Source organism: Vigna umbellata, chromosome 11 (genome assembly GCF_029865625.1).
Source record: "Vigna umbellata cultivar VRB3 chromosome 11, Vumbellata_1.0, whole genome shotgun sequence".
NCBI lineage: Eukaryota > Viridiplantae > Streptophyta > Magnoliopsida > Fabales > Fabaceae > Vigna > Vigna umbellata.
In genome coordinates this window covers 21,891,811-21,963,899 of record NC_142175.1, presented here as the reverse complement: position 1 = coordinate 21,963,899, position 72,089 = coordinate 21,891,811, and the positions used below count along the sequence as shown (strand labels likewise).

Here is a 72,089-nt window from a genome sequence, read left to right as displayed (position 1 = left end):
AGGCTAAACTTTGTCATTAAAATTCTATGTGATGAAAGAATTTTAGTTTAAACAAAGTTTTAATGATTTTCATATCCCTTATGGGTGGTGTATGGTTTGCAACATACACTTGATGAAATCACCTATATGAATGTCGAGTGGGGCCGCTTGCATGAGATTTTGGCATGATCTCTAGAGCACTCATGAATACCGGGCACGTGCATGGCCTAGTAAGCACAACACAGCGATAACAGCAAGGATAGTGGGGTGTATTGTGATTGATAAACCTCTAACACACGTCAAGTGTCTTTGGTTCATATAACTTGCTATATCAACTACATTGTGTATTAAGTATCTCAATCTAAGACTGGTTCATATAACTTCCTATACTAGCTCTAAAGCATTACATCCTATGAGACCTAAGATAAAAGTTTCTTATCCTTATCTTTCTTTTAATGTTTGAACTATTTGAGCCAAAAAACTTTTATTTCAACTTTCTTTTGCAATAAGTGAGGGATTGTTGTAAAATATTGATTGCAAAAGAATGTTGGATTACAACCTTAATATTTTAATTGGCAACATTAATATTTTATTAATTGTCAATATTAAAATTTTATGAAACAACGTTCAATTTCTTTTATTAAGAGATGCAACGATCGATTTCTTTTATTCGATTTTTTCAAGATTATTTCTCCATCTTCTCATTCTCTAAAATATTCTCGAAAGTATCCTGAGGAACTTACTTAATGCACCGCAAATAAATTTTTAAGAATAATAAATCTACACGTCTCAGGAAAATTTGTTTGTGTTTTGTCAACTTTTCTACAACATTTTTTAACAAATATTATATAAATACTACCTATTATTTTATTTTATTTTTAAAATTCCACTACAAATGATCTATTATCTCCATATATTTTTTTGTCAGTTTTATTTAATTTGTACCACTTTTTCGTATTTAATCTTATTTTCATTTTTATGCATGTAATGAATTCTTAATTTAATCTCGATGCATACAAATTTATTAAATAGCTCTCATACATTTTATCTTATATTTAAAGTTTTTCTTGTTTGATTTTATTTATGGAGCACATTTTTAATATGATCTCTGCACATAAAAATTTCCTTAAGAGATTAAAATTAAATGATAGCCTTAATTACTTTTTATTTTATCATACATTTTTTGTTAATTTGATCTTCAATTAGTAAAAAAAAAAATTATCTTTAATTTACAAAAGGTAACAATATAACTTTCAAAAGCTTTAATCAAATGCTTCAATTTTGACAAATACAATAACAATCCATCAAAACATCGCTGTTAATATATATTTTCATTATATCATATCATGTGTTGTATACAAATTAGATTGTGTAAATTAAAATCGTAAGTTTTTAATAGATTTAATTAGATTTTCTATTAATAATAAATTCAAATTGCATAAAGTAAAAGCAAAATTAAAAGGTAATTAGACTTATGTTATACTTTTAGTTTGTATAAAATTGGGATTCATATAGTAAAAACTGTAAAAGAATAAGAATATATATATATATATATATATATATATATATATATATATATATATATATATATATATATATATATATATATATATATATATATATAACAATGCAAACCTTGGACCCTAATGGGAATAAATGCCAGGGCGCATTGTGGCCATTCTGCGTCCTTAACCACCGATCTGCCGCAGAGATTTTCCTCATTCCGTCAATGAGCAGACCTACGGCCATATCTGCCACATCCTCCGAGAAAATAGCTCCGGCGCCGGCGACCTCGATTCCGCGGCGGCGACACTCACGGAGGTCGATGTGATTTGTTCCGGCGCTGATGGTGACGAGGAGGCGGAGCGATGGGAGGAGGTGGAGGACTTCAGCGGTTACGGAGTAGCCGGCGGCGTCGCAGAGAATAGCGGTAATAGAGGGAGGGTGGTGGAGTTGAAGGAAATGTTGAAGCGAGAGATCTGTTAGGTGAGAATTGAGAAAATGGAATTTGTGAGAGTAGAGAGGTTGAAGTGATGAGAAGCAAAGAGGAGGACCCAGAACCAGCACTTTGGGAAGACCTTTCATGTCACTGCTGCTATGGTTTGCTTCTTTTGTCATTGAAGAAGCTTTGGATTGAAGATGCTTCACTCTCTCTAAACCCCCATAACCCCAATCCTCTAACAAACTATATCGTTGAAATCCACCACAAAAACAAAGACAAAACTCACACATTATGCAGAAAAAATATATTTATTTATATACATCAAAATATAAATTATTCTTCTTATAAAAATATTTTTAATTTTACATAATTATTTTTAATGTAATACTATAATTTAATTAAAGAAACGAAAGTATATATCAGGAAAAACAAATGATACTGTAATATATTTTCTAAGAAAGATAAATAATAATTAAATTGATATTATTTATGCAATTAAATTTCTATATAAAAAGAATTATCTAAAATTATATATATATATATATATATATATTAAATGAGTTGTAATTCGAATTATGTCTTAGCATAGTTCTCACATTTTCAAAAATTAACAAAAATTAACAATTGTAATTCAATTTTCAATTTTCAATTTTTGAACTAATAAAATAAAGTTACCTTTCGTAATAACTTAATAATTATTTTAGATGTAGACTCAATTGTATGAAAATATAAAGAAAACGTATATAAAATTAAAAATCACAGGAAAGTTACATTTTCTTTGACCTTGATTTTAATTTTACTTTTCTTTCTTATTAAATTATTCATGACGCGAAAGATATTTCCATTTATGTTGTCTTGGTCTATCAAATAAGAGGACTAATACTTTTGGAAGTAAAACATCACATGTGTTTCGGGTGGAATCGAAGTTAACGGTACGAGTTTTGTGGTTTCATCTAAAATTCAAATATTATTTAGAAAGTAAACTTTTGTACGTCCAAATAGTTGGTAGAAGATATTTTTATATCAAAATTCAGCGGATAACATAATAATAAATGCACAAATCTAACTTTTTATTTTAAATTTTTATTTATAAATTTTATGGTAAACTTTTCATTAATTTAACTTATGTACATTGAGAATAATTATATTTTACTTTTAAATTTGTCAGTTTTAATATTAATATATTCATCTAGTTTATGACAGATAAATATTTTTGGTGACTGACAAATTCATTATCATATTCACTAGCGCGTGACTATCTAGGTTAATACATGACTAGTTGATATAGATATAAATTTTGAATTATCTAAATTAATACATGATTAATCAACTTATGTACGGAATCTCTAAAGTGTAGTATGTTGATTCGAACTAGTATAAATGACTAATTGACCTATTTGATACTCTGGTTAAACTCATTAATTAATCACTTAAATTATAGTTAATTATTTAAATGGTTAACCAAATAATCATACAATACAAAAAGTTTCACTAATTACATGAAAAACAAATAATGTTATATAAATATATATATATATATATATATATATATATATATATATATATATATATATTATATTTCTCCTAAAACCAAATACAATGAATATTAAAAATATAATTAATGTTTATTTTAAAACAAAGTTCTCTCTTTTATATCATTTTTTAAAATTGAATAAAAATATATTATTACCTATATTTTATTTCATTTTTATTATATGACAAATAATAAACTTGATGTCTGGATATAAATTTATAAGAAGACGAGAATAAATAAGTAATTATAAATGTAAAGGTAACTAAAACAGTTTTATATTTTATTTTAATTAAAGGATGAAAATCGAGGAGTACAAAAATAAAAAAAAAAAAGAACAGCAAAATTATTTGAATTTACTGACATGAATTAAATATATTCATTTTTTACTTATTTTAGAAATATTATTTAACTTTGTATTTTATTATAATAAAAGAATATAAATAGTAATAAAAATTAATGATACAATCAATAATAGTAATATTATAGCCCATTATATTTTTATGATATTGTCTATATTAATAAAATATTATCATAGAATTATTACCTATGACTTCTTTTTAATATTATTATTTTTATGAGAATTAATTTTAATTTTGTATCATTTTGAATCAAATAAAGCGTTAATGTCCATAAGATAATATCAACAAATAGAGAGAATAAGCAGGTTTCATATATTTAAAAATAAAATATAAGGAAAGATGGAGTTGGTGTGATACGCTGCTTAAAAGAAGTGTGATACGTTTTTTTTATAATATAAAGTTACATCCAAAAGCTTTGCACTATCTATGGATATTCTTTAAGCATAAATTATCAATAAATATAATAAATATAATAAATATGAGAAAGAGAAACACTTTGTCATAGGTAAAAAATCCAATGTGTCCTTTTTATGGTTTTTAGGAAGAGATTTATCTGATTTCATACCTCTCAAATTCACTAGAAAGATCAACTAACTCACATGGTTAGAAGATTTGATGATCAAGAACTATCTCTAAGGCACATTTTAAGTTAGAATAATTGACAAATATCCTATTTACGCTATTTGTATTGTGTTGTAAAGGACCAACATAATGAATGGAAAGGAAAAAATAAACTCATGAAGTTCCTTTTATTTTATATTCTATTTCATGTAAAATTATAATTGATTGTTTAAACTTTGATTTTTGTTTTTAATTTTATATTTTATAAAATAATAAATTTAATCTCTCATTTTTAATGACGTCAAATTTTTTTATCATGACAATCGATATTTTACATAAATATTTGCATTGCTTACATGTCAATATTAGCATCAATACTAATGACAACAAAGTGTTTAATTTTATTTTATTTAATAAAAACTATTTTTTCTTTAACTTATGAAGCTCACCATTTCGACACAATATTCTTTCTTTTCATATCCATCTTCACCGTCACCATCATCCTTATGACGCATGCATCTTAAGCTTTGATTACTTCAGTGTTCTTCATCTTTCTGAAAAGGCACACCAAAGAAATTGTGGAGTGTTAAAATCAATAAAAGGGGAGAGTTGTTGGGTCTATCGAGGAGGAGGTTCCCTGTGGGTTACACAAACACCAATAACATCTGAGCCAACCATATAAAGGATCGACACCACTCTTTACCCAAAACCTTAAGGCAATGGGTTAATGAGTCTTTCAGCTTTATATACTGCTCTACTTTCTCATTTCTATCCAATGTAGGACTTAGACTCACACTTGGAGTCCCAACAATCTCTCCCTCAAGGGTGAGTCCCTTCCACATAGGTACACTCCCCCACCAGTGAAAGCATTCCAACCAACCACAACCACGAGTAACCATTTTCAACCGTCGTTCATCTTAACGGAACTCGCTTACCTGAATACCCTTTGCCAGGAAGATTTTCGGTATAGGGATCATTATACTCGTCTGAGCCGGTCACCAAGACAAACCAACGACTCTGATACCAATGTTGGGTTTATCAAGGAGGAGGTTCCCTGTGGGTTACACAAACATCAATAACATCTTAGCCAACTATATAAGGAATCGACACCACTCTTTACCAAAAACCTTAAGGCAATGGGTTAATGGGTCTTTCACCTTTATATACTGCTCTACTTTCTCATTTCTATTCAATGTGGGACTTAGACTCACACTTGGATTCCCAACAAGAGCGAGATAAGAGTTGTACAGGGAAATGGTTCTGGCCTATCAGTTTATTTTGAAGCTCCGACCCAAAATTCCCCACTTCTTTTGGGTTAAGGGATGATTACAAATGTAAAAGCAGAGGAAAAGGAGAAAAGTTTTGGGTTAGTGGAAGAACTTTTGTTGTTGTGCATGAACTGAATTGGTTCGATAAAATACGTGCCCAATTAGTCTCTGAGTGTTGTTTAGTAAACGACGTAAGGCTTGTAGTCCATCACCACTCCTTCGTTTAAGGCTTTATTTCCAGTAGAAGCTCCTTTAAACATGTTCAAGAGAAATGGTGAACCGACAACATCGTCATCGATGTAGGGAGCGTTGCTATATGCATTTTGCGTCGATTGTGTTGGAAGTCTCGTATCAACTCAGGATAAGGCCAATTTATATTATATAAGTTGGTGCAAACCTTATCTTACAAGCTTTGTGAGGTTGAGTTAAGCTTAAAGTCCACTTCTTAACATTGTATCAAAGTCATTGTTAAATCTATACTAGCGAGATTTGTGTTTGTCGTTATTGAACTACCTATTGTTAAAATATGTCAAATATTCTATTAGTAAATATTAGGTAATCAAATATTGTGTTGGCTATAATTTAGGCATTATTATATTTTGTGAAGATTTGTGCAGTTGACATTCCTTTAATAGATGAGGGATTATAGGACCCTTGTATGTATATATATGTTACCCTACGCTTTGAAATAATACATCAGAATTATTCTTTAAACCTTTTTATATGGTATCAGAGCCAAACATGGACACCCTCTACAATATAGAAATTGATGCTTCTTTATTTCATTGAATATTTCTAATGGCTTCTTCTGATAAAAATCAGAGAAACATGGTTCTAGGACTTCCGCTGCTTCTAAGAGTCATATTTCTACTGCTGTCGGATTTTTGACCAAGTCAGGTATATCTAACTCTGCTTTTAATCTTTTTGTTGTTACTAGGCGTAGTGATTGGATAATTGATTCCTGCAAAACCTTTCAAAGTCTTTCTAGATCAAGCATTTTAGAATCAATGTTATACATGAATTAATGTGTGAGTATGCAAATGTATGAAAGTAACAGTAATCAATAATTCATTCGCATACAAGCACAGTGTAATCGATTTTAGGTTATCATATTTATGCAATCACAAATTTATTTAACCATAAATTCTAATTTCATTGATATTAAATTTGAAATACAATCAGATAAAAAAAAACAAAGGACAATGACATATAATGCCAACTACATAAATCAAAACAGAAAAACATAAAGCTTTAGACTGTAACTACAGATTCATTAATTTTAGATCTTTTTCTTATTTTTCTTCAGATATGTCTTGAGAAGCATGCCACTGTTACTTTCTTTAGCGACATCTTCTTCCACAATTTCCTCTTCCTGTAACTCTTCTGTATCGTTTTCTTCAGGTGTACTGCCTTCCTCACCTGATTCTCCTTTAGTTGCACCCTTTTCATCTTGATTTTTCAACTTCAGATGTTCTTTTATTTCAGCAATGTTATTTATGGTCTGCTGACACATGATCTTAAGAGATTTCATTTCTCTTAGTAGAGTCCTTTCAAACTCTAACTTAGCCCTGTATGGAATTGAAGGGGATTCTTCTGCTTCTTTAGCAGCCTCATTCTTGAACACCCAGCCCTCTGGAGTATGCTGCATGTCTATTTTATGTAGAGTAGACTTGTTAAACAAGTTGTTTCTGTTGTATGTTTCACTTAATTCATCAACACAGTCAACTCCAAAATGAATGAGAATCTTGGAAATGAAAACACAATAAGGCAGCATTGTTGATTCTTTTAACATGTCCGAAATAGCTGCAGGCCAAATTACCTGGATATTTTCTTTGAAAGCCTTCAGCAAGTACAAGTCTTTGGTTGTGGCCTATGCATGGTTACTTCCTCTAGGCATTAATATCCCAAAGATAACAAAAACAACTAGTCGATCATCCTTCTTCATTCCTCCAGTCTTGTAATGAGAGTAATCACGGACATCTTTAGGGTCTCTCAAACTATCCTGATATATAGAGAATTTATGAAAGCCATCCATACCCAGATGACACCTTTCTTCTATTTTGAAACCTGCTATATCACTCCATAATTCATTTGTAAGTTTGATGTCTACTCCTTTAACTCTTGAGCATATCGTCCCTTCACTTATCTTTAGATTGCAATAGAACACCTTTACTAATTCTGGATACAAAGGATCAGCCATCTCAACAAATTTCTTCAGCCCTTAGCGTTTTAGCCAGCCTTGAAATTGGAGACCTTCATTCCTGAGGAAGCTAAGTTTCAGGAATTTATGTGTAGTTAATTTCCTCATTTTCCAACAATCAACAAACTTGGATTGAGCTTCATCATCGCTAATCCATCCTTCCAGCTATGATGGTCGCCTCAAGTTTTTAGTGCCCAAGGTCTTTACTCTTTTCCTTGGAGATGAACTAGACGTCATTTATGTTTAGAGAAAGATATTGATTGTAGAATATCAGAAAGGAAGGATTCAAATGTTTGCTGAGAAGATTAATGACACACTTCTGTGTTTTAGGGTTTAAATCTAAACAAAATTAAATTTGGAGGGAACATTAAGAATTCATTTTCGCTCCAAAATTCAACTTTATCGATTTAACCAGATGTTAAATTTTTCAAAATACAAAACACACAAAACAAAGATTATAAATCGGTTTCATTAAAAAGAAAGTCGACTTAATGCGATAACATAGTGTTACCACAAACAGACAAACACATACCCGCAAAATATTTGACTCAACACTTAATACAATCAATTAAAAGTCGCATAACCATAATTTCACACAATTCATCCACACAGATAAGTTCATAGTAAACATGCATTTTACAATCAATCATACAAATGCTTATGATGCATGAAAGAGTTTTGTTACAGTTACCACAATCAGTGAGTCAAGAATTTTTTATATTATCATGGTAGTTCATCCTTAAGTTGAATACTGCTACAACAACTACTGCTTCTTTCCTACACAACATTTAAAAGGTTTTGATGCTGGTACCCATTTGTAGTTGGGTCCTGTCTTGTTAGTGGCAGGAGGCTGTTCCTTGGGAACCCATTTGTACTTTCCCTTTGGAACACCAACATTTCTAAAATAGCAGTTTCTAACATTATGACCAATTGTGTTGCAGTAAAAGCATGCATTAGTAGTAGGTTTACTCAGATCAATAAATTTCTTTGAGTTTATCCTATTACTTTTAGCCTTATAACCAATACCTTGTCTGTAGATAGTTATTCCAGATGATCTTAACACAACATCAAGATTTTCTTTGCCTTGAGTAAATTTGGCTAATGTGTTGGTGAAGTAATCAATTTTCTCAATGTGTACAGGATAGTTACCACATTCTTTCTCAATAACTTATATTTCGGTCTTGACTGTCTTTGCAGATTTCAAAGCTTCTTCAAGATCTTTGCCAAGCTTTTCATTATCCTATACTAGATTATCAATTCTGTATTCATAGTCTCTTCTCTCAAAGGATAATCAATTCACCTTATAGTAAAGTCGCATGGCTTCTGCATGTATCTCCTGGAATGCATCCAATAATATGTGGTACTTGACCTTTATTGGTTCATTTTCAAATTCACGATCACTGTCATCATCAGATTGTGCAGAGCCTGCCATGAAGCACAAATTTGACTCCTCTTCAGCACTGTAATCATCACTTGAAGAGTCTTCATCACTGTTTTCCCAAGAAATGTAAGCTTATCTTTGCTTCCTGCTCTTGTCCTGAGGATACTTGGTGAATTCTTTCTGCTTGTTCTTCAAGTCTGAACAGTCAGGCTTGATATGACCATCCTTTCCACATTCATAGCACTATACAACGTTGCTTCTTGAGCTCTTCTTTCCTCCTCTTGAAAAACCTGCATTGTTAGTTGCAAAATTTTTATTCTTCATGAATCTGTTAAATTTTCTCACCATCATATTCATCATTTCCTTTTTTAGTACATCTGCATCTGATTCAGTTTCAGGTTCAAGGTTCTTTTTAGCTTTCGTGCTTGTGGCCTTTAGAGCAATTGATTTCTTCTCTTCAATTTCATCTTCCTCCTTTAGCCTTCCAAGCTCCAATTCATGTTCTCTGAGTTTTCCAAATAACGTAGCCATGTTCATGTTGGTCAAGTCTCTTGATTCAGATATTGTAGTGACTTTCGGTTGCCAACTTCTATTAAGGCTTTTTCAGGATCTTTATGTTGATTTCTTCTTTAACAAACACTTTCCCGAGAGCCATGAGGTGATTGACTATGTGTGTGAATCTCTTCTGTACTTCATAGATAGTCTCATCAGCTTTCATTCTGAACAACTCATACTCTTGTATAAGAGAGTTCTTTCTGGCCCTTTTCACTTCATTCGTTCCTTCATGCGTGACCTCAAGAACCTCCCACATTTCCTTGGCAGTCTTGCATTGTGATATCTGGAAAAATTCATCCATGGTTAGCGCAGAAGCAATAACATTTCTAGCCTTAACATCATATTGAGCTCTTCGGTTCTCATCTTGAGTCCACTCTGAAAAATATTTCAAAACAACTTTTCCATTTAAAACATGACTAAGCTCATATGGACCGTTTAGAGTTGCATCCCAAACTCCTTTATCCACGGATTCAAGAAAGATTTGCATCTTTATTTTCCAAAAAGCATAATTTTCTCCAAGAAATAGTGGTGGTCTATTTGTGGATGCACTTTCACCAAAGGTTTGAGAATTGAAAGCCATTTTCCAAGATTAGTCGATTGAATGAAAATCGTAATCGACTAGTTTTTCAAATATTTTATGAAAACCAGCTCTGGTGCCAATTGTTAAAATAGAATGACTCAATTTCTCACACCAAGAGGGGGGTGAATTGGTGAAGTATAAAATTTAAAACTTTCAAAATCTTTTTCACCAAAAGAGATGCCTTTATACTTTTCTTGAAACGCAAGTTAAAAGATTTTCAATGCGACAAAAATTTAATCGAATGCGTAAAAAGTATAATCGATTGAATGTAACAGAGTAGGGATAAGAAAGATCAAACGCTGAGTTTTTATACTGGTTCGACCAAGCCTACATCCAGTGTCCTTCCAACCACAAGAAGCCAATATACTATAATGATCAAGGTTTTTACAACAAGGTTTTTATAGAGACCTCACGTCAAAAATATAAAACACCTCTCTAACCCTCTAATCAAAATATAAGCAGTATACAAACAGACTAGCCGCAAGAATCTCCTCTCATACAGTCCAACCCCTTTGAGGCACCCTCAATGTCAAGAATGCAACACATCCTTCTTCCTGTAATCACAACAAGGAACTCAATCCAATCTTCAGCAGATTGTAGAACCTGATCTTGTAGTAGACATCCAAATATGCAGATAGATCAGACTTTGAAAACTCAACAATCTTGCTCTTCAAGAAATCACACCTAGTTGATCACCACAATCAAACTAGTTTCTTGAAGCTTTTTCTCTTTCTGTAAGCTTTGCACTTTTTTGTAAAAGAATATGAAAATGTTAGAATCACAAAAGTCTCTTACAGAAATCAAATTCGTGTCAATATATAGATGAATTCGTATCAGACGCAACATAATCGACTTTGCTACTAATGCAATCAAATACACCAATTCAGTTATAACAGATAGTAGTAGTCAAAGAACTTAATTGAATTCAATATTAATGCAATCGAATAGCATTTAATGCTTGGTCAACATATTTAAAAATATAGTCGTTGTAACAGTTATATCAAACATCATGTTCTCATATACTCTTATAACATGTAAGCATAGAACATGTAACACAAAATATACATGTGTTATTAATTATGTGTTGTCATCATAAAAAAATCAGATATTACTGAGATTGTGGGTTCAGCTAAACCAGTGCTCCCGCTATTAACAATCTCAACACAACCCATTGTTTTTTTTCAGAACATTCATTTCAAGGAGAAGATTGTCAGTGGTAGAGACAGTGAAGGACTGTATTATCTTGAAAATGTCTCACAACAAACCCATGAAGGAGTGTTGGCTTGTCTTGCAAATGATCACATACAAGTTAAAAACAAAAATGAAACTTGGTTATGGCATAGACGGTTAGGACATCCCTCTTTTGGTTATTTAAAAATTTATTTCCATCATTATTTCATAAATTCACTATTTCTTATTTTCTTTGTGAAACTTGTGTTAAGGCAAAAAGTCATCATGTTGTGTTTCCTTCAACCAATAAAAAACGGATTTTCCTTTTACATTAATGCACACAAATGTTTGGGGCCCTACCCCATGTTAAGATGTCGGCAAGTGTACCAAATCGTATCAAGTAATATAAAATGGTAAGACCAAATATCGTATCCCAGAAGACTCACGACACTAGACAATCATGTAATTACTTAACTAATTAAGGCTTTGAAGAACAATTGTAGGGTTTTGAATGCAAAACAAGAAAGTAAATATGAATGCAAATTGATCAATTGAGGCTAAACACTAGAATGAATGGATGAAGTTGAAAATATGAGATGAGTATGTTGTTGGGGTTTAGATTTCACCTTGTATACCCTCATGCATATAAGAATTCATCTTCTTCATTCAATTGTTAATATCACTTTCTAAATTACTTAAAATCCGATGTCTCGGCGAAGAAAGCCTATCCTTAATTACTAGATCACAATGTCTTGTATCACTAGTAATTAATTCTGCATTACGATTAGAAGCTTAAGATAACAAAAACTCATATCCCTATGTCTAAGCAATACTGCTTTTGGGAGAAAATTCTCTAGATCTAGGTTTCCCTGTATGTGCCCATATCACGAAACCAATGATCATGTCATGAATGAGTTAAACATAGCAAGCATAGAGTAAAGAAGAATAACCCTAACAATTAATGAAAGAAGCATAAATAAATTGGAATCAATTCAAATACATGAGAGTTTAGAGGTTACATCTTCCCCAACAACAAATAAGGTTTAGTTCTCCATTATCATGGAGAAACTAGATGAACAATGAAATGGAAGAGATATAATGATGCTTTAGCTAATCAAGCTTCAACAATGATGCTCACATAATCAAGACATACACAACAGATTCAACAACCTTATGAGTGATCACCAAGCATAAAGAATGTTACCCTATATGCATGGAACTATTCCTTACCAAAGACAGTGGTTCACTCAAGCACTCAAAAATGTTTCACTCAAGCACTCAAAAGTGTTTCACTCAAACTCAAAGGTGTATAGTGAGGTGACACTCTTACACTTTACTATCACAATGTCACATGAATCAACTTTGTCTTTCATTTAACCACATATCAAACACACTCACAAGCAAGTAATCATCACAAGGACTTTTTGTGGCTTGTATTGAGGCCGGGCTAAGAATAAAATTGGTTTTTCTAGATAACAAAATCCTTGAGTTAAGAGAGTGCACAATTCATTTATTCTCATTAACAATCAACTCTCTTTCTTCTTTTATGAGAGAAACCAATCTTGAACTTATTCCCAACTTTACTTACGTTGAGCTTAACCTTTTCTTTTCTTTCTTTTCTTCTCTTTTGCTTTTTGCTTTTGCTCAATGCTCTTTAATGAATTTCACAAAGTTCTTTCCAGTTTCTCACAACCCCAAACTTGAATCATTCTCCATTACCATATAAACATACTCTACTTGACTCAAGGTAAGGATTTCAAAAAGGTTTTTTCAACTTTCAACTTTAGGCTCAAGGTTCAAAGGATAAAGAGAAACATTGTTCTTTGTTTGGTTCACCTATTGGCATTGGCTCTAAGGGAGAAGAAAACATGGCCTTGATCATGTGTAACAAGCAAGCAAGTGGTTCAATCATAGAAAATTAGGCAAAATCAATCATGTTTCCAAAGCAATAACATTCAATCAATCAATCAAAAACTCTAGAGTCCAAACTCTCACAGGTTCAATCAAAATCCACAATTTAATAACATTCTGCCTAGCAAATTAATCACAATTGAAATCATGCATCAGTTTTTAACACAACTATGAGCAACCACTATCTATGCTTAAAAAAGCCTCACCAATCATTAACTCAACATGCCTCATAGAACAATAGAGCAAACACAAGAATATTACTCATCACAAACAACAATTTATCACATCATACCAAACCATTGCAACATAATTCATTAAACCAAGTACATAAGCAATAAAACAACAACAAAATAAACAAAATTCAAATAAGCATAAAAATAAAGCAAAATAAATCCTAATTTAGTAGTCTCCATCAGTAGATGCTTTCCTCTTAATCTTCCAGCATCCATCAGTAGATGCGAATCCTTCTCATCAATATCCATCAGTAGATGTTGATCTTTCTTATCTTCATCGGCATCCATCAGTAGATGCCTTCAGTAGCATCTATCAGTAGATGCTTAATCACATAGCATCCATCAGTAGATGCTTAATATAGTAGCATCCATCAGTAAATGCTCCTCTTCATAGCAGCATCCATCAGTAGATGCTCTCATCTAAATCATCCTAGCATCCATCAGTAGATGTTATCATCTGAGTCCTCCTAGTATCCCTTAGTAGATGTTGTCCAGCATCCATCAGTAGATGTTGTCATTACTGCAAAGCAAAATCAAATCCAAACCACACAAATAATCAATTAAAAAGAAAAAGTCAAGAATTGGGTTGCCTCCCAATAAGCGCTTGTTTAACATCCCGACCCTGACACCATTAAGCACAATCTATATTTTTTATATTGGTGCTTTTCTCTTTTTCATCACACCAACATAACTTCAACAGCTTCCTAGTCACCATCTTTATCCTTGAATAAGGAGCCTCAATCTCAATAACTCCATTATCTTTAATATTTTTAATCACCCATAACTTGTTCTTGAATTTTAATGGTTTGCCAAGGTAGGGTTCATTATTTTCATGCATGATAACGGTTGAAAATAAAGTTATTTGTGATATACTTTTGATACCAAATGCACCCTTTTCTGCTTAGAAACTTGCTTGGAATCATGTTTTTTTGTTAAGTTGTGTGAATAAGAGAATTGAGGTTGAATTTGATGATTTTAAGACTAATTTCCCTTGTTTTGGCAGGAATTGTGATAATATGGAAAGTAAGGATGAAGTGCCATGAAGGTGGAGCTTAGAAAGGCCGGGAAAAACACCAGAAGAGAGGAATGCTCGAGGCTTAGGCGCCCTTTTTGGAGGCTTGAGCGCAAAAGAGAGTCGCTCACCGCCCGGGCGCCCCTTTTTGGGCACTTGAGCACCTGAAGCTTGAAGCTTGGGCGTCTTCTCTGAGGCTTGAGCGCAGAAGAGAGTCGCTCACTACCCAGGCGCCCTTTTTGGGGGCGCTTGAGCACCAAGGGCACGAAGCTTGGGCGCCATCTCTGAGGCTTGAGCGTGGAAGACCACCGCTCACTGCCCGGGCGCCCTAAGTGGGGCGCTTGAGCGCCGGCGACACGGGCTTGGGCTTGTTTTTGTTCTGTCTTCGCTCTATTTAAAGGACTCAGACGTCCTAGATTTTGTATCTCTAGCTGGAGCATCACAACACCACACTTTTCCACTCTCTGAAGGCGGATTTGGAGGAGGAAGCTTCCATCCTCTACTTTTAGGGTTTTGCTATCTAATGTTTTTCCATTATTCATCTAGTCTCACCATGTCTATGGTGAACTAAACTCTAATTGTTGTTGGGGGATGATGTAACCTTGTGAACTCTCATGTATTTGAATTGATTCTTAATAACACATGTTTTTTCATTAATTGTTAGAGTAATTCATCTGTGCTTATTACATGCTTTGCTTAACTCATTCATAGCATGATTGTATGAATTGCATAAGTGTCGGAAGGTTCCTTAATTTTTAGGTTCCTTAACTCATCCCATATTACAAACAACATCCATTCATCACTGTGTTATTCTACCATTGATCAAACTGTATTTGTATTTAATTTTTTGTCTTTGTATCTGAAACCAATGATCTTTATTTCTCTAAGTCTTAATTAATCGAGTTATCACACGACTGTCTAGTGCCGAGAGTCTTTTGGGATACGATACTTGGTCTTACCATTTTATATTACTTGTGCGATTTGGTACACTTGCCAATCCATCAACAATGGACAAAGTCTTGATGAACTAGTTTCTCTTCATTATCTTCCTTCTTCATCTACTATTGGCAGTCTTCTCTACTTCCAGACCTAAAAAGAAAGATTCTGATGATCTTGTGCTCCTAATACAGATTTTCGAATTTCATCCTACAGACACTAAAGAACACTACACTAGAGCACCCAATTAGCCCAAAAAAAAAAGATAAAACAAAATTTAAAGATAAAAAGATAAAAATTAAAGATAAAAAGATAAAAATATAAAATTAAAGATAAAGTCTAATTGGTTAAGAATCACACAAAAGTAGAGTTTAAACCATGAGTCCCCCGCAACGGCGCCAAAAACTTGTTAAGATGTCGGCAAGTGTACCGAATCGTAACAAGTAATATAAAATGGTAAGACTAAGTATCATATCCTAGAAGACTCACGACACTAGACAATCATGTAATTACTTAACTAATTAAGACTTTGAAGAACAATTGTAGGATTTTGAATGCAAAACAAGAAAGTAAATATGAATGCAAATTGATCAATTGAGGCTAAACACTAGAATGAATAGATTAAGTTGAAAATATGAGATGAGTATGTTGTTGGGGTTTAGATTTCACCTAGTCTACTCTCATGCATATAAGAAATCATCTTCTTCATTCAATTATTAATATCACTTTCTAAATTACTTAAAACCCGATGTCTCAGCAAAGAAAGCCTATCCTTAATTACTAGATCACTATGTCTTGTATCACTAGTAATTAATTCTACACTACGATTAGAAGCCTAAGATAACCAAAACTCATATCCCTATGTCTAGGCAATACTACTTTTGAGAGAAAACTCTCCAGATCTAGGTTTCCCCGTATGTGTCCATGTCACGAAAACCAATGATCATGTCATGAATGAGTTAAACTTAACAAGCATAGAGCAAAGAAGAATAACCCTAAAAATTAATGAAAGCAACATAAATAAATTGGAAATAAGGTTTAGTTATCCATTATCATGGTGAAACTAGATGAATAATGGAATGGATGAGATAGAAAAAACCCTAGAAACTGAAGAGGAGAGCTTCCACATCCCCAAATCTGCCTCCAAGGGTGAAAAGTGTGTTTCTGTGCTCAAGCCATCAAGAGATACCAACCTTAGGTCGTGCAAGTCCTTAAATAGATCAAAATTAGATCATGGGCCAACGTTGCTGGCGCTTAGTGCCCTAAGTGGGGCGCCCAGGCGCCCAACGACACAAAAAAAATCTGGCGCTCAGCCCTGCTGACTAGCGCTCATGGCCCCTTTTTGGCGCTCAGCTTCAGCTTGACTTTTCTGCACTACGTCTTTTTCTCTTTTTCTGCATTCCAACTCCTTGGTACTTTAACTTCTCTTTTAAATCATTCCAATAACCTACAAAATCAAGGGAATTTAGTGATAAAATCATCAGGTATACCCTCTACTCACTTATTCACAAAACTATACTAAAATCACGAGTTCAAGCAAGCTTATAAGTCAAAAAGGGTTGATTTAATATCAAAATTGAATCACAGATAACGGTATTTTCAACCGTTATCACCCCACAATCTACATATAATGGAAAAAAATGGTTCATCAGTTTTGTTGATGATTGTACTAGGATAACCTGGGTGTTTCTTCTTAAACATAAAAGTGATGTGTGTGATGTGGTTTGTTCCTTCTATTATATGATCGTTACCCAATTTAAAACATCTATTAAGGTCATTAGATCGGACAATGAAGGAGAATATTTTAAGACTAAATTAATAGAATTCATGAACTCTAAAGGCCTCTTGCATCAAACTACATGTTCTTATTCACCACAACAAAATAGAGTGGCTGAGAGAAAATTTAGACATATATTAGAAGTGAGAAGATCACTTTTGATAGATGGTAATGTCCCATCTCATTTATGGGTTGATGTTGTGAGCTCTATCGTTTATTTAATTAATTGAACCCCTTCTAGTGTGCTTAACTTTCGAAAGTCTTTTGATGTGTTGTTTGATCATTATATCCTTCCTCCCATAGTTTATTTACCACCTCATGTTTTTGGATGTGTTATATATGCTTACTTACACCCACATCAACATACAAAACTTGAAGAACGAGCGATCAAATGTGTTTTTGTTGGGTATGGATCAATTTTAAAAGGTTATCGTGCTTACCATCCACCATCAAGGAAATTTTATATCTCTATGGATGTGACATTCAATGATCGTGAATCTTTTTATGTTGATTCTCCACTTCAGGGAGGCAATGAGAGTGAAGTGCATAATCATGATGTTAATATGTTTGATATCTCAGATATAAAATTATATTGTGAAGATAAATTATCTTGTAAGGATCATTCTGCAGGAAGTGAGCCAATATTAAATATGACACTTCTTTTCTACATAACACAATGTTTTCTCATCATAACCAATTGGCTCAATCTTCTCCACAAGTTCGGCTTGAGTCTTCAGAGGTACCTTTTAATCCTATCTCTGATAATACTAACGTAGATGAAACTAATCATGAAATTGTTTCTCTTGGTTCTACCCTTGATTTAGATGAAACCTTTTAATCCTATTAATTTAGATGAAACCGATCATGAAATTGATTCTTGTCTGCGTGAGACCACCAACACACCAAACATTGACTCTACTACTGTTTAGTATAATCTTTCACCTCGTTAGAACCATGGTCAACCTCCAACTAAATATGAACCAGACCTTCAAGCCAAAGTTAAATATCCCATTAGTAAATATGTGTCATCTCATAGGTTATCCCAGTCATATGCATCATTTGTATCTCAATTATCTTCAATTTATATTCCTAGTAATATACATGAAGCTTTGGCAGATCCTAGATGGACCAGAGTAATGGTTCAAATAGATCCCTTAAATACCCTCATGGGGTGGTTGAAGAAGTGCTTGTTAAAGTGGATAAATTTGTTCATCATGAAGATGGAGGAGGATGTGGATGTCCCTCTCCTTATTGGGAGACCATTTATGAAGACTGCTAGAGTCTTAATTGATGTGGAGAATGGAAAACTAAAGGTAAGAGTACGAGATGAAAAGGTGAATTTCGATGTGTTTGAAGTTATGTCTCACCCAAATGATGATAAGCCCTGTTTTCACTTTGATACACTTGATGAAGTATGTATGATTCAAGCGAAGTTGGTACGTGTTTCTTCTCCTTTGAAGAAAACTCTCACTGATGCTTGTGAAGCCCTGAATGACAAGGAAGAGAAATTAATTGATGAATGATTGACCGACTTGGATATGCTAAAAGAAATTCCCTTTCATGAGGCGAAAATTGAAGCTTTCAATGTCCAAGAAAAGTCAAGGAAACTAAACTTGAGTTGAAGATGTTACCACCACACTTGAAGTATGTTTTCTTAGAGGAAGGTGGAAACAAACCGGTCATTATCAACAATTCTCTATCCTCCAAGGAGGAAGAAAAGTTGGTTGCAGTATTAAAAGCCAATAAAGGAGCCATTGGATGGTCAATTTCTGATCTTAAAGGCATAAGCCCTACTTATTGCATGCACAAGATATTTATGGAAGATGACTTTAAACCAGTTGCTCAACCACAGAGAAGAGTGAACCCTGTGATGAAGGAGGAAGTTAGAAAAGAATTTCTGAAGCTTCTGGAGGCTGGTATTATATATCTCATTTCTGATAGTGCATGGGTAAGCCCAGTGCAGGTGGTGCCAAAGAAAGGTGGGATGACAGTTATATATAATGAAAAGAATGAGCACATACCTACTATGACAGTTACTAGTTGGAGAATGTGTATTGACTACAGAAAGCTGAATAAGGCCACAAGGAAGGATCACTTTCCCCTTCCTTTCATGGATTAGATGTTGGAGATATTAGCAGGTCAAACTTTCTATTGCTTTCTAGATGGTTATTCAGGATACAACTAAATTGTGGTGGACCCAAAAGACCAGGAAAAGACAGCGTTTACTTGTCCATTCAATATTTTTTATTATAGAAAAATGTCATTTGGATTATGCAATGCTTCAGCCACATTTCAAAGATGTATGCAGGCAATCTTTGCAGATTTGATAGAAAAATGCATTGAAGCCTTCATGGATGATTTTTCGGTATTTGGTGATTCTTTCCAATTGTGCTTGTCTAACTTGGATATTGTTCTCAAAAGATGGATTCAGACAAACCTTATCCTCAACTGGGAAAAATGCCTCTTCATGGTAACTGAAGGTATTGTTCTAGGTCACAAGGTCTCTTCCAAGGGAATTAGGTTGACAAAGCTAAAGTGGAAGTCATTGAAAAACGTCCACCACCAACAAATGTGAAAGGAATCAGAAGCTTTTTGGGGCATGTTGGTTTTTATAGAAGATTCATCAAAGACTTCTCCAAGATTGCTAAGCCCTTAAGTAATCTCTTTGTCAAAGACACACTTTTGAGATGAATGATGAATGTCTTAAAGCTTTTGAATTCTTGAAGTCTAGGTTGATCTCTGCTTCGGTGATTGTAGCTACAAATTGGAATCAAGATTTTGAGTTGATGTGTGATGCTAGTGATTATGCCATAGGTTTTGTCCCTGGCCAAAGAAGAGAGAAGATTTTCCACACCATTTTCTATGCAAGCAAAGTTTTGAATGGGACCCAATTGAACTATGCCACCACAGAAAAGGAATTCCTTGTCATAGTGTACGGCTTGGAGAAATTTAGGCCTTATCTCATTGGGTCTAAGGTAATCATATACACAGATCATGTGGCCATCAAGTATTTGTTAACCAAGCCTGATTCTAAATCGCACTTAATTAGATGGGTACTTTTGTTGCAAGAGTTCGATGTGGAAATCCGGGACAAGAAAGGCAGTGAGAACTTAATTGCTGATCATTTATCCCGGCTCATCAATGATGAAGTTTCAAGCAAGGAAAAAGAGATCCAGGAATCCTTTTCAAATGAAACACTCTTGCATATTCAGCAGAGGCCATGGTTTGCTGACATGGCTAATTTTAAAGCTGCATGAGTAATCCCAGAAGATTTTAAATGGCAATAGAAGAAGAAGTTTTTGCATGATGCAAAACAATTTATCTGGGATGATCCCTTTTTGTTCAACATTGGAGCTGACAACCTCTTGAGGCGTTGTGTTACTAATGAAGAAGCAGCAAAAATTCTTTGGCATTGTCATAATGCACCTTATGGGGGGCACTTTAATGGAGAAAGAACATCTGCAAAAGTTCTTTAGTCTGGATTTTATTGGCCTACCTTGTTTAAGGATGCTCACAATCATGCTAGAAACTGTGATAAGTGTCATAGAACTGGGACCATCTCAAGAAGACATGAAATGCCATTACAGGTTGTTCTGGAGGTTGAAGTTTTTAATTGTTGGGGTATAGACTTTGTTGGTCCTTTTTCCCTTTCTTTTAACAATGAGTATATTTTGGTGGCGGTGGATTATGTGAGTAAATGGGTGGAAGCAGTTGCCTGTCTTAAGAATGATACTAATACTGTCATTAAATTCCTGAAAAGACAAATCTTTTCTCGTTTTGGAGTTCCTAGAGTTCTTATTAGTGATGGAGGATCTCATTTTTGTAATGCTCAGCTTGCAAAAGTGCTCAAGCATTATGGAGTGAGGCAAGGTGGCTTCACCTTATCATCCACAAACAAATGGACAAGCTGAAGTTTCTAATTGGGAGATAAAGAAGATTCTTGAAAAGACAGTTGCTTCATCAAGTAAGGATTGGTCTTAGAAGCTAGATGATGCTCTTTGGGAATACACGACTGCATTGAAGACGGCTACAGGTAGGGATGACAACAGGTCGGGTCAGACATGGATAGTGCCTACCTGCAACCCGACCCGACAAAAAAAAATCCACCCGCTACCCGACCCTCTACCCGCACGGATACCCGCTTAAAAAATATTCGCGGGTATTTTAAAACCCGTGGATATCCACGGATACCCGCAAATATTTAAAAAAAATATATTTTAATAAATTATTAAAATAATTTAAATAGAATTACAAAAAATATATAAAATATAATATAAATTAAATTAAATATAAATTTAAATTCAATTTTAATTAAATTTAATCTTGTAAAATATAAATTAATGTTAATTTTAATTAAATTTAACTTAATAAAATATAAATTAAATTTTTATTTTTATTTTTTGCGGGTAGCGGGTATCCGCGGGTACGGATAGTATAATACCCGCATCCGACCCGTTTATAAGCGGGTATTAAAATATCCGCTACCCGCGGGTTGCGGGTAGTAAATATCCGCGGGTATCAACTATCCATCACGGATTTTATCCGCGAATATCCGCGGGCGCAGATTTTTCTGCCATCCCTAGCTACAGGGCTATCTCCGTTCCAGTTAGTTTATGGGAAAGCGTGTCATTTGCTAGTGGAGATGGAGCATCAGGCTTATTGGGCTTTAAAGTTCTTGAATTTTAATCCCTTTGAGACTGTTGATAAGAGGAGAAGACAACTTCTAGTGCTTGAAGAGATCCGTTTGCATGCTTATGATTCTTCAAAGAATTACAAAGAAAAAGTTAAGTTCTATCATGATAGGAAGTTGGTGAAGAAGGTCTTTCATCCAGGCCAACAGGTGTTATTGTTCAACTCTTGCCTCAAGCTCTTCCCTAGGAAATTGAAATCCAAGTGGTTTGGGCCTTTCATAGTTAAGAAGGTCAAACTTCATGGTGCAATTGAGTTGATGGATCCATCTGCTGACAATCCACAAAGAAGTTGGGTGGTTAATGGGCAACGCCTCAAGCATTACTTTGGTAGTAAGGTTGAACGCCTTACCACAATCATTGAGTTGCTTGACCTTTGAGCATAGTGGTGTCAAGCTAATGACGTTAAACAAGCGCTTACTGGGAGACAATCCAATTTTCCCTTCTTTTTAGTTCATTGAGTTGTGTGGTTTTGATTTGATTTTGCTTTGAGTGTTTTTTGTGTTCTTATGTTATATCCTACTTCTCCCGGACTTCAGTGCATTTCACTTGATGAGTTAATCACTCGCATGTCTTGGCCTGGGGACTAGGCCCAAGCTACTGGAGAAGGTGGCACGTCCGAAGCCGAAGTCATGGAAGATGAAGATTTAGAGGAAGATTCATATGCCTTTGAGGGGAGTGATGACAACATCTCCTGTTTTCTTTATTTTTATGCATGTTTGAATTTTGTTTATTTGTTTTTAATTGAGCTATGTACTTAGTTAAATGGATAGCTGTTGCAATGGTTTGGTGTGAAGTGATGAATGGTTTGATTGTGAAAAGTAAGATTATCTTGTGTTTGCCTTATTGTTTTGAGATTGATGTTGAGTTATTGATTGCTTTATAGCTCTTAAGCACAAATGGTGGTTGCTCATAGTTGTTTAAGATAGATGCATGGTTTCAATTGTGATTAATGTGCTTGACATGATGTTTATCAAATTGTGGAACTTGAGTTAACCTGTGAGAGGTCGGGCTCTAGAGTTTATTGTTGTTGAATGCTATTGCTTTGGAATTACGGTTGATTTTGCCTGAGTTTCTCTATTTGAACTATTTTCTTGCTTGTTACAAATGATCAAGGCATCTATTCTTATTCCTTGTAAGCCAATGCCAAAATCTTAACCCAAAAATTTTAAAATTTGTTTTATCCTTTGAACCTTGAGCTTAATGTGAAAAACCCTTGAAATCCTTGCCTTGAGTTGAGTAGAGTATGCATGTATGGTACAGGAGAATGGTTCAAGTTTGGGGTTGTTGGAAAAGGTTAAAAGAAAAAGAAAAAGAGCATTGAGCAAAGCAAGAAAAGCAAGAGAAGAAAGAAAGAAGAAATGAAGGATGAGCTCAATGAATAAAAGTTGGGATTAAGTTGAGAAGTGGTTTCTCAAGTGAAAAGTAGAAAGAGAGATTAATGTTAAATTATGAAGTAAATTGTTCACTCTCTTAACTCAAGGAACTTTATTGTCCAAAAAAACCAGTTTTCTTCTTAGCCCAGCCACAATACAAGCCTTAAAAAGTCCTTGTGATGATAACTTGCTTGTGAATGTGTTTGATGTTGTTAAATGAAAGGCAAAGTTGAATTGTGTGACATTATGATGGTAGAGTGAAAGAGACACCTCACTATAAACCTTTGAGCTTGAGTGAAACACTTTCTTTGGTAAGGAATGGTTCCATGACTATAGGATAACATTTTGCCTGGTTGTTGATCACTCATAAGGCCTTTGCATCTGTTGTGCATTCTTTGTTATGTGAGCACCATAGTTGAAGCTTGATTGGCTAAGACTTCATTATATCTTGACTGATCTTTCTATGATAGACATATATGAGTGATTACTTGTCTTAGAAGAAAATGTTTTTTGGTGTGCTAGACCATTGTAGTATGGCTATTTTGTTTAAGCCAGATTACATTTTTACTTGAGGACAAGCAAAGTTTCAAGTTTAGGTTATTGATAACGGTTGAATTTGCTTCTGTGATGTAATTTTGATATTAAATAAACTCTCTTTGACTTTGAAACTTGCTCAAACTCTTGTTTTAGTTGAATTTGGTGAATAAGTGAGTTGAGGTTATACTTAATGTTTTTTATCATTAATTCCCTCAATTTTGTAGGTTATTGGTATGATTGGAAGAGGAGAAAAAGTATAAAAGAGTTGAAACCCAGGAGGGACAGCAAAAGAACCAGGGAAAGAAGGCTAAAAAAGGCGCAAGGCGCCTGGTTGCCCTTTTCTGGGGCCCTGGGCGCTAGTTGTCACCCAACCACGCCTGGTTGCTCTCTTTAAGGGCCCTCAACGTTGGAGGTCTCGCAAGGGCACCAGCTTGCCCCAATTTGGGGAGTTGAGCGTCACTCTTCTCGCATTTTCACTTGCTTGCCCCTATCCAGGGCACTTAGCGCCAGCTACATGTCTCATATCTCGCCTGGTTGCCCCACTTAGGGCGCTAAGCGCCAGCGACGTTGGCCCATGATCCAATTTTGATCTATTTAAAGGCTTCTACACATTAGGGTTGGTATCCTTGGACGACTGAAGCACAAAAACACTATTTTCGACCCTTTGGAGGAAGATTGGGCATGCGGGAGCTTTCCTTTTCTCTTTCTAGGGTTTCCATCTCATAGTCATTCTTCCATTGTACGCCAAGGTTCTCCATGACAATGGAGAGCTAAATTCATTTGTTGTTGGGGATGATGTAACCTCTAAACTTTCATGTATTTGAACATGTTTTAAATATTTTATGCTTCTTTCATTGAATGTTAGTGATTTTCTCCTATTCTTGTTAGTGATTTTCTCCTATTCTTAATGCTTTTCTTGTTTTTTCCATTCATGACTTGATGTTTGATTTGTTTGAGTATTGGGAAATATCTTATGAATCATGATCAGGAGGATTTTATCCAAAGGGAATATTGCCCAAGGATAGGGATAGGACGTTTGGTTGTCTTAAGCTTCTTTTTTTAATGCGAAATTGGTTATTAGGGATTCAAGGGATTGAGGTCTAATAATTAAGACTAGGCTTTTTACGCCAAGGGATCGGGTTCTAAGTAATTGCGTAAGTGACATTAACATTACAATGAAGAAGATGAGTTCTAATAAAGTGAAGTAGGTGAAATCTAACCCCAACAACATCATCATCTCATATCATCAATATCATTCATTCATTCTTGCTTTTAGTTTCAAAAATCAAGATTTTACATTCAAGTTTTTGTTTACTTTTATTGCATTTTACTTTTAATCATTGGAATCATTCTTTAGTTTTAATTAGTTAAGGTATTACACGATTGTTTAGTAACATGAGTCTCTTGGGAATCGATAATTGGTCTTACCATTTTATATTACTTGATACGATTTAGTACACTTGCCAATGAGTTAACACTTGGGAGTAAACCAATTGATACACTAATTGAACAAAATCCTAAACTCTTTGAATGCCCAAATTCAGGAAGCATAGACAAAGGCAGATAACAAAGGTTGGTAGGAAAATTAATTTATTTGTCTCACACACATCTAGATATTACTTATGCAGTGAATGTTGTTAGTCAATTTATGCATGACCCACGAAAGCTTCATATGAATGTTGTTAAGAGGATTTTGAGATATTTGAAGTTCGCTCCTGGAAAAGGAATTTTGTTCTCAAATCATGGAAACTTAAAGGTAAAAGGGTACACTGATGCAGATTGGGCAGGTTCAAAAGATAATAGATGATCTACCTCTAGATACTTTACTTTTGTAGGAGGAAATCATGTAACTTGGAGGATTAAAAAACAACCTGTAGCAGCAAGATCTAGTGCTGAAGGAGAATTCAGAGGCATGACACTAGGTATATATGAACTTTTGTGGATTAAAAATGTGCTATGAAATTTGGGCTTTAAACCAAATGAAGCTATGAGTTTGTACTGTGAAAATACCTCGGTTATAGCAATTGCTTACAATCCTATGCAACATGATAGAACAAAGCATGTGGAGATTGATAAACATATAATAAAAGAGAAGCTTGAAGCTGGAATAATTTCCTTTCCTTTTGTAAGATTAGAATTGCAGTTGACTAATGTTCTTACCAAAGGAGTGTCAAGAAGATTGTTTAATGAGTCTCTATTCAAGTTGGGAATGTGTGATATCCATGCACCAACTTGAGTGAGAGTGTTAAAATATGTCAAATATTCTATTAGTAAATATTAGGTAATTAAATATTGTGTTGATTGTGATTTAGGCATTATTATATTTTGTGCAAATTTGTGCAGTTGTCATTCCTTTAGTAGATGAGGAATTATAGTACCCTTGTATGTATATATATGTTACCCTACTCTTTGAAATAATACATCAGAGTTATTCTTTAAACCTTTTTATACCTATCACTAGTGCATAAATAGTGTTTAATGCACGCGTTTAATGTCTAACGAAAGAAAATTCAACGTAGAAAATGACCGGTGGCATTTTTGTAAATAAAACGTCATTATAGAAGTCAGTTCCTCCAGGGATAGACGTCAAATAAGGTATAGACGTTGGTCCGCCCAGATCAGACGTCAAAAAGGTCCGAAAATACCTCAGTTTAAGCACCAATATTATTTTTTTTTATGACATAGACATTGGCCCCCTCAAATCAGACGTCAATTCCTCCTTTAGACGTCGGTCCCCCTAGATCAGACGTCAAAAAGGTCCGAAAATATCTCATTTTAAGCGCCAATATAATATTTTTTACAACATAGAAGCTACAAAATCAGAATTAAAAGGTCAATTTTTCAGACATTAGACGTCGAACGTAGAGGGGGCCGACGTCTAATACACATTAGACGTCAGATCCCCTTTCCAGACGTCAATAAGCTGCAAAAATATCCAAAAAGTAGCGCCAAAATGAATTTTTTTAGTAATTAGACGTTGGATCTAGGGGGGCCGACGTCAAATGCCTTTTTAAACCCCAAAAGCTCATAATGTGAGCCTCACTTTCTTTCTCGTTTCCGTTTAGGTTTTTTCTTCGTTCGCGTTCGTCATTGTTGCTATAAGGTATGTTTGATTAATTTTCTTCCAATTAATTTATTTTACACTGATTAACTTTAGTTTTCACCGATTAAATTTCGTTTGCACCAATTAAATTTTGTTTGCACCGATTAATTTTGGCTTATAATGCAGTTTTGTTCGTGAGTTGATGAATCTTGTTGGCGGCAGCGAATGCCCAATGTCCATTGCTTGAAACTCATAGTATATACAATTTTATGATATGCTATAATGATTTTCTGTATTTCAGGTGTGGTAATAATGTAGAATCAAATTATTATTTTTTAAGAAAAAAAACAAAAAGGATGTCGGTTTAAGAGGGGTCCGACGTCAAAATTGACGTCCAGGAAAGGAGATTCGAAGTCCAATTGACGTCTCCCAATAAGACGTCGAATCCAGGTTGGACGTTGAATGTCGAAAATAATAGACGTCAAAAGCCTTTTATGCAATAGTTTATTAATGTATAATCCCACAAACAAGATGTATATACCTCAACATAAGAGGGGTATATTGGAAGTTCCACATTGACCAAAGATAAGGCCAATTATGTAGGTGAAACCTCACTTTAAAAGTCGATTTTGTGGGGTTGAGTTAGGCTTAAAATTCACTTCTTAACATGTGTGTTGGAAGTCGCACATCAACTAGTGATAAAACCAATTTATAGTATATAAGTGAATGCAAACCTCACCATACAAGTCGGTTTTGTGATGTTTGGTTAGATTTAAAATCCACTTCTTAACATGATATCAGAGTCATTGTTAGAGCCTATCCTATCGAGATTTGTGTTTGTTATCATTTCACTCGCTATCGGACCACCGATTAGTGTCTAGTCCCACACAAAAGGAGGTGAGGAGTAGACAACATGCAGAGAGGGTGCAATGAGGAGAAAAGTTAGGAGTCTAGTGTAGAGAGGAGGAAAGTGTAAGTGTGCTAAAAAAATGTTGGAAAGAAGGAAATTAAACATATTATGTCAATTATGGTAAATGTTAGATATATTATCTTTATCTTATCTTTATCTTTGATCTTTAGTTAGTTTCTTATTATTTCTTATTTTTATTTTAGGCTTAGCCCATATTTCTTCTATTATAAATAGAGGACCCTATGTGTATATTCAACACAAGGGAGATTAATCTCATACATAGTTTTTAATTATATTCAACATGGTATCTAGAGTCTGGTTCTTTTGAGAAAACGTTTTTGTCGACTTTGCCAATACACCCACTACTGCCAACGATTGGCAATGCCACATCTACTACTTTCACCGTTGGAGTTCTAGTTTCGTCCAACGAGCACATGGTTTGGATCATCTTGGCCAGGTGACCATTATGCCTTCATTTGAGCTCCCACGCATTTTGAGCGTCTTTTGAAGTTGTGGATTTATTCCCTTTTTTCGTTATGCATGGTTGCATGTCTCGTCTCCTCTTAGGCAACTATTTAAAGCTTCGAGATCGCTCTTTTTTCATTTTAGGTGCAATGATTGAAGAGTCTTTGATTTTTAAGGTTTTTCTCTTATGTTTATCAATGACTTCTTTTGATACTATCTCATTTAACCTCCTTTTCTTGTCACCATTGCGATTGACCCATCCACATTTGTTTTTTCTCCTATGGCAAAGACGGTTTTTGTTAGTTTAATTATAATCATAGTGACTCTTCAAGAATTACTTCTTTATCCACTAGAGGTCAACAATACATTCCTCAATGATGATTTGTAAGAAGATATTTATATGGAGCAACCTCCCATATTTATTGCTTAGCGGACTCTTTTGGGTTGGTATTTCGTCTTTTATGTCATCTTCACAAATCATTAATAATTTGGTGTTACTCAACAGATATTTGTTCAAAACTAGTATCGCGCAGCGGAAACGTGTTAAAGAGTGTGTAATAGTCAATAACCAAGAGGGAAGGGTGAATTGGTTCTTTTAAAAATCTTCATTTTCTTTTAGAACTTTTATCAAACAGTTGGAAAACTAAAATTGCAGAGATAGAGAAAATCACACAAAATTTTTTATCCTGGTTCGAATCAAAAGATTCTACGTCCATTCGTTAATCACTATAAATAGTGATTATCCTTTTTCACTAAAATATTGTTTACAGATTACAATAAGATCAAATAAAGATTAAAGACAGAGAACACCTTCCTTCGACAAACGAACAGAAGAACCTGCTCACACAAGACTTGGTTCGACCAGACTAATACTTGAGAAGTTCCTCATACTTTTTTTGTATTCTCAAATGGCTTAGTTCTCTTTTCACACACGGAGAGCTTCCCTTAGGCACACGACTCTAATACTCTCAAATGAAAAGTTACATTCTAAGAGTTGTTGATAACTCTATTTATAAGCCAAGGTTCGTGCAAGGTCAAAAACTGAAAAGACATATCTCAACTGCCAGTGATAATCGATTATCATAAGTCATAATCGATTATTTGTGACTGTTATGAGATTTTCGGAAAAGTGATTATCGATTGTCCTGTGTAAGAATCGATTATTTGCGCGAGCAACTCTTTTCTAAATTAGCTCGTGCTAATCGATTATTACATGAAATAGTCGATTATTTGCACAAAGATTCACTAAATACAAAAATTTCTAAGTGTTTTTACATCATTACAATTGTTTCTACAAAAATGCTTTTAACATAGATGCACCAAAGTCTTCAATTCTTTAGCCTTTAACATCATCAAAACTTCATAGTAGCTTCAAGATACCAATGCTCCTCATTGGTAACAATCTCCCCATTTCTGATGATGATAAAAAAATCTCTTGTTTAAAAGCATTTCTAATTTCGTGCATAGATTCAAACTTACAAACACATAAACATGTTAGTAATAGTCGCACTAATTAGAAGGTTTTCTCCTCCTTTTTTATCATAATCAAAAAGATTTCCAAGAGGAAGGACTCCCCCTTAAATGGATGTCAGTTATCACAATATTATCAAAAAAAATGTCAATCAAAAATTTCTCCCCTTTTTTTTATCATAATCAAAAAATCATCTAAACTATATGCTCCTCATAAATTAGGTAATTTAAAAAGAATCTAAGTCCTTTTAAATCATTAAAATTACTCCCCCTCAATTTAATATTCCCCTTAAAATAAAAAACATTCTTAAAATTTAAAAACAAGTTTTTTTTATTTTTTTACGTTTTAACCTAAGATAATCGATTATCACTTTTGATAATCGATTATTTGCGAGTCAAATTGTCAAAATTAAAATTTTGAGACTGTGATAATTGATTATCATCCATGGTAATGGATTATTGCACGTTAATTTCTGAAAAATTTAAATTTGGGCCAAATTTCCATCCTAAGACATATCAAACATTCATAAATTATTTCAAAATTCTTAAAAGTTATCGGGATACCATAGAGCTTTCTTTTTCTTTTTAAAAATTAACCTGCAAAACAAAACAATAGACTTTTGGTCCCCAAAATCTTATTTGGGTCCTTTAAGGTTATATGCAAGTTACTTTATAACAGGAATCCAAGCATATTTTCCATTAGGAACATCAAAATGTTTAATTCTACATTTGTTAGAAGTGTGCACCATTTTCATGCAATAAAAACATGTGACAGCGTTTGAGTTCCTATAATAAGATGTTCCTTTTTCAACCCATACCCTACAAGTTCTTTTAATTTGGTTCTTATTTTTAAGAACACTTTTATTTTTATAAACCTTTTTAACAGGTATAGACATTTTAACATTATTATTTCTTGTTGCCACTTCAAGCAGATTTTCAAGAATATCAATATCAAGCATGTGACTTTTACATAAAAGGCATTCAACAAGATGTTCAACATTTGTAATTTCTTTTATTTTTAAGTTGCAAAATTTATTCCTTAAAATAACTTTTTCATCTAATGTCTTCTCATATTTAATTTTCAAATCTTTAAACTTATTTTTCAAATTTTTATGAGCAGCATCCCATTTTTCATATTCATTTAGCAATTCAAGAAAATCTTTTTGCAAGTCAATTTCAAAAGTTTTAAAACTAGAACAACTTACTTGGCTTGCAGTGTCATCGATATTAGCCGTCAAACACAAGTTTGCTTCTTCATCTGAATCACTTGAACTAGAGGTGCTTGATGCATTATCCTCCCAAGCAATGTAAGCTCTTTTCTTCTTGAAAAACTTCTTTTCTTCACCCTTTTTGATGTTTGGACAATCCGCATTAACATGCCATTTTTCTCCGCAACCATAACACCTGTAATTTGAAGAAGATTGTTGTTTCTTCTTCCAATCAGTTTTAATTTTTTCCTTACCTTTAGATTTCATGAACTTGTAGAATTTTCTAATCATGTGACTCATATTTTCGTCATCTAAGTCTTCATCTTCAGATTCCTCATCCTTTTCTGAACTTTTTCCTTTTGAATTTTCAGTTTTGAAGGCCAACGTTTTCTTCTTTCCTTAAACTTCCTTAGCACTCAGTTTATTCAACTCGAGCTCGTGCTCTCTCAACTTTCCAAAAAGAACAACCATAGACATGGACTTCAAGTCGTGAGACTCAGTTATTGCAGTAACCTTTGGCTGTCATATCATGTTCAAAGATTTCAAAATTTTAACATTTAATTCGTCAGTGTCAAATTTCTTACCTAAACCAAAAAGATGGCTAACGATATGTGTGAAGCGTTTTTTCACATCAACGATGGTTTCACCCTATTGCATCCTGAACATCTCATACTCCTGTATTAGGGTGTTTTTCCTAGCACGCTTCACATTGTTGATTCCTTCATGAGTTACTTTAAGAACTTCCCACATCTCATGAGTCGTTTTGCACACTGAAATCCTGTCAAATTCATCTAATACCAAAGCGGAGGATATTATAATTCGAGCTTTTATATAAAATTGGGCTCGTCTATTTCCTTCAGCAGTCCATTGCAAATATGGTTTTTCTTCCTTTACATCATTCAAATTTACAGTAGGAATAATAGGACCATTCAAAACAACTTCCCAAATACCCCTGTCAATAGACTCCAAAAAAATTTGCATTCTTATTTTCAAAAAAGCATAATTTTCCTCCCGTAAACAAAGGAGGTCTATCAATTGAAGCACCCTCAACATACATTTGGTTATGACTGTCCATTTTTGAAAATTTTGAAAAACTATCAAAGTAAGCTTTGATACCAATTGTTAAAAATTTGTATCACGCAGCGGAAAGGTTTTAAATAGCGTGTAACGGTCAATAACCAAGAGGGGAGGGGTGAATTGGTTCTTTTAAAAATCTTGATTTTCTTTTAGAACTTTTATCAAACAATTGGTAAACTAAAAGTGCAGAGATAGAGAAAATCACACAAAATATTTTATCCTGATTTGAATCAAAAGATTATATGTCCGGTCGTTAATCACTATACACAGTTATTAACCTTTTTTACTAAAATATTGTTTACATATTACAATCAGATCAAATAAAGATTAAAGACAAAGAACAACTTCCTTCGACAAACGAACAAAAGAATTTGTTCAATCAACATGAAGAGAACCACTTCGACCTTAGACACACTAAGCACAAGCTTCTTTTATTCACAAGACTTGATTTGAGCACACTAACACTTGAGAACTTCCTTAGACTTTTTCTATATTCTCAAATGGCTTAGTTTCCTTTTCACACACAGAGAGCCCTTAGGCACACAATTCTAATACTCTCAAATGAAAAGTTACATTCTAAGAGTTGTGGAGAACTCTATTTATAAGCCAAGGTTCGTGTAGGGTCAGAAACTGAAAAGATATCTCCTAACTGCAGTGATAATCGATTATCATAAGTCATAATCGATTATTTGTTACCATTATGGGGTTTTCGAAAAAGTGATAATCGATTATCCTGTGTAATAATTGATTATTTGCGCAAACAACTCTTTTCTAAATTAGCTTGTGATAATCGATTATTACCTAAGATAATCGATTATCTATACAAAGATTCACTAAATACAAAAACTTCTAAATGTTTTTACATTATTACAATTAATCCTATACAATTGTTTCTGTAAAAATGCTTTTAACATAGATGCACCAAGAGTTTTCAATTCTTTAGCTTTTAACATCGTCAAAACTTCATAGTACCTTGAAGACACCAATGCTCCTCATTGGTAACACAAGAAAGATTAATTTCATATATATTTTTTAACTATGAATAAAGAATTGACATAATATTTTTTTTTTTAAATTTTAAATAATATAATATTTGTTTCTCTGTCAATTCTAGATATAACCAACATATAAAATTTTGTATTTTATTAGAAAAATGTTTTTACACTTACTTATGTCGGTTTTAAAAATAACTAATATAAAAAGTCTCATCATATTTATAATTTCGTTAGCTCCATTTATTATTAACAAGTAAATTATAAGTTATAACAACTATAATAAATTATTATAAATATAATTTTTCTCTAGTGTTATAATTATAATTTTTTTAAGTATAACACTTTTAAAAAACATAAATTTTTATATAAAAAAAACTTTGTAATCTAAAATAAATAATATAATTAAAGTTGTTTAATGGTGAAAAAAAGTATTTGATAATATTGATTAATAAATTATATTATAATATAGATTAACTATTTAAGTTAATATTTTGAATATGTATTTATTTTTTAAATGTAATAGCGATTATTTTTTGTGAAAAATATTAAGTTCAAATTTTAAAATGAATACTAAAGATATTAAGATCATTTATTAAAATTATAAAATTTAGTTAAGTTTTTTTTTTATAAATTTAGTTATATTTAATTGAATTTTCATTAACATTTTTTAGTGTATTTAAAATATTTATAATTTGTTTTTTTCTATTAACGTGATAATGTGATTGTTATCTTTATCATCTTATTTATTTGACTCAATATATTACATAAATATAAAATTTTGTGATTAATATAAATTAATATTATAATTAATATAAAAATTAATAATTTTTATTATTTTTATCATAAACATGTTAGATAATAATAAGGAACCATTGTCTTTATCTAAATAAAAATTATAATAGCGAGAATCTTTTACTTATAGTAAATGATGATAGAAAAGTCATTCTAAAATTCGTTGTCTAATATAAATTCACTTCCTTTTAATTAATTATGTCATTATTTTATATTACCAATAAGTTTATCTTGGGTGAAGTCAAATCACCTAAAGTACCGTGACAAAATAATAATCACAACAACCATTTAACAAAAACATTTAAAAAGGTATAGGAGATATAAATTTCAATAAACTAAAATAATTAAACGAAACTCAATTTAAAATATATAAATTTACGAAAAAATTTAAAACTTAATAATCAAATAATAAAAAAATACATAAATTCAAACTAGAAAATTGAAAAGTTGTGTTAGAATTGTGTGAAAAACTGATATGTAAGTACTATGAATAACATGTTGTCTAGCTAAATTTATTTTCACAATTACCATGGAAGAAAATCTTTAGAAGGTTCTAGTTATTAAATGAAAGTGACCAGAAGGGGTGCCAATATCAGATAAAAGAGGTAAAAATAGCAAGAACTTTATCATGCACTCATTCCAACCCACACTTCACAATCACCATTAATGGAAGACCAAAACCTCCCTCACCACACTTCACAACCACAACCACCATCAATGGAAGACCAAAACCACTGTACGACAAGTGACCAACAGTTGCAAAACCTTAATCTCCCCAAAGTCCTTCTTCATGGTCCCCCAGGTTTTTCCTCTGTTCTCCAACCACCCTATTCCCAAAAGTTCCATCTTTTAAACCAATCTTCGCTTCCACTTCACCAGTTTGCGGCCACCCACCCCTACCACTGCGCCACCGTGGCCGCCGTCCTCTGTGACGGGGGCTACCCCCTCACCGCCGACATGCTTAGTCTCCTCCCTTCGCTCCGCCTCGTTGTCACCGCCAGTGCCGGCACTGATCACGTCGACCTGGACGAGTGCCGCCGCCGCGGAATTCAGGTTGCCGGTGCCGGAAATTTGTTTTCCGAGGACGTCGCCGATTTGGCGGTGGCTTTGTTGATCGACGTGGTGATGAAGATTTCTGCAGCGGATCGGAGTTTGAGAAAACGACACGTTGATTCACGAGCTATTACGCTTGCTTCCAAGGTTCGTGGTTTTCTATTGGCTTCAATTGGCAGAAAGTTCGTCACCAAGATATTTTAAATTTTATATCACTAAATTAATAATAAATTTTATATTAACAAAATTGTACCAGAAAATAAAATAAAAACGGACGCTTTTAATAATACTTCTTGTTGATAATATAATTATAAAACTTAACATAATTTGACATGCTAAACACTTAAGATAATAGGTTTTTTTCAGAGAACTTTTCTATACATTTAGAATAGATGTATTAAGTAAATACATTTTTTTCATATTACTTATTTAAATAAGTTAAGTGATTTTACCTAAAAGTTTCAATATATTTTTTAATTTATATTTACGTAAAAAATCTATCTTTATTAAGAGTTATAGAAAAATGTATAAAATAACGTTTTAAGCCTTAAAGTATATTTTTTAAATAGATTTATTAAAGGAATTATTTGTTATTCTCACTCCTAAACTCAAATTCCAAAAGGAATTATATTTTATTTTGAATTTCAACATAAAAATTATAATCAATTATAAAATTCAATCTACTACAAAGGACACGTTATATAATTCATACTTAAACGAATTTGGAGAAAAAAACATATATATTCGGAATTCTGAAAATGTTAATTAAAATAAATGTTAATAAGAGCAAAAGTTTACTTTGAGATAAATTAACTTTACTTTGAGATTCTGAATAGAAAGTACGAAACTTTTTTTAAAAGCAATATCATTTTAGTTTTTCAATTTAGTCTACATGTATGAAATTATTCTACACACATATTAGGAGTTTCATAATAGATTGAAAATAAAGTAAAAATAAGAAAATTAAGAGATATATAAAAATATATTGACAAACACAAACATTTAATTTTACGATTTTAAATTAGAAATAATCTCATGGTTATTTTATATATCTTATCATTTGTAATATTAAGACTTGTTATTTATCTTATTGGCCAAATTGTGATATTGAATTTTTTTAATATTTTTTTGTACGAAAACCCTAAGAAAATAAATATGGTATGATTTTAATTAATTATTTTTTGTTGTTATTTTCAACGAATATTTAATTAATAATACGAACTTCATCAAATTTTATTAAACATAAATCACTTTAGTTACACTAATAGGAATTTTATCATTCAAAAAAATTAATACATGTTAACAAAGACAGTCCAAACATTTTCCTTTTGTCCAACTATGGGAGAGATGTCAATATAATATTTTAACATTCAATTATGGATTTAGTTCTTAAAGTTTGGGGTAACTTTCATTTTAGTATTTAAACTAAATATATATTTTAACTTCTAAATACGAAATTTAAAGGATAAATTATTTTTTAAGTCGTTTTTTTTTAATTTTCTGAATAATAAATTAAAAGGATCCAAACCGTTTATTTTTAATTTAAAACACTTGAAAATAATTTTTCTTTTAAATTTAAAAAATCAAAACCAAATTTATGTAAAAACATTAGAAACTAAAACCATAACTAATTCAATTATTTAAAGTTTTAAGTTAAGAACTCTTTTTATTTTACTTGTGGGAGCTAATCTAATTTAGTAAGATAGGCTGCATATATTAAAGGTAATGTTGATATGAAGAATGGTTAATTCTATTTTCTTTTATAAGAAGAAATAACAAATCGAAGAAAAATTAATTTAATTCATCTACAAAATATTTCTTGTCTTGTTGATATTACATGATTTTGAAAATTTCATATTAATATGTTATTGGTTTTTAATTAGTCATTTGATCTTAATTTTTATTGAAAATATTTAAGTAGGTTTTTTCATTTGTTTTTGTTTTAATTAAGTTTAATTTTTTGAAAAGTTATTTCAATTAAATTCTTTTCATTAATACTGTACTAGTTGCTGACATGTGTCAGTGTCCTTGCTTTTTATTTTTTATTTTTTATTGTCTGTAGCGTGAAAGTACTCAATTTTTTTATTGTCTGTAGCGTAAACGATCATGTCACCCACTCGATAATAAGAAATCAATTGAAAAACATACATATTTTGAATACTCAGTAGAATCAAAATTGCAATAAAAAGATAAATAAAAATATTTAAATGAATGAAAAACTTAAATCTTAGTTAATATTTTTTTTTTAATTTTTCATGTTGATAGATATTCTAATCGACGACATAAAACTTTTCTCAATAGAACATTTTTTAAAAAGAAATTAAACTTAATTAAGTCTTAAATTTATTTATAAACTTCTTTCCAAACATACACAAAAATATATTAGTGTAACATTTAAATCTATTTTCAGACATCTGAATGAAAAACATAAGAAAAAAAAAAAGAGAAATAAAGACATGTCATGTACAATGTCAATTGTTTTTTTTTAATTATTTAAATGGTACTAATTTGGTTTACTTTGTTTAAAGTATAAGTAAGGTAAGAGTGATACACATTTATATTTATTTGAAACGTATTATATTTATAAAATTTTCATAAAAGAAAATTAAACTTTTGTATTTAAAAAAATAATGTTAAATAAATATAAAATATTTGTGTGATTTTTCATGAATATTGATAACAATGATGTTTGGTTCAGGTATCAGGAAAGAGAGTTGGAATAGTAGGGTTGGGAAGAATAGGGTTAGAGGTGGCACATAGGCTTGAGGCCTTGGAGTGCATGGTCTCGTACAACTCTAGGAAGCAGAAACCCTTTGTGCCATACCCTTTCTATTCTACTGTTCTTGAACTTGCCACTAACACCAACGTCCTTGTTCTCTGTTGTTCCCTCAATGACCAAACACGCCACATCATCAACAGAGAAGTGATGCTGGCACTGGGAAAAGGAGGAGTTATTATCAATGTGGGAAGAGGAGCTTTGATAGATGAAAAACAACTCTTCAACTGTTTGATGGAAGGTGAAATTGGAGGTGCTGGTTTGGATGTCTTTGAGAATGAGCCTCTTGTTGATGAACACTTCTTTTCCTTGGATAATGTAGTTCTATCACCACATGCAGGTTTTTCCACTTTAGACTCTTATCTTGCTATTTGCCAACTTCTCGGACTTAATTTGGAAGCTTTTTTCTCTAATAACCCTCTCATTACTCCTGTCATTTAGCTTCTTTCAATTTTACTTGTTTTCTGTTCAGAACACAAATATCATGTAATGCTTCTACCCTTTTCTATTTGGCTTTATCGTGTACTTAATATGATGAATAATATAATTCTCAATGAACTAAGTTGAATTTGAAATGAAACCAATGACATAGTAAAACATGCATGTGTTGGAAGGTGGTTCAACGTAACACTGAATTCTTGCCTTTCAAGTAAAAGATTAAGAAGGCCATAAAGTTCTTTAACCTATAAAATCTACATCCAAAACAAAACAAAACAGTAGATCAACTGGGAACATAGAGCTTAAAAAGTCTAATACACGGATTTGGATCATTCTGCATAATTTCAGCAGCACGTTCAAACTCTTCCCTCAGAACTTTGATGCTATATTTATCTACCACTCTTCCAAGATCATGAGATGTTTCAAAAGGATCCTCTATACATATCAAATGCCGATCATTGTCAATCCCTCTAGTCCAGTCCTTCTCTCGTTTGCTACACCAAAATACAGTATCATATATTCAGTCAAATGAAAATAAAAATGAACAAGTTCAAATGAACAAAGCATTACCCAGTTCCTATGAATTTGTTAACAACGGAATGGAACATAAAAGGGTGTGACAAACATTTAGAGATAACGAGTTATCATACCTGATAATGCTTCCTTTGCGTACAGATATAACAGAATTTGCATAATCATGACAATATGCCCAATAGTGGAAAAATCCACGCACAAGCTGAGCAATTGTTTCCTTGTTGTGGCGACCAAAATCTCTAAGTTTTTCAACTTTATCAAAGAAAGCACAATTAATATCATCCACAGTCACAGAATACGTTGTCTCCATCTCCTGTATAGAAAATAGTATTCAATCATTAAATTACAAAATTATTCATATGATATGTTTAATGAGGTACAAACTTGACAAAGTTAACTGAACGTCTTTGATTTGCATACTACAAAAAAGTTATTGCATTGACACTGGCCACGCAATTGCTAAAGTGGTTTTCTCAGAGTAAAAAGTGATTTGCCATTAACAAGGCTTTGTCACAGCATAAAAATTTGAAGTGGTTTCCAGCCAATTGTATGGAAAATGAAAATGAAAAGATACCTAGAACTCTTAATTAATTTTTTCATTCTGTACAAAATGGAAACACAGATCATTATGTTTAGATCAAAATATAAAGGGTTATTTCTGAAACATTAATAGCAGAAACACTGACATTCAACTTCTTAAAAGGCTAAAGAAATAAATCTGCCATAGAGGACTAGAAGAATAAAGTCTGAAGTACACACCTGCAAGCATGGAAGGATGGCAGGTCTTCTCATTTGTAAATAATGAATGCACATCAAAACATACCTGAAATTAAAATTAAATTATTGTTTTTAAGCGATACTATCCGGTCATCATATTTAAATGAACTTCTTTGATCCTGTCTACTTTGATTTTGAAATATTAGGACAACTTGCCTGATTATAATGAAGACAACAAAAGACTTTTTCAATAAGAATAGCAACAGAGGTTAACTTACGCATAGCTAGACAGAGTTCCATGGTAAGTTTCATTGACTCTTCTTGACTTAGCCCAATGTTTGATAATGAAGGCTAGCTGCCGTAACCTTGGATCTATGAGTGCATAATCCCGAAGAAGCTTTGTATTCACAACAGCTAGAAGTTTGTTAATGCATATGTCACAAGAGATTCCTGTCACTGGATCCATGAGCTTTACTATGGGAACCCGTGCACGTGTCAATGCCTACAAACAAACTCAAATTAAGAACTGAAGATTTTTTTTTTAATTTAATTACTTCAAAATGAATGTTTCCAAGAGCCGTAAACCAGCAGCAAATGCATTCTTCTGAAGAAAAATTGAGTCAGTCAGTTACCAGTCATTTCTGTCATATTCCCAATCTATTAATCCACATCCTTTTCCTTCTTTATTATTACCTATATTTTTTTTTATCAGCAAAAAATAATTAATTAAATAATACAGGACACTTAGGGTGTCCTAATCCTTATACAAAACTTGTAAAAACAAGTGCATTATCATACAACTCTTTTAACCATAGCATTTTCTCCAAACATATCCAATAAAAAATCAAACAGAAAAAACAGATTAGAGATGCTGTTGAAGAAAAAAAGGGGGGTGAAGAGACTCAGACACAGGAGGCAAAGACTAACAGACAGAATATGTTAAAAGTCTAGACACTAGCATTTACCAGTGAAGACAATAGCTTCTATGCTTATCCATATAAGGGCCCCTTTATAAGGGATCCATAAATTTGAAAGTATCAAATCAAAGACAGCAAAAACCACCACATTATGTTCTTCATCCACGCAAAAACACAATATAAAGTAGGAAAGTCGCCTTATATAGTCACCCAGCGTCATATATGGCCTCTTAGAAGCATGCCTTTGTTGCAACATCGTGGATAAGTAATTTAGTTCCACATTGACCACTGGTATAGCAAAACACAGAACAAATAAGTACATAAATGACATTTTTTATAGCAAAAAATAGAATATATAAGTACATAAATGACATTTAAATCACACCTTATAAACCAGTTTTATAGGGATAAGTTAAGCTTAAACCCATATCCTAAAATGACATCAAAATTCCTACATTCTATGATATAATAAAGTCAGATTCCTTTTAATAATCCACTTCAGAAGAGAGTAACAGCAGAATTTCGAAGGATCTGTGTTTACTGTAACTTTTCAATAAGAAATAGCAATCAAGTGACCTTCTTAGGTCTGCAAGGCTCAAGTAAGGACTACAGTAGAGTTAGAGGGGTTCCTTTATTGTGAAAATCTTCCTACAAATAGACTAGAAGTAAAATGTAAATTTTGTTCTAATGCTTGTTGGGGTGGCATAGGAAGGATGAAACATCATCTTCAAGGAGCAAACAAAGGTGTTAGTCCTTGTCTTAGTGTTCAAGATGAAGTAAAGAAAAAAATGAAAAGTAGAACAACCTTGATTAGGCAGAAGTTACAAAAGTAGTAGCAAAGGGAAAGAATCCTCTCCGACAAATGACAATAAATGCATCTTATGTTAATGCATTGTCATTTAACCTTGTAGGAGTCCTCTTCTTATCCAACTATTAAAGGTTGTTGGATAGTATGGTAAGGATTTAAAGCCTCCTTATTATGAGGAAAGTGTCTCCTATTTGAAAAGAGTTGTTAATAATGCCAAAGCCCAATAAAAACGGAAAATTCATAGTAGCAAACAAGGAAGATGTTGGAGACATTGAAGTAGGGGGAAAAGATGAAGATCACTTGAGTGATGTAGATCTTGGAGAGGAAGAGGATGACATATGAATTTGATTTTGAGGTTGTGTAGTATGTGCAGCAGTAGCAACAACCACAGTCGATTTACACCGTACTTCATCTGACAACCTTTTTACACTATCAATCTTATCTGGCCATGTCTCCCAAATCCTAGTTTTTGTATGTCATAAATTTCAAAAATAAAACTCATCTTATATATGGGGAGAAGTAAAACCCTCCCTCGCCAACTTCAATCTCACCAACAATACAAAATTTCATTAACTTTGAACAGCAATGAAGCTGATTACAGACTTGGGAAGTTATACGCCACAAGTAGGAAAACAATTAACCAAAATCTACAACCAGTATAATTATGCACATATATTCTCTCATTACCTTCGCAAAGATATTAAGTGTTGGGAAGTATTCGGTGAACAGTAACTATTTTTTATTATCTAAGACAAAATTCAAGGACAAACCAGCTATAGAAAATTTCAAATTTTTTTCCATTCAAAACCAAAGTTATTAAATCTCCTTTATGGAAATTTCTTAGCAAGCTTATACAAGTACATTTGCTTCTTAAAAATTATTGCACATTTCTTTATATGTGAATACAAACCATCAAGATAAAAATGAAAATGCAAAAAAAAAGACGAAAATTTTCTTACCTGCACATTCTTCAGATTATCTGATCGCAAAATATCCGCCAATTTCCTTATAATCTTAGCTTTGTCCAGACTTGCTTCCTCAATAGCAAGGCAAACATCAATGTCACTTTTAGAAACACCAAACGAATTAGCACATGATCCATAGAGATGAAGCTTAGCTGCTGGCCATTCTTTTCTAACTAATTTCTCCAATAATGCCACTACTTGCTTTTGCTTCTTCTTTTCTTCTTCAGGAGGTATTAGAGACTCATATATTGCAAGGAAAGGAACACTAAGAACATCAGTGTCCCTTCCACAAACTAACTGACTCTTGTACATTCTTGCCCGCTTGCTTAGGATGATCTGACCTCTTGAATCCGATGATATGGCATCCTGGTAATAAATGATACAAGCGTAAATAACATTCATACTTTACCATAAAAGACACATGAGCTTCATAATTTGATCACCGGTGGGTAACTGTTAAACTCAACAAATATAAGCACAAACCTTCTCTCGAGTGGATACTCAAAGTACTTAATGGATACTCAAAGTACTTAATGGAATTTAGTTTAAAATTTAGCTCAGTAATGATTTACAACACATACCAAGTTAGTTACCAGCAATATTATCAACAAATATAAGCACAAACCTTCTCTCGAGTAGCGCGGCGTTGCCTTGAGTTAGTCCTGTCATCAGAGTCATCCTCTATCGTTCTTCTTGACTCTACTATTCGATTGTGGCCTTCGCGACCATGCTCCCCTCTTTGGACAAACTGTCTGAGGTGTCCCGCTTGTACAAGCTCTTCTATTTTGTCTTTCAAGGCCACACACTCTTCCGTTTCATGCCCATACTTTCGGTGATACCGACAATGCCTAGACATGTCAGCATTCGGCGATGTGGCTAATTTCCTTGGTTTTTGTATAAGATCCGAATTAAGAGCCTCTTCCAAGGCGCGCAATCTTGTTACATTCAACTGCGTGTATTGATTGAATCGAGGTTGTCTTATCTCCTTAAGCCGAGGTAAAGATTTGTGATGTCTATATTGGTCATGAGCTTTCTTGTCAGTTGGGCTGTTCTCAGCCCTCATATTTCCTATAAGCTCCCGGGCCTCCTCCAACCGAATATATTCCGCCGCCCTCTGTCTCAGCTCGTTGAGGTCGGTCGTCGGCTCCCTGGCTAAGCTGTCTAGAAAGGGCCCAGGTCTTAACGCTGCCATCATGCAATACAATGCTAATTGAGGACAAAGATTCCTGATTTTCAACGCCAGCTTTCCAAACCGTTCCATGAAGGTCCTAAGTGCCTCTCCTTTCTCTTGCCGAATATATTGCAGAGCCATAGTTGAGATAACATTATCTGGGCGACTGCTCGCAAACCGGGAGCCAAACCGAGCTACCAATGTGGCAAAACAATTGATTGACATGGGAGGGAGCTCTGAAAACCAACTAAAGGCTTCATCTTTTAGGGAAGTGGGAAAGGCTCGACAGAAAATTGCATCTTTCGTACTATATACGCTAACATGAGTAACGTACACTTTAACATGCTCATCAGGATCCGTGGTACCGTCGTACTGGTCAATAGTTAACCATTGCCAATTATCGGGCGGAGGCACCTCCATGATATCATCTGTGAATGGATGCCACCACCTTTCACTGAGGGCAGTGACGGCGGTGTTAGCTATACCCCTTACCTTGGGTGGGGATCCCTGTGCCTGCACTGACCGAAGGGATGACGTAGGGGTACTTGATCTTGGGGTCTTCAAGCTTGGACCTTTGGAACAATCCTGACCTATTTCTTCAAGCTTCCTCTTCATCTTAGTTTCTTCTTTCAACGCGGCTATCTCCTCCGCATGTCTCTTTTCTAATTCATCTAGCTGCTTTTGTAGTTCTAGGAGCATAGTCATCGCATCTGAACTACTCGCCGGAACCTCCTCTTCCTGCGCTCTTCCATTGTTGGTCATGCTACGGGTACACACCATGAGCTCCTTAAAAACTCACCTTGGCCCCACAGCAAATCGGAGTTTCAGAAAACGATAAGTTGATTCATGAGCTATTACGCTTGCTTCCAAGGTTTGTATTGCTAATATAGAAAGTTGTTCATCACCAAGTTTAAATTTTAGGGCTTTGTGTGTGTAGTCCGCGAAATTGGATTTCGTTTTATGCATACTTTAATATTTAATATATTTTGTTATTCAAATTTTAAAAGTAAATTAAAATAGTTGTTTGTCTTAGGTTTATTATTTTTATTTGTATTTTAAAATAGTTTTTTATCTTAGGTTAATTTTTTTTATTTGTTAAACATGTATTATGCTAATATTTAAATTATTTATACCATTTTAAAGATTTTAGATTTAATGTTATTTGTAAAATATGTTTTTTTATGTAAAAAATATAACATTAAAATGATTATATTTACTTATTTTTAAGATTTGGTTTCTGTAATGTATGACTACTTGTTCGGTCAATGGACCAGGCGGCAAATGACTAACAACTTAGAAATCGATCAGCAAGAATAGTCGTTGAAGTAATTAAAAAATAATTAATAATGATAACAATCATTGATGTGCAATTAATAGAAATAATAATAGCTATTAATGAATAATTAATTGGTCTGATATAATTATTATTACGAGGTTTATAAATATAGGTTTGACTTTAAAGGAAAAGACAATTTTTTTGTGACAATAGTTTTGTTAAATTCATTGAGAAATATAGTTGACTTGAGCGATGGACATGGAAATAAGAAAATAAAGAATTTATGAGAAGCACGTTGGTGAACCACTAAAGGGAGAATGCAATTATTACAAAGATTAAGTTTCTCATTTGAAAGTAATTATGTGTTAAAAGGGAATTTGATGCTTTAGTAAATAACTTGGTTTGCAACATTAATTTGTTAAATGGCTACTCTAGTTTCTATTTCTCCCAACATGAAGAACGTCCAAAGAAACAAAGGCTGCTTTAAGACTCCAACAAAATGAGAGAATTAATTGACACCTATGGACATGTATGTTGAGTTGCATTTGAAAATCAAATGTCACATATCCATTATAGATGGTCACCTCATCATCTTCAAATGACGTTTTAGCTAATTTAACAAGAGTTTAATTACATCAATTTTTTCAAGTTAGAGACAAATTAAAAATACAGAGACCGATATGAGATTTTGCTACAAAAATATGGACTAATGAAATGATTTAACCTATTTTTCAATTTGGAGAAATAAAATATCAAAGTTGCTTATATGAATGAATTTCAATTTTATGTTAAAGTTTAGAAACTAAAAAAATATAAAATCAAAAAAATTATATCACTAAATTAATAATATATTTTATGTTAACAAAATTGTACCAAAAAGTAAAAATAAAAATGGTGATAATATAAGTATAAAAATGTTGATGATAAAAACATAATTTTTATATTTGAAAAAAAAAACCTAAAAAGGAAAATAGTTTATGTAACGTGTGTGTAAAAATTTGTTAGATGTAAAGTAATAGTTTCTTGGGAGTTGCTCCCTCCACCCCCACACATCTCTTCCTCCACCTCCCCTTTACTTTTTTGCCCCTTCTTCCACCTTTCCTTTACTATTTTGCCCCTCAGTAAAATTTTATTTTTAAAATTATTGTTTTTTAAGTTCTCTGCACATAATCTGATTTCTTCTTCAAGAATTTCTCAGGTGTATCATGCCTTTGAAGCAGAACATCAACCGAAGTTCCCACTGGAAAGTTGTCCCAAAACAACACCGAATCGATCCAACTCATTTCAATGCAGTCTTCACCAACCAAACCCAATTCAGGGAAGCTATCACTCATCACGCGAACCAAATCTTGAGCATTTCCAAGAAATAAGGCATTGAACTTGGCTCTGATTGTCTTCTGACCCTTCCTTTTGACAGCACTAAGAACCACTCTTATAAACAATCCATCATGTATTTTACCGGCAACATACTGCCATCGATGAACAACATCAGTAGCCCCTTGTTCCAATGTTTTTTTAACTCTAAAAACTGTGACAACCTCAGGGACGGGAACCAGCTTGATTTTCCACGACACAATGACCCCAAAGCTAGCACCCCCACCTCCTCTAATCCCCCAGAAAAGATCCTCCCCCATTTTCTTCCTGTCCAAGACTCTCCCTTCAGCATCCACAATCACAGCATCCAAAACATGATCCACAGAAAGACCAAATTTTCTCATCATGTTCCCATACCCTCTCCCACTGAAGTGTTCTTCTGCCACCTGCAATAAGCCACATATGACATCCTTCAACGGATGTCAACATCCGTTTAAGGCGAAACGGATGTCGACATCCGTTTTGCCTTAAACGGATGTTGACATCCGTTGAAGGATGTCATCCGTCCAGAGGCAGCGTTGCTTTTTCGTTTCGTTTTTATTTTATTTGTTTATTTTATTTACAGTAATTTATATTTAAATTTATAATTTTAAATGTTATATATGATAAACGGAAATGGAGAAATGGAGAAATGGAGAAGAAGCTTTACGGAAGAGAAAATGATAAACGGAAATGGAGAAATGGAGAAGAAGCTTTACAGAAGAGAGAAAGGTAAACGGAAATGGAAGAGAGGAAGATGTGCATAGAAGTAAATCAGAAGTTTTAAATAAATTAAAATATTAAAATAATAAAAATAAAAAATTTTAACTTTTGAGGATATAATTGTCATTTTAGAAGGATATAATTGGCATTTTAGAAAATTGGGGAGGTGGAGGAAGAGATGTGTGGGGGTGAAGGGAGCAACTCCCTAGTTTCTTTGTAAAAACATGGTACTATTATTTTGACACTCAACAAATTTTACATACAATTTACATTCATTATTTTATTTTCTAATTATGGATGGTAAAATCAATTGTGACTTGCGGGCTAGTATCTAAATACATGATAGGTCAAGTTTAAATTTTTAACTCATTAATTCGTTTCGGCCTGATCTTTCTTGCCTACCAAATTAGCGGATCAAAGACGAGTTAATCTTCCATGACCTGTTGGCTCATTTTATTTTTTATTTTTTTTTCTAAAATTAAAAAAGTTTAAAAGATTAAATTCTTTATATTATATTTTTCTAAATATATAAATATGTATCAATATTGTAATTTAAAATTCTAACAATTATAATTAAATTTTAATTATGAGTTATAATAGAGTAATTTAATATTTAAATCTAATCATTATTTTGAATTTATTTAATTAAAAAAATCATATAATTAGATATGCTTCTAATATATATATATATATATATATATATAAAAGCAAATTTAAGATTTAAGAAAAAAATGATTGTGCCCTATAGGAATTTTTTATGATGAACTAACTCAGCCTAATTCAAATTTGACGGGTTAAGAGGAGGATAGATCTAATCCGTTTTGCCGGTCTAATTTAATCTCTATAAATATAAAAGTTAACTTTCTTTTAAGGGTTAAATATGTTTTTAGTCCATAAACTATTGGTCGTTTTTTGTTTTCGTCCCTCTTTCAAAATAAGGTATAATTTGGTCCTCATTCTTTTCGAAACGTTCGTTTTAATCCTCAAAAACTAACACCGTTAAAAATTTGGTCCTCATTTAGTCAACAAAACGAGGACTAAAACCAAAGTTTCAAGGACTAAAACGAACGTTTCGAAAAGAATAAAGACCAAATTGTACCTTATTTTGAAAGAGGGACGAAAACCAAAAACGGAGGGACTAAAAACATATTTAACCCTTCTTTTAATAACCAAAATTTATCCTAAAAGACAACTGTTGCAAGTGGTGTAAAGAAATAACAAAATCTGACCTGCTAAACACATGAGATAATGGGTTTTTTCCATTGTTTGCCATGCTTTTGATATGTTGATAAAAACCACGAAGCGTTTTTCATTTTCTCTTTTTAATCAAAGTTCATCCATCCACTAAAATATTTCCATAAACATTCTATTTTCTAATTTTAAATTCGCAAAAAGAATAACATCAGGAATCGTTAATTAAATAGAAACTTTTTATTATAAAATGTTATTAAATAATTAAAAAATAATTATGAATTATGTATTTTAAAAGTATTTTAAATATAAACTTTTATGAATGTTAATAGAAATTGTAATGTGGCAATTTTTTAATATAACTCAACTAAGATTTCCAAAATTTATTAATGGTCTTTTGTTCCACTTAGTATATTTCAATGAAGGGTCTTTTGTTTGAGCAATAACTTAATCAGAACAATAGTTACTATTAATTAAAAATAATCAAATATATAGCTTTTAAATATTTTTATTAACATGAAAATTATTACAGCATGGGAATAAATTTATATTAAATATATTTTATTTTTTATTCATTATTACAATATTAATTTTTTCTCTTAAAATTTATTCATAAATCTCGTTTCTAAATATCATACTTTCGTACATACAATAACATTTGATAATCTTCAACTTTTATCTATTAAAATCATGTTTCATATATTAAATTATTCATAAACTTTACTCTAAGTTTATTCACTTTCACTTTCAAATCCAATAAAAAATAATACAAACTTTATCTTCAAAGTCATTCACCCCCTCTTTTTCAAAACCATTCAAATTTTTTTCATCCACTCTCCTTCAAATTCATCTTCAGAAAAGAACACACGTATTAAATAGATCTATTAAGTTTTTATTTACTGTAAATATATATATTTTTCTTGCATATTAATAATTTAAATAATTATATATAAATTTTAATATATATTTATGTAAAAAAATATGTAAGAACCTATAAAATAATGTTTTAGAATTGATAGTATCTTTAAAATAGTGAGATTCAATTATTTTAATAATAAAAGACTTATATAAATAGAAATTTCATAAATGAATTTCATTACTTTAAAACACAATATTTATCTAGAAATAGATTTTCTATAGTTATCTCATTTATCTCTAAGTTATCTCACCCTTAGGTTATCTGTTTAAAGAATCGAGAGCAAAGGATTACTTCTGGCGATGAGCTCTTCAAGATCAATTGATCAATGTCTCAAAGAGTAAGTTGGTTTTCTATCAATTTTCTAGGTTCAAGTGGTTCTTTGTTTAAAGGGTTGCTTCGCTAGGTGATAATATTCTCGCCGAGTGACTCCAAAGTCTAAGATCTCACTAACTTAATGGCCATAGAGTGCATATAAATTTCGTTGGGGGAATTTTAGCATACAAATTGCTAAGAGTTGTAGTGGTGCTCTCGATGGAACCATACTATGCTCGTTGGGTGCGAACTAAGCTCGTTGGGCGATTTATTATGAGAATTGTCCCAATCCTAGTGTTATTGGGTGAGGTTTCTAGGTGCTAAGCAAGTGGGATTTTTTGGCACTACTCGTTGAACAAGACTAATATAGTTGTTCAGTCATTTCCATGATACATGTTTTTTTTTGTGAATTTGAGTTGTATGAGGATTATTGGTAGTATATAAATATAATAATGATAATATGTATGTTTGGAATCTGATGATATATAGACTGTGAGTATGATATGATTTTTAAGAGAAAATCTTTGTGAAATATGTTTGTAAGGAGTGCATTAAAGTATGGACTTAGATGGGAAGTTATCATGTTACTTTACTAGTAATTCAAACTCATAGAGGAGGATGAGTTAGAGATTGAGAGTGACAGAAGATCTAGGTCAAAAGATCATTTTGAAGTTTTAGTGATTGATATATGACTAACCTTGTAGGTGGAGGGTATTCATTACGAGTGCTAAAACTTTCTTGTAGTCCAACTTTAATGTGTGTATACGAATGATTGAGTCTAAAAGAGTCTCTTTTTGTGTGATTTATGTTTTAGAACTGTATAATTAGTTATCTTATGAATGTGTCTTGTTTAATGGTTTTATGAAAGTTCTTTTATACATTAATTTACTCTTTCTTTTGCTTGTGTCTTTTCGTGTTTGTTTTTCTTCTATTGCAATTATCACCTTTATAAGTGTGAGCAAATTAGGAAGCAAGAATTGAGCTACTTGTGGAGGGGACAATGGTGCAGCTAGGTAGTGCAAGGCTTTTAATCTAGTTTTTTAGTTTCTTTTTTTAAGTTTGTCTTTTTGTTTATAGTTTCTTAATGTTAAAGACAAGTCTTATATTTGTTTAAGTGCTTGAAATACTTGTAATAATATATTTTAGTTTTTGAATAATCTGTCTTGAGTTATTAATTGTGTACTATTTCACTTAATGGCTTACACTATTAATTGGGATATTACATTTTGGTATTAGGGCAGTTAGTTCTTTAGGAGATTTGTAGATGTAGGTGTGTTTAATTTATGTTGTGCGTTCTCTATGAGGTTTTGGTTAGTTATCTTAGTTCCTTTGTGATAGATTGATGGTTTTTCTCTCTACGAGTAGAGTTATGACACCTATGTCATCTCCTCCTCCGCCTCCAACCTCAAATCTGCCAAATCTGGTTAGAGCTATAAAGTCCATGACAATAGCAAGTGTTTCCATGATGCTGCAACATCAAGCAACCTTGTAGTAGATGGAAGTCGCTAGGTTATCTTCAGAAGTAACAAAACAACAACACCTGGTTGCCTTGCATAACCTAAAGGATAATAAAGCAACAATTGGCTCTTCTCAAGCTCCATAACCTCAATCCCATGTGTGGAGTTTGGAAGACTTCTTGAAGCATCAACTGGCTAGGTTCAATTGAAACACTAATCCTGATAAAGTTGATCAATGGATGAAGGACATGGAATGGATATCTAATGCCAAGAGGTGTCCAAATGAAGATGAATTGGCCTATGCAATGTATATGCTCGTTGAAAAGGCAAAACATTGATGGGTTAGTTAAAGGTTTATGATGGATGAAAGGAGAGAAGTTGTGACATGGGATGCTTTCAAGAAGTAGTTTTATGCTTAGTACTTCCTTAACAATGTGAGATATAAAAATGAAGTAGAGTTTCTGGAGTTAGTGCAAGGAAGTATGTTAGAGTCATAGTATGCTGAGAGGTTCAAGCATTTGGAACGTTTCCACACCTTACCAATGGATGAAAAATGGTGATGTAGGAAGTTTACAAATAGATTGAGGAGTGACATCAAGATGATGATGGTGTCACTCTCTATTAAGGAGTTTCCTACCTTAATAGACAAAACAAGAGTTATGGAGAAGTTGAAAGTTGAAGTGGAAGGCTAAAAGTTGACAGTGGAATGACCATCTGGGTCCAAATGTAGACATGAGGAAAGGAAGAAACAATACTCTAGGCCTTAGTCTTAGGATCTAAGGGAACTTCTTGTGAGTATTTTTCACAGGCAAGATAGGTTCAGTGCTTCAAATGTTGAGGACCACATTACATAAATGTTTGTCCTCATATGTCGGGTCCAAGATGTCACTCTTATGGAAATGAAGAGCACTTTGCCAGAGATTATCTTTCTAGAGGGAGAGTAGTGAATCAATCTCAACAGAAGAAAAAGGTTGATAGACCTCAAGTTGCAGGAAGAGTATATGCTATGTCAGGAGAAAAGGTAGCTAGTTTAAGTACCATCATAGTTGGTTGTTGCATGATAGTTGGTAGGAGTCTGTATATTTTGTATGATTTTGGATCGACACTTCTTTATGTTAGAAGCTTATGTGAAAGAGTTAACTTTGTCGGTGAAGGAGTTGCAGTATGATATAATAATATCTACTCCAACTTTAGGCTTGGTTAAGACATTTGTGTTGTGTGCTAGATGTCTTGTAGTTGTAGAGGGGCATCATTTTAAGATCAACCTAATATGCTTACTTCTACAAGGATTAAATGTAATCTTAGGAATAGGTTGGTTATTTGTTAATCACATTCTTTTAGATTATAGTGAGAAGTTGTTGTTTCCAAAAGTTGAATAATTTGAGTTGTTGTCTTTTCAGTAAGTTTGGAAGGAAGCCAAGGAAGGATCTTAGTGTTTTTATCATCCTAACTCACTTGGATGTTGAGAAAGGTGATAAAGGTGTGAAGATACCAGTGGTGAAGGAGTTGGGAGACATTTTACCTTATGAAGTATCGGGGTTGCCTCCTAAGGGAGAAGTATAGTTCTCCATTGATCTGGTGTCAGGTGTAGGGCTAGTATCAATAGTTTCATATTGTATGACCCAAATAGATTTTGTTGAGTTAAAGAAGAAAATCAAGGAACTAGGTGAGAAGCGGATAATAAGGCCTAATGTTATCACCTTAGAGAATGTCAATGTTGTTGGTGAAAAAGAAATATGGTAGTTCCAAGTTGTGTAGACTAGAGGCAACTAAACATGTTGACCATCAAGAACAAGTATCATTTGCCAAGGATAAATGATTTGATGGATCAATTGCATTGGGTTATGGTGTTTTCTTAGATAGACCTGAGCTCGGGGTACCGTTAAATTCTGGTCAAGGTTAAAGATGTGCAAAAGACACCTTTATGTCCAGATTCGGGCATTATGAATACGTGGTTATTCCTTTTGGTCTAACTAATGTTTCTGCCTTGTTCATGCATTATATGAACAAAGCCTTTTTTTCTAGATAAATTTCTCATAATCTTCATAGACGACGTTCTTATTTATTCCAAGACTCAAGAGGAGCATGTTGAACACTTAAGGACATGCTTTGGATCTTGAGAGAGAAGAAATTGTACGCCAAACTATCAAAGTGTGAGTTTTGGATGAAGGAGGTGCAATTTTTGGGACATGTTATATTAGCTTATGGGATAGTTATGGCTCCAACAAAGGTTGAAGTTGTATTGCAGTGGGAGCGACCAAAGTCTATAGTGGAGATAAGAAGTTTTGTGGGTTGTTGAATACAGTGAAAAATTATGTATGAGATTAATCTTCCTTGTGTTGAATATACACATATAATCCTTGATAACTCCTCAAATTTGCAATATTTTCTAAGCTTAGAAGTCCTTGTTAGTGTATTTTAGATTTTAATTGTTTAGAATTAGCTTAGTTTTAGGTTTTTCTATTAAATCTTTAGATTTGTAAAATTGTAGTTAAAAATAGATTTTTAGTAGTATTTTTTATATTTGTAAATAATTAGGAATTTAATTTTTTTTGGAAATCTTTTAATAATAATCTTTTTCTTTATTTTTGAATTGCTGAAATATTTTTTTTAATTGTTGTTGACCTTAATTAGATTTTTTTTTCTATATTGCAGAATGAACCCTTATAAATTGGGCTGGTGATGTTGTTTGAAGAAGTGCACTGCTGCTGCCTTCAATTGGAATGGGCTGATTTTTAATTGGGCATTGAAAAGCATTTGGGTTGATGGTTGCGGCTGGAAAAAAACACTTGGGCCGTTGCAAATGGATGATTCAACATGAAGCTTTGAGCAGCTGGTGAAAGCGTGGCTGGCAGATTTATTGAAAAGCAATTGGGCCATTGGCATGAGTTAAGCCTGCGTTTAATGAAGTGTGTGTTTTGATGGCTGAAGAGCTTTGCAGGGTCTTGGTTCGCACATTTCATTTGGCAGCAGAAAAAAAAAAGAACAGCAAGAGAGGAAAAGACAGAAACACCCAAGCTAGGGCTTCGAGTGAGAAAGCTGAACTAGGGAGCTCAACTGGCAAGGATGATCAAGATAATCGGAGGGCTGAAGTTCGAGAAGAAGGAAGAAGCGTCCGATTCAGAAGAAGCATAGAAGAGAAGCTTGAAACGTCGAGAAGGTTTCCTTTTCATCTTTTTACTTCTTTCTTAAAACCCTATATAAAGGGGTTTCTTCCATGTAAATCTGATATACACTTTCAGATACTTTTAGTTTTACGCTCTGTAGATTAGGGTTTACGCTTTCTATAGAGTAGGTTTTCATTCTCCTTGCTTTTGGAGTGTACATCACAGTGGTGACAGTCCGTATGGCTCCGATTGAGCATTTATTCTGTACATTTTTCGTAATTTTCTTTTCTCGTTAATAATACATTATGTTATTGATGTTTCGCTTGTTCAGTGTTTTGTGATTCTGTTATGTTTCGTGCTTTTGTGTTTCTTGTGTTGTTTCAATGAAGAAACGAATTGGACTCTGATTCTCTGCATTCTTTGATTCCTTTTAGAATCAAATGACTCCCTAGAGAGCATTCTTTATCGAGATGTCTTCTTGAGATAGAGAAGAGTCCAATGTATAAAGATTCATTCATATTGTGTTTCTGTTATTTTCGTTTGGCTTAATACCTCTTTTGGTCCCTCTTTAGGGGGGCAATGTTCAAGTCTGTCCTACCTTAAAAAGTTCAATGTGGTCCCAACTTATGAAAAAAGTGTACACTTAAATCCTTTTTGGTCACGGCGTTAAATATTTAACGATCCAGCAAACAGCGTGGAGTGATCTGTGCAACGTGGCTGTTTAGGTTCATAACGTGGCTGCATAAGGGGTAAACATGTGATTTTCATTAAAGTTGACGTGGCAGTGATTAAAAAATTTTGAGTTAGGGTTTGGGTTGCAGAAATCGCGATTTGGGGTTAAGCATTTTGGAGGAGCTATCTTCCAAATTGGGTGATCTTGAAGCTGAAATCTGCTAAGCAAATTGAATTCCGCAAATCAGGTTAGGGTTTACATTTGATAATTTTAAGAAGTTGAGGTTTTCGATATGTTTTGATTAAAAAATTCTGAGTTAGGGTTTGGGTTGCAGAAATCGCGATTTGGGGTTAAGCATGGTGTAATCTAAATTGTCTGAAAATAGATTGATTGTTCCCCAAATTGTCTGATTTCAAAAAATGGTATAATCTAACAATATGATCTACAATTCCCCATGAAAAGGACTAAGGAAAGTTATTCAATATTCTTTAACATAATTTCAGTAGTTTTTCATTATTTTGGAAGGAGATGCTGAGGGTTAGTGTTATATCCTAACTTGATCATATTCATGCTCTCTTTATGTATGCATTTATACCCAGTAAATTGTTTATCATACATTCTTTGATATAGGTAGAATTGGTCATTCTTCCCCGATTAGTTGTTACTGAGAGCCTACCAGATCAACAAAATCAGCCTCCTCCTCCTCCGTCCCCTCCACAAAATCAAGAATCAGCCGAAGAACAAAATGAAGAGGAAGATCAAGAGGTTGAGTTAAACCATTGTTCAAGTTAATTAACTTTTTCAAAGACATCCTTTTTGAAAGTAATAGATTTTGGTCCATTTACTGGAGAATATTATCGGGTTAAGCCACGTCAACTTTAATGAAAATCACATGTTTACCCCTTATGCAGCCACGTTATGAACCTAAACAGCCACGTTGCACAGATCACTCCACACTGTCAGCTGGATCGTTAAATATTTAACGCCGAGGATTTAATTGTACACTTTTTTCACAAGTTGGGACCACATTGAACTTTTTAAAAAAGGTAGGACGAACTTGAACATTGCCCCCCTAAAGAGGGACCAAAAGAGGTATTAAGTCTTTTCGTTTTGAAGTGTATATCAGATTTAGATTGCATTGATTGAGAATGAGTGGAAATTCCCACTGTAAGTTCTGAAATATGAACTATAAGACCCTGTGATGGGCTTACTTTAGTCAGAATGTCTTTCTGAGTGTAATTGATACTTTATCTTCAATCATTTGCACATTTAAATTCTGTTCTATGCTTCATTTCATTCGTTTGTGAATTTTAGATTGAAGAATCAAATTAGTGGAAAAGAATCAAATTAGGTTCTGAAATATGACCTAGAATACCCTGGATTGGGATTCACATTATCAGGATGTCTTAGCACTCTTTTATTCAGTCCAATGTACATTTCACCTATGACTTAAATTTTGTCTGTGAGTTTGTTATTTTGTTTTTGATTAGTTAGAATTTAGGTATTGTTTTTGCTTTGTTTCAATTCTGATTTCTGCTCTTATTTGCTTTTTTTGATGATATATAGATTAGGATAGAGTGACCTGTGTTGCTGATTTGGTTTTATTGCAAGTTGATTTCTGTTTTAGCCAATACTTCTTACTTTGATTTTTGTCTTCCTGTGAATAGATTAGGTTTAGTAGATTAGATATTGGATGTCCACTCTTTTGGTTTTGATACATGTATATACCACTTCTTTTATGCATCTTTAGTTTTCTTATTCAATTTTACTTTTAGTTTCCTTTTTGTTAATTGCTAGCATTCATAGATTAGTTTTAGTTGCATTCAATTCTCATTCTGTTTTGTTATACATAGATTCTATAGTTTAGCTTAGGTTTCAGATTTTATTTCTTTGCATTTTATTTCTTTATTTTGTTATTTTTCTTTAAACATATTTCAATTGCTTTATTCATTTCTTTTTAAATTTCATTGTTTCATTTAATTTCTTTCCCCACCTTGCATTAATAGTTATTAGATAATAAATAAAAATACAAGATTCAACTCTACATTTCTAAAGCTTAATTCTAGTCGAGTCCGAGGATTGATACCTAGGTTGTCCCTATACTTCATTAGTTGGGAAATCTAGTTTGTTCTGATTTTGTGCGACCAAAATTCAGTTTAACAATCCTCTATTTATAGTAGAAGAAATAAGGGTTATTCTCATAATACAAATAAGAAATAATAATAAACTAACTAAAGATAATATATCTAACATTCTTCCTCAAGTTGGTGCATACAAATCGTATGTACCAAGTTTGTTACTAATATAATCAACAAAGACTTAGTGAAAATATTTGTTTCTGCACTTGAGTGACATCAAATTGTTAATGATTTGTAAAGATAACATAGAAGACAATATCAACCTAGAAGACTCCCCTTGAGAAACAAATCTGGGAGGTTTTGCTCCATATAAATCTCTTTTTGCAAATCGTCGTTGAGAAATGCATTCTTGACATCCAGTGGATAAAGAGGTCATTATTGAAAAGTCCCAAGAGAAAAAACATATATGAACGGATCAAACGCAATGGTGATAGAAGAGAGGTCAAAATAGACCGCACCAGAAGAAGTCATTGATGAACATGAGAAAGAAACCTTAAAAATCCAAGATTCTCCGATCAAAACACCTAAAAAAGAAAAAGGAGCAGTAATTACTATTTTTAAAATATATATAATTTATAGATATTTAAAAAATACATACACGCATATGGCAGCTTTTATTTATTCAATGACGATTTTAAATTACCTTTAAAAAAATAATTATGTTCAGCGTAAGTTAGGAAAATATAAGCATTCATAAAAATCATATATATAGTTTAACTTCAAATTTTAGTTTCTAATTAATTTATGCTAAGGGGTAAGTAAAATTTAAGGTTGTATTTGGCTGTGAAATATCTTCTTTTAAGAATATATTTACTTTAAAATTGTAGAATTAAAATAAAAACGTCATTTCACCTAGGTTTTATTTTTAATTATTTTACGTTGTTTCTTTTATTTTGTTATTTTTTAAGTTAATTATTATTTTAATTCTTAAATTTTAAGAAAGAAACAAAATATTTTGAAACAATAAATTTGATTTTTAAATTTAAAATGTGTTTAACAAATAGAAAAAATGGTTGAATTCAGAAGAATTCAAAGAAGCATAAGAGAGAAAGAAAAAGCTAACGCAGTTTGTGCGTATTTAACGGAAGAGACGACGTTGATGCAATATTTACTAAGCAAGGACTAATTTCACGTTCTTATAAAATAAGGGATTGAATAAACATTATTTAACAAAAACAGGTGACAAAATAGACTATTAAACCTTTATTATAATAACAAAGTTGACTCAACTCTTCTCAATTTAAACTTTTATAATATTTAATCTCTTCAAAACTCCTTAAAAAAATGGTATGATTTTAAGAAAACGAAAATTGAAAATATTTTTTAATTTTGATTTTCCAACATTAACAAATTACTTTACGAAAAGTTGTATAAGAAAAGTAAAAAGCAAGAAGAATTTGATGAATGAAGTATAAAAATACAGGAATTAAATATATTAACATTAAAGAACTAAAAGTGTACAATGGTATATTATTAAATAAATTATTTTTTATTTTTATTTTAAACAAAAAATTTATAAGACTCTATAGAAAATTTTTAAAAATAGAATCAGTTAAATAAAGTTTATTTTAATAAAATTCATATGTTTTTAGAAAGAAAAAAGTGTTTCCGGAGTACCTTAGGATTCTTATAATCAAAGGCTGCCTATTTGTCTAATTAATTTGTAAAACAAAGTAAGTTTTTCCCAACATCCTTACAAAATTGAAAATAGATCAAATAACAATAGGAATAACTTTTTGAAATTTGACGTGATTTTTCATACTGTATAAGGGTCTATATCTCCCCACTATTTTTTTTTTTCAAAAATTTTCTATACCTCTCCATTATTTTTTTTTATTCAAAAAATACCCTACACCTCTCCACTATATTCAACAATTTTTCTCTTTCTCTCTCTACATTAATGGAGCATTCACATGGCTCAAATTTAAACTTGTGATATATTGCAAAATTTTATTTACACGTTCCCTTAAATAAGTTTGATTCAATCTTATTTTCATTGTTCAATATATTTTTTTTCTTCAAATTACTTAATAAATGGTAAAATTTTGTTCTAAATTTCTAAAAAAATGTTTATATATATATATATGTGTGTGTTTTTTTTTACATTTAATATCTATAGTTTTTAACATTATATTATGTTTTAACTTATCGACATGTTTGACTCAAATAACTTGAATAAAGTATTTAATTTATTAGATAAATAATATAAAAATATTATTAAATACTTAAAATATAAAAGAAAAGTTATTTGTTAAAGATTTGAAATTTATTTAGTTCTTTCGTCATTATAAACTTAGTATATAATAATATATTATTTACTATTAATATTATTATGTTTATTATTTTGTATTTGCATCTAACTTTTAAGTTTATAAAATGGAAGTGGTAGAAGCACTAATATTTAAGTTTTCTTTGAATTTTATATTTTGCAATATATCACGAGTTTAAATCTAAGCCATTTGAATGCTTCACTAATGTAGAGAGAGAAAGAGAAAAATTATTGAGGATAATTGAGAGGTGTAGGATATTTTTGAACTTGTCTCAAATTGTGATGATGTGCACTTTTAAACAACTTCAATATGATAAACATTTTAGTTAATTTCATTGCATATTTGAACTCGTTTTAAACTGTGATGATTTTTACTTTTAGACAACTTCAATATAGTACAATTTTAGTTCATTTAGGGTTTATTCACTTTTAGACAACTTCAATATAATACAATTTTAGTTCATTTCATTCCATATTTAAACTCATGAAATTATGATGATTTCACTTTTAGACAACTTCAATTAATCTGATATGAAGTAATTTCAGCTTGGCAATTCTTATTCATTACAAAATCTTTCAGCTTGACAATTCTTATTCATTACAAAATCTTGCCAAATTGACAGTACTTGCCGATACGAGAGTTTTTTTTAAAACTCATACCATTTTGATAATTTCTACATAAATTTACACCATAATGGTGAAAAAACCTAATTTGGACGCGTTTTTCTTGATAACCCTGTCATTTAGCTTCTTTCAATTTTACTTGTTTCTTCTTGAGAAGACAAATATTAGCTAATGTATATGCTTGTGTTAAATAGCTTCATCGTGTATTTAATATAATGAGTAATATAATTCACAATGAACTAAGGTGAAATTTAAATGAAAGTAAAACAAAATTAAGGAACTGAATGGGAAAAGAATTGATGTTGATAGAATATGCATGTATGTGTTAGAAGGCGATTCAACGTAACACTGAATTCTTGCCTTTGAAATAAAAGATTGAGGCGGCCAAAAAAGTTCTTTACATTGAGGATGGCATTTAAAACCCTAACTAATAAATACAGTTATAAACATGAGACTAGGTTAATAATATACGAGAGATGTGGTAAAAGAAGCTTTACAAGCTGAGTGTCTATTACCTCACCTATAAAATCTATATCAAAAAACAAAACAAAAACAAAACAGTAGATCAACTAGGAACATATGGCTCAAAAAGTTTAATACACGGATTTGGATCATTCTGCATAATTTCGGCAGCACGTTCAAACTCTTCCCTCAGAACTTTGATGCTATATTTATCTACCACTCGCCCAAGATCATGAGATGTTTCAAAAGGATCCTCTATACATATCAAATGCCGATCATTGCCAATCCTTCTAGTCCAGTCCTTCTCCCGTTTGCTACACCAAAATACAGTATCATATATTATTCACTCAAACAACGGAATGGAACATAAAAGGGTGTGACAAACATTTAGAGACAAAGAGTTCTCATACCTGATTATGCTTCCTGTGCGTACAGATATAACAGAATTTGCATAATCATGACAATATGCCCAGTAGTGGAAAAATCCCCGCACAAGCTGAGCAATTGTTTCCTTGTTATGGCGACCAAAATCACCAAGTTTTTCAACTTTATCAAAGAAAGCACAATTAATATCATCCACAGTCACAGAATACGTTGTCTCCATCTCCTGTATAGAAAAAAGTATTCAATCATTCATTTACAAAATTATTCATATCATGTGATGTTTAATGAGCTACAAACTTCACAAAGTTAACTGAAAAGTCTATGATTTGAATACTGCAAAAAAGTTATTCCATTGACATCGGCCACGCAATTGCTAAAATGGTTCTCAGAGTAAAAAGTGATTTGCCATTAACAACGACGCTTTGTCACAGCATAAAAATTTGAAGTGGTTTCCAGCCAATTGTATGGAAAATGAAAATGAAAAGATACCTAGAACTCTTAATTAATCTTTTCATTCTGTGGAAAATGGAAACAAAGACCATTATGTTTAGATCAAAATAAAGAGTTACTTCTGAAACATTAATAGCGAAAACAGTGACATTCTACTTCTTAAAAGGCTAAATAAAGAAATATCTGACACACAGGAATAGAAGAATGAAGTCTGAAGTACACACCTGCAAGCATGGAAGGATGGCAGGTCTTCTCATTTGTAAATAATGAATGCACATCAAAACATACCTGAAATTAAAAATAAATTATTGTTTTTAGGTGATACATATCCTGTCATCATATTTAGATGAACTTATTTGATCCTGTCTACTTTGATTTTGCAATATTAGGACAGTACCTTGCCTAATTATAATGAAGACAACAAAAAACATTTTCAATAAGAATAGCATCAGAGGTTAACTTACGCATAGCTAGACAGAGTCCCATGGTAAGTTTCATTGACTCTTCTTGACTTAGCCCAATGTTTGATAATGAAGGCTAGCTGCCGTAACCTTGGATCTATGAGTGCATAATCCCGAAGAAGCTTTGTATTCACAACAGCTAGAAGATTGTTAATGCATATGTCACAAGAGATTCCTGTCACTGGATCCATGAGCTTTACTATGGGAACCCGTGCACGCGTCAATGCCTACAAACAAACTCAAATTAATAACTGAAGAAATTTTTGTTTTAATTTAATTACTTCAAATGAATGTTTCCAAGAGCAGTAAACTATCAGCAAACGCATTCTTCTGAAGAAAAATTGAGTCAGTCAGTTACCAGTCATTTCTGTCATATTCACAATCTATTAATCCACTTCCTTTTCCTTCTTTATTATTACCTACATTTATTTCTAAGTTTCCAAAAGATTGGCCATCATGTTTTACTTACCGTACAACTCTTTTAACCATAGCATTTTCTCCAAACATATCCAATAAAAATCAAACAGAAAAAACGGATTCGAGATGTTGTGGAACCAAAAAAGGGTGATGAAGAGACTCAGACACAGGAGGCAAAGAATAACAGACAGAATATGTTAAAGTCTAGACACTAGCATTGACCAGTGAAGACAATAGCTTCTATGCTTATCCACCCATATAAGGCCCCCTTTATTACATGCGATCCACAAATTTGAAAGTGTAAAATCAAAGACAGCAAAAACACCACATTATGTCCTACATCCATGCAAAAACACAATATAAAGTAGGAAAGTCTCCTTATTTGCAGTCACTCAGCCTTAGATACGGCCTCTTAGAAGCATGCCTTTGTTGCAATATCGTGGATAATTAATTTAGTCTCACATTGACCAGTGGTATAACAAAAAATAGAATATATAAGTATAAGTATATAAATGACATTTAAATCACATCATATAAACCAGTTTTATAGGGGTTAAGTTAAGCTTAAACTCACATCCTGAAATGGCATCAAAATTCCTACATTATATGATATAATAAAGTCAGATTCCCTTAATAAACCTCTTCAGAAGAGAGCAACAGCATAATTTTGAAGGATCTGTGTTTGCTGAAATCTTTCAATAAGAAATAGTAATCAAGCGACCTTCTTAGGTTTGCAAGGCTCAGGTAAGGACTACACTAGAGTTAGAGGGGTTCCTTTATTTGATAAAGAGGCGAGCACAATATTACAATGAAATATTGTGAAAATCTTCCTACAATAAAGTACAAGTAAAATGTAAATTTTATTCTAAAGCTTGTTGGGGTGGCATAGGAAGGATGAAACATAATTTTCCTGGAACAAACAAATATGTTATTCCTTGTTCTAGTGTTCCAGATGAAGTAAAGGAAACACTTGTGAAGCTGCTGCAAAGTAAAGAAAAAAATGAAAAGGAGAACAACCTTGATTGGGCAGAAGTTACAAAAGAAGTAGCAAAAGGAAAGAATGCTCTCCAACAAATGACAATCAATGCATTATGTAAATAGAGATGTAATTCAGGAAGTTTGCAATGCAATTATGTTAATGCATTGCCATTTAACCTTGTAAGGAGTCCTCTTTTTATCCAAATGTTAATGGCTGTTGGATAGTATGGTAAAGGTCTAAAGCCTCCTTATCATGAGGAAGGGTCTCCTATTTGAAAAGAGTTGTTAATAATGCAAAAGCCAATAAAAATGGAAAATTCATAGTAGGAGACAAGGAGGAAGTTGAGGACATTGAAGAAGGGGGAAATGATGAAGATGACTTGAGTGATGTAGATTTTGAGAGGAAGAGGATGAATATGAATTTGATTTTGAAGCTGTTTAGTATGTGCAGTAGTAGCAACAACCGTAGTCAACTACACCACACCGTACTTCATCTCACAACCATTTTACACTGTCAATCTTATCTGGCCATGATTCCCAAATCCTAGTTATGTCATAAATTTCAAAAATAAAACTCATTTTATATCTCGGGAGAAATAAAACCCTCCCTTGCCATCTTCAATCTTCACCAACAATCCAAAATTTGATTAACTTTGAACAGCAATGAAGTTGATTACAGACTTGGGAAGTTATACACCAGAAGTAGGAAGACAATTAACCAAAATCTATAACCAGTATAATTATGAACATATATTCTCTCATTACCTTCGCAAAGATATTAAGTGGCACATGCGCATGTTGTCCATTGGGAAGTATTCGGTGAAAAGTAACTATTTTTTATTATCTAAGACAAAATTCAAGGACAAACCAGCATAGCAAACTTCATTTTTTTTCCATTCAAAACAGAAGTCACTAAATCTCCTTTATGGAAATTTCATAGCAAGCTTATATAAGTACCTTTACTTCTTAAAAGTTATTGCACATTTCTTTATATGTGAATACAAACCATCGAGATAAAAATGGAAATGCAAAAAAAAAGACGAAAATTTTCTCACCTGCACATTCTGTAGATTATCTGATTGCAAAATATCTGCCAATTTAATTATAATCTTAGCTTTGTCCATGTCTGCTTCCTCAATAGCAAGGCAAACATCAATGTCACTTTTAGAAACACCAAACGAATTAGCACATGATCCATAGAGATAAAGCTTAGCTGCTGGCCATTCTTTGCTAACTAATCTCTCCAACAATGCCATTAATTGCTTTTGCTTCTGCTTTTCTTCTTCAGGAGGTATTAGAGACTCGTATATTGCAAGGAAAGGAACATTAAGAACATCAATGTCCCTTCGACAAACTAACTGCCTTTTATACATTCTTGCCCGCTGGCTTAGGATCTGCTGCCCTCTTGAATCCGATGCTCTGGCATCCTGGCAATAAACGATACAAGTGTAAATAATATTCATACTTTACCAAAAAAGACACATGAACCTCATAATTTGAAAACCGGTAGATAACTGTAAAACTCAACAACCTATCTAGGTAGTAACATAAACGGTTCTTCAAACAAAATCAAAATTAAAAAACATCACTGTATTATCAACAATCAATAGATACACAAAGTACTGAATGGAATTTAGTTTAAAATTTAGCTTAGTAATTATTTACAACACATAACTAGTTAGCTACCAGCAATATTATCAACAAATATAACCACGGACCTTCTCTCGTGTGGCGCGGCGTTGCCTTGAGTTTGTCCTGTCATCAGAGTCATCCTCTATCAGCAATGAATCAGCCAACTTCTCCCCAAGGACATCAACATGAGCTCCACTTCCACCGGTCTCATTCACACCACTGGAATGCAAGTTACTCCCAGCAGGTGGCCCAGGGCGATCAAGCTGATCAACAAGCCCCATTTCACGAACTACATTGCCTCTAACGTTGCTTCTTTCACCAGAAACCATTCTCACACCTTCCCTCTTACCATACAAATTCTCAATTCTACCTCCAACCCCACCCATTTCACCACCCCCCACCCTACCATCTTTCCTACCCTCCAAACCCTTCCCTCTATTCCTGTTCCCAAACCCTGGTGGAACCCTACTAGATTCATGAGACAACGACCCACTAGCCGTATAACCCTCAAGTCCTCTTCTTTCCCTGTCCACAACATCATGATTACCCTGAAGAACCAAATTCCCACTGGAATTAGAACTGGGGTGATCGACATGCAAGTTCCTGTCGAACCCGTTGTACCCTCTGTTGAACTTCAAATTCAGCAACGAGTCCACATTGGGAGAAACTTCAGATGCAGAGTACGCAACCGTGGGCAAAGACCCGAACTGCAGCTTCAGTTCTTGCTGCTGGACGAAACCATCGACCTTGCTGTTCTTTTCTTCGATGGGAAACCCTAGTTTTCGCAGATCGTGGGTGAGGCCAGCGTTAACGTTGACGCCGTTAGTGACGGAGTTCGGGGTGACGGGGAAGTGGTTCCGAGGAGGGGGAAACGGGTTATGGGGCAACCCAAAAAAGTTCGGAGGGTAAAGCGGAGAAGAGAGAGTGTGGGACCAAGGAGGAAGATGGTGAGGGAGAGGGAGGGCGTGCGGGTGATCGGCGCCGGCGATTGGCCACTGCGGCGAGCCAACGGGGATCGTTGGACCGACGACGGCGACGGCGGGATCTATCGCCGGAGACTGTTGCCGCGGGTGTGGGTGGTGATGGTGGGGACGTTGGATGAGTGAGAGGAGGAACTCACCGCCGTTAGAGGGCGTCGGCGGCAGTGGCAGGTCACCTCCACCGCCGTTCATGGAAGCGGGTGGCGGCGGAGAGAGGGTGAGGTGGCAGTTGTGAGATTGGGAGGGAAGAGAGAGCGTTGAGAGAGAAACTTAGAGGAGAAGTGTAGGAATGGGAGTGTGTGTGACTTTTAACTTTATATAAAGCCAAAATGTTTTGATTAATGTGATTTTCGTTGGTTATTATTTTTTAAATTATTGCTAATCTTTAATCTTATCTTCTTCTTATTTGATAATAAAGGAGATAAATTATACTCTAAGAAGTGTTTTTAAATACAGTAACTAATTAATCAATATCTAACATGTTACTTTTTTTTACGTATACAGTATCTAACATATAACTAAATAATGTTAAAATCATCATGTATCACCAATCTAAATTCTTCATATTATTTAAAAATCATTGTTCATATGAATTTTAAGAAAAAAGAACTAACTGGTTTTTCTAAACAAATATATTAAGAAAGATAAAATATTTTGCATTATTTTTAATCGCCAAAAATAATCATTATAAATTACAGATTAAAAGTTACTTTCAATATATAATTATTAAACACGTAAAATTATCATGTTATCAATCAACAAGAAAGCTTTACTTTTAATCATTAAATAATAAAAACTATTTTATCTTTTTGCAATATTCCGAAAAATAAGGTTAAAAAATATGTTTATAAAATTAACAAAAATACAGCATTATAAACCTGTAAATAAGTAAAATGTTTTGGTGTGACGTGACTTAAGGAATGTTGATATATATATATATATATATATATATATATATATATATATTATTTCTATATTTATTAGAATATAAAACACAAATTGGTCTATTACTGGTAAAGACAATATAAAAGTTACTTATTAAAAATAAGTATTAAATATATTACGTATATTATATTAGAGGGTTGTGTGCATGAGAGAGGAAGAACTTAGTGAAGAAGTTTGGTGATGTGAGTGGGTAAGACTGACTTTATAATAAAGTTGTCATGTGGAAATTTTGGATCGGAAGACTGTGGAGTAGTTTTATTTATTTTTTATATATTTTTTCTCTAATTCTTATCTTGTTTCTTTGGTATTTGATATAGAATAGTCTAAATATCCTTATTAATAAACATCTAATAAATTTGGTAAATGTTTTTAATTAATTAAAGAATCACACATTTTTATATATGATTATATTTATTGCATTTAAGAATATATTAAATAAGACATTTTCAAAAATAAATACACAAATTAATTTTTTTAGTAAATAAAAGTATTGTTAGAAGTGTTTTGTAGAAAACTAATTAAAAATTGTTGTTATCTAAAATAAGATATTGAAATTATTGTTGTTGATAGTTATCACTCTCTGATTTAGCAATTCTAAATCTTAAAATCTAACTTTGTTTATTTTTCATTTATAAAGACGTTCAACATTGATAAAAGTGTTTTATGTAGTTATTACCGGGAAAACGAAAAGAAATAGTAAATTAATTAATTTAAGGTTCTTAGTAAATCCTATTTTCACATTCATTAATATTAGTTGTTGATATTTTTTTAGAAGAAAAGTTCAATATGTAAATTAAATTAATTTTATATCTCTCAAATATTATTAAAAGGAATTAAACTTATAATCTCTCATACCCTCTTTTTTAACTTTTATCTATGTTTATACCAACTTCAATATTTATTAAATATTTTCTTACAAATAAAAATCAAAAGAAACATAATATTACGAAGAACTTAATGTAAAACAAAAATTCATATTTTCTTCTTTTCAACGTGAAATATTAATGAAAAAAATCATAATTGCATAAATTTTAAAATAAAGTAATAGACAAATAAAGATGTCTTAGTAATTCAAAATGTATGCAGGTAAGGAAACATGTTAGATGTATATATATATATATATATATATATATATCTTGTTTGGAAAAGTGTTACTCATATCCAATCAATATTAGGCCAAGTTTGGACAATACTATGGATATAGGATTTATTTGATATTCATACATGAAAGAAATTATATATAGGTCTTATATGTGATTGTTTGATCTTGATTAACTTATATTACTAATGTTTTGACATTTGCTTTCTTTCATAACTTGAATTTCTCATAGTTGAATACACTTGACTAGGAGTGCTTTCAACTCATCCACATATCTATTCAAAGTTGATACATAAACTTTCGAGAAAAAGGATTGTAATCCAATTATCATTGTATTATTGCAATGTTTGGGTTGAGGTTGAAAATATTGAGAGATGAATCTACCAATCTTTTTACAAAGTTGCAAAAAGATTCATTTAATGTTACTTATGTGCTTTTATAAGGTTATTTAGTTGAAAATTGCAGTTTAAACCTACGAGATATTTAGTGGAATTTGTCAATAAGGTCAAATATTAATATTTATCCATTAAGTTTCAGGAAGAACATTTGACAAATAATTGTATTGCTTCTAAAGTAAATTTTCATTTGAGTTAAATATATCAATATATTCCTATAATGATTAGTATAACTATTGTATCACTCGGTTAGAGGTTTCTAACTCAAAGTCAAAGGTACATTCATGATGGTGTTTTTTTTTATAAAGTAATAACAACTTTAGTTATCGATCAAATCACAATGAATGTTAACTTAAAACCAAATAACATTATTTTGATTACTTGTTAGTTAAGAAAAATACATTGGATTGTGCAAGTGCTTATCAACATTTGAGTTCTTTGTCAATGTTAAGATATGTCAAATATTCTATTAAGAGATATTAGATAATCAAATACTGTGTTAGTTGTAATTTAGATATTATTATAATTTGTGCGGATTTGTGCACCTGTCATTCCTTTAATAGATGAAGAATTATAGGATCTTTGTATGTATATATATGGTACTCTATTCTTTGAAATAATACATTAGAGTTATTCTTTAAACCTTTTAATATGGTATCAAGAGCCAAACACTGATATCCTCTACAATATAGGAATCAATGCTTCCTTTTCTTTTTTTATTGAATATTTCTGATGGTTCATTCCGATAGAAATCAATTAGAGAAACATGATTCTCAAACTTCCACGACTTTCAAGAGTTATATTTCTATTGTTGTCGGATTTGTGACCAGGTATACTTAAGTATGCCCTTAATCTTTCTGTTGTTACTAAGTGTAGTGATTGGATAATTTATTCAGGTGTTATTGATCATATGACTTGTGATCCTCATATATTTAATAATTTTTCCTTTAATTGTTCTAAAATTGTTATTATTAATGCCAATGGGGTCTCATCTCCTATTGAAGGTATAGGTATTATATCTCTCTCACCCTCCTTATCGATTTCTGACGTTTTATATGTTCCTACATTAAACTATAATATTATCTCCGTTAGCAAGTTAACCAAATCACATTCTTGTGTTGCCTTGTTTTATCCAACTCATTGTTTTTTTTCAGAACATCCATTCCAAGGAGAAGATTACTAGTGGTAGAGAGAGTGAAGGACTATATTATCTTGAAAATGTCTCACAACAAACCCATAAAAGAGGGTTGGGTTGTCTTGCGAATGATCACATACAAGATAAAACCAAAAAGGAAATTTGGTTATGACATAGATGGTTGGGACATCCCTCTTTTGGTTATTTAAAAAAAAATATTTCCATCATTATTTCATAAATGCAATATTTCTGATTTTTTTTTTGTGAAACTTGTGTTATGGCAAAATATCATTGTGTTATGTTTCCTTTAAATAATAAAAAAACTTATTTTCCTTTTTCACTAATCCACAATGATGTTTGGGCCTCGCCCCACAACTTACACATAATGGAGAAAATTGGTTTATCAGTTTTGTTAATGATTGTACTAGGGTAACTTGAGTGTTTTTTCTTAAAAATAAAAGTGATGTGTGTGATGTGGTTTGTTCCTTCTATCATATGATCGTTACACAGTTTAACACATCTATTAAGGTCATTCCATCAGACAATGGAGGGAAATATTTTAATACTGAATTAATAGAGTTCATGAACTCTTAAGGTATCTTGCATCAAACTACATGTCCTTATTCACCACAACAAAATGGAGTGACTGAGAAGAAATAGACATATATTAGAGGTGACAAGATCACTTTTGATAGATGATAATGTCCCATCTCATTTATGGGGTGAGGCTGTGAGCTCTACCGTTTATTTAATTAATCAACACCTACTTGTGTGCTTAACTTTCGAAGGCCTTTCAATGTGTTGTTTGATCATTGTATCTTTCCTCTAATAGTTTATTTTAGTGTCGTCAAAATGAGTTGAAACCCGTGAGCCAACCCAGCTTGTCACGGGTTTGAGCCGGGTTGGGTTGGAAAAAAATACAACATTTTTTATGCGAGCCAATTTTGATCCAACTCACTAAGAACCCGGCTCACACAGGTTGAACCCGTGGTGGGTCGGGTTGGCTCACCAACCCACATATTTTGTTTTACTAAATCAAATTAATTAAATTATTTATTCAAATCCTATTTTTTTATTGAAATCAAATTAATTAAATTAATTATTTAAAACGCACAACCTTTACTTAGCAATAGAGCCTTTCGCGTTGCTGTCTTTCCAAAAGTTTCCCTCTGCAAATAAACCCTAAGATTATAGATTGGCTAATATTATAGATGGAGATAAAGAAGAAAATGCTTCAAGAGAGCATAATATTGTGGATTTATCCATTCAGAACTCCAATTTAATAGATGGATAATATTATAGATTGGATAATTCAAGAATATATAATTTGTTTTATCTTGTTTTTAGACCTATCTCCAAGCATGATAGTTTTATATTTTGCTATATATTGTTGTTAACCCATATGTAGTTTCTTGGTCAAACGGTAGTGTATGTCTCATTAAACTAAATTGGCAAAATTTTATGCTCGATAGCTTATAATATATATAACAATATATTTATTTTGTTTCATTTTCTTTTATATCAATTGGTCTAATTATCACTGTTTCAATTTGATCGATCAAAGTAACATGTTATAAGAATGTCAGAAGAAGAGGGTGAAAAAAAAAGTTAATTAAGTGGGCCAATGAGCCAACCCGTTTAACCCACCAACCCGTGGTGGGTCGGGTTGGGTTGGCTCACTAAGTAGCCAACTCGTGGTGGGTCGGGTCGGGCCAGGTTACCCGTTTTGATACCTCTAGTTTATTTACCACCTCATATTTTTGGATGTGTTATATATGTTCACTTACATCCACATCAACATGCAAAGCTTGAAGAAGCGATCAAATGAGTTTTTGTTGGGTATGGATCAACTAAAAAAGGTGATCGTGCTTATCATCCACCATAAAAGAAATTTTATATCTATATGGATGTAACATTTAATGAGCATGAACTTTTTTATGTTGATTCTCCACTTAAGGGAGACAATGAAACTAAAGTGCATAATCATGATGTTAGTATGTTTAAAAAATTATATTGTGAAGATTGTTAGAAAAGAAGTGCATTGTTTGTCTTACCAAAAGGAGGGGGGTTAAATTAGTGACCAATAAAAACAATTACTTTTTCAATCTTTTTGGAAACTTAGAATGATCTTTAATCTATCTTAAAATCCAAGCAATAAAGAGCATGCAATGAAAGTAAAAGAGATAAGGAAAGAAATACAAACACATGGTTTATACTGGTTCGGCCTTAATGCCTACATCCAGTGTCCTTTCAATCACCCTGAGATTGAAAGCCAATTGCACTATAAAGATATGATTTTTTACAATAAGGCTTTACAACGATCAATCTATCAAAATGTAAACGACCTCTCTAACTCACTAATCTAATATAGGCAATAACAAAGCCTTGCAGCAAGAACAATCATCTTCTGTAGTCACCCTTTGAGACACCTCTTAAAGTACAAAGAACTCATTGCTCTTCTTTCTGGCTGCATGCACAAGGAACAACACAATCCAAGATTTCTAATAAACGAAATTTGATCAGTTCAGAGGACACCTTATTAGTGCAGTAGTTGATCAACAATGAAAACAAAATATGTTCTTCAAGAAACCTTCAAGATTATCAACTTCTGTATATCTTGTTTCTTGAAGCGTCTTAGCACACATATAACTCTTTTCTCAATTCACAAAGATCAGATATGAAAGTTTAGAATGATCAAAAGTCTTGAGAGCAGTGTGCAATGCGTCAATTTATAGTTTTCTCATAACAGAAGCAATTCAATCGATTATGTAAGTAATGTAACCGGTTACATTATTTACAATTGTAACAGAATTACAATTAAAACAATTTTGATTGAATGCACATTTAATGTAATCGATTGCTAATAAATGCTAGTCAAAATATTTGAAAAATATGATCGTTATCATTGTTATGACTTAGCTTGAAAATAATTTTCAAAGAATAATAAACTTAATTGATTACATAAATAGTGTAATCGATTAAACTATACACTTAAACAAATTTTGAAAACTTTTTCACTTCAAAACTCATCGCAACACATTTCCAAAAAAGTTTGCAAAGACACGAGTTTTAATCGGTTATACACTTAATGTAATCGGTTAAAACTTGTTGTTTTGCCACAGTTTAAAACATAAGTTATCTGATGAACTTAGTTAATTACAACATCACTATAATTGATTATTTCATACAAAGTTGGTTTGTGCTTGTGATTTTATCACATTAAAACATTTAGTATGCATACAGAAGATATAAACACAATTAGGATCACAATAGTTTGCAGACCAATCAACATGTCATCATATGTATCAATCATAACGAAACATTTACATACCAACATATGTATCAATCACAAATACATATTTTTTTTGTGT

General features: G+C 32.5%; 7 protein-coding genes across 7 annotated transcripts in view; 3 read left to right on the top strand and 4 right to left on the bottom strand.

Annotated features, from left to right (window-relative positions):
• LOC124847022 (glyoxylate/hydroxypyruvate reductase HPR3-like) overlaps window positions 1–2,201 on the bottom strand; it is a 5,860-nt gene extending 3,659 nt beyond the window's left edge. The window contains exon 1 of the mRNA XM_047324407.2: window positions 1,615–2,201. Coding sequence (XP_047180363.1) covers window positions 1,615–2,097 — 483 coding nt within the window. The 5' untranslated portion in view covers window positions 2,098–2,201. The remainder of the gene's footprint in view (window positions 1–1,614) is intronic.
• Window positions 2,202–19,022: 16,821 nt separating this feature from the next.
• Window positions 19,023–20,655, top strand: LOC148191182 (uncharacterized). Its single transcript, XM_088101321.1, has 3 exons — window positions 19,023–19,346; window positions 19,707–19,898; window positions 20,125–20,655. Exons 1-3 carry the CDS (start codon window positions 19,023–19,025, stop codon window positions 20,653–20,655), a joined length of 1,047 nt encoding a protein of 348 aa, XP_087957447.1.
• A 1,385-nt stretch (window positions 20,656–22,040) lies between these two features.
• On the top strand, window positions 22,041–22,466 carry LOC124847020 (uncharacterized). Its single transcript, XM_047324404.1, has one exon. The coding sequence runs from the start codon at window positions 22,041–22,043 to the stop codon at window positions 22,464–22,466; it is 426 nt and encodes a 141-aa protein (XP_047180360.1).
• An 11,974-nt stretch (window positions 22,467–34,440) lies between these two features.
• On the top strand, window positions 34,441–38,318 carry LOC124847021 (glyoxylate/hydroxypyruvate reductase HPR3-like). The gene is made up of 2 exons (XM_047324406.2): window positions 34,441–35,159; window positions 37,711–38,318. The coding sequence occupies exons 1-2, from the start codon at window positions 34,626–34,628 to the stop codon at window positions 38,227–38,229; spliced, it is 1,053 nt and encodes a 350-aa protein (XP_047180362.1). The 5' UTR covers window positions 34,441–34,625; the 3' UTR covers window positions 38,230–38,318.
• An 88-nt stretch (window positions 38,319–38,406) lies between these two features.
• LOC124847023 (uncharacterized) lies at window positions 38,407–44,243 on the bottom strand. Its single transcript, XM_047324408.2, has 6 exons — window positions 42,793–44,243; window positions 42,162–42,533; window positions 39,756–39,979; window positions 39,520–39,583; window positions 38,877–39,073; window positions 38,407–38,720 (listed from the first exon to the last, which is right to left on the bottom strand). Exons 1-6 carry the CDS (start codon window positions 44,116–44,118, stop codon window positions 38,510–38,512), a joined length of 2,394 nt encoding a protein of 797 aa, XP_047180364.2. The 5' UTR covers window positions 44,119–44,243; the 3' UTR covers window positions 38,407–38,509.
• Window positions 44,244–45,765: 1,522 nt separating this feature from the next.
• Window positions 45,766–46,335, bottom strand: LOC148191181 (berberine bridge enzyme-like 5). The gene has a single exon (XM_088101320.1). The coding sequence runs from the start codon at window positions 46,333–46,335 to the stop codon at window positions 45,766–45,768; it is 570 nt and encodes a 189-aa protein (XP_087957446.1).
• Window positions 46,336–59,723: 13,388 nt separating this feature from the next.
• LOC124825386 (UTP:RNA uridylyltransferase 1) lies at window positions 59,724–65,432 on the bottom strand. The gene is made up of 6 exons (XM_047297988.2): window positions 64,251–65,432; window positions 63,588–63,959; window positions 61,141–61,364; window positions 60,901–60,964; window positions 60,253–60,449; window positions 59,724–60,156 (listed from the first exon to the last, which is right to left on the bottom strand). The coding sequence occupies exons 1-6, from the start codon at window positions 65,334–65,336 to the stop codon at window positions 59,946–59,948; spliced, it is 2,154 nt and encodes a 717-aa protein (XP_047153944.2). The 5' UTR covers window positions 65,337–65,432; the 3' UTR covers window positions 59,724–59,945.
• Between the last annotated feature and the right edge of the window lie 6,657 nt (window positions 65,433–72,089).

Bases quoted from the DNA above. Each gene is read 5' to 3' on its own strand.
- LOC148191182 (XM_088101321.1), top strand. From the start codon at position 19,023: ATGTTACCACCACACTTGAAGTATGTTTTCTTAGAGGAAGGTGGAAAC. The intron at 19,347-19,706 runs GTAAGCCCAGTG...AGATGTATGCAG, and splicing joins TCATTTCTGATAGTGCATGG to GCAATCTTTGCAGATTTGAT. The intron at 19,899-20,124 runs GTCTCTTCCAAG...GAATTCTTGAAG, and splicing joins GTATTGTTCTAGGTCACAAG to TCTAGGTTGATCTCTGCTTC.
- LOC124847020 (XM_047324404.1), top strand. From the start codon at position 22,041: ATGGAGCATCAGGCTTATTGGGCTTTAAAGTTCTTGAATTTTAATCCC.
- LOC124847021 (XM_047324406.2), top strand. From the start codon at position 34,626: ATGGAAGACCAAAACCTCCCTCACCACACTTCACAACCACAACCACCA. The intron at 35,160-37,710 runs GTTCGTGGTTTT...TGTTTGGTTCAG, and splicing joins CTATTACGCTTGCTTCCAAG to GTATCAGGAAAGAGAGTTGG.
- LOC124847023 (XM_047324408.2), bottom strand. From the start codon at position 44,118: ATGGTGTGTACCCGTAGCATGACCAACAATGGAAGAGCGCAGGAAGAG. The intron at 39,980-42,161 runs GTAAGAAAATTT...GTTTGTTTGTAG, and splicing joins ATAATCTGAAGAATGTGCAG to GCATTGACACGTGCACGGGT. The intron at 39,074-39,519 runs GTGTGTACTTCA...TTTTCTATACAG, and splicing joins CCATCCTTCCATGCTTGCAG to GAGATGGAGACAACGTATTC.
- LOC148191181 (XM_088101320.1), bottom strand. From the start codon at position 46,335: ATGATGAGAAAATTTGGTCTTTCTGTGGATCATGTTTTGGATGCTGTG.
- LOC124825386 (XM_047297988.2), bottom strand. From the start codon at position 65,336: ATGAACGGCGGTGGAGGTGACCTGCCACTGCCGCCGACGCCCTCTAAC. The intron at 61,365-63,587 runs GTGAGAAAATTT...GTTTGTTTGTAG, and splicing joins ATAATCTACAGAATGTGCAG to GCATTGACGCGTGCACGGGT. The intron at 60,965-61,140 runs GTAAGTTAACCT...TTTTAATTTCAG, and splicing joins GGGACTCTGTCTAGCTATGC to GTATGTTTTGATGTGCATTC.